Raw genomic sequence first — 72,089 nt, 5'->3', positions numbered from 1 at the left:
GTCCTTGTTCTATCCTTATTTTTCTGACTTCAAAAATCTTACTAGAGGTTCCTCAGGAAGATTTCACTACAGTAGAGTCTCACTTATCCAACATTTGCTTATCCGACATTCTGGATTATCCAACGCAGTCTGCCTCCCGCCCGGAGCCACAACTGTTTCTCTAGGCATCAAGGACTGAACTTTTTATGCATTTAATTTCCGACAATATTGTTACTGTAAGTTCATTTTATGCAATTCTATCTTTATTTGTAGTCAATTTGTTAGTAGCCAATGTTTTTGTAGCTAATGTTTTCAATACATTGTGATGTTTTGGTGCTAAATAATTGCTACATAACATTATCATGTATTGAACTGCTTTTTCTGTCCATTTGTTATAAAACATGATGTTTTGGTGCTTAATTTGTAAAATCATAACATAATTTGATGTTTAATAGGCTTTTCCTTATTTATTTATTTACAGTATTTATATTCCGCCCTTCTCACCCCGAAGGGGACTCAGGGCAGATCACATTATGGACATATAGGGCAAACATTCAATGTCCATAAACACATTGAGACAGAGACAACAGACAGACAGACGCAGAGGCAATTTAACCTTCTCCTGAGGGGATGTTTGATTCTGGCCACAGGGGGGAACAGCTGCTTCATCACCCACTCTGATGGCACTTCCTCACTTCCTCATTCCAACGTTGTAAATTAGTTAAACTTGCCTCCCCACTTTTATAAGTGGTACCTTATTTCCTACTTGATAGATGCAACTATCTTTCGGGTTGCTAGGTCAGCAACAAGCAGGGGCTATATTTTATTTTGAATTGATGGGTACTCACCCCACCACAGGCTGGCCTCGAACTCATGACCTCATGGTCAGAGTGATTTATTGCAGCAGCTGTTTACCAGCCTGCGCCACAGCCCGCCCCCCTTTTTTTTGAAAGTCAACAGATGGATATAATTTATTGGTTTTTAGAATCGCATCCAAGTTACAGGTGTAAAAAATAATAATCACAAACAGCAGGTATAATTGTGTAAAATAATACAAAAATAAAGGGAAAGGTACTTTTATATATTTAATGAATCAAGTAGTGTAATAAATACAAATAAGCAAAAAAGCTTCAATCACACATTTCAGTTTAACTGAAGTTACAGTAGAGTTTGTAAAAAATAACACATTTTACAGAACATTGCCCAAAGATTAACATGTTGAAAACTAGTAGGAAAAAAATAATAATTTTGGCACCTTGTTAAAGAACAAAAAAAAAGAAAGAAATGGTTACGTGAGCCTTTCACAACCGGGTAAAGGACAAAGCAATTTCTTACTAGTTTTCTGAGGTACACTTTTAACTATCTAAAACTTAGATTCAGCAATGCAGCTTCTAACAACTCACAGTTTACATATTGTTTTTTCTCCCCACTCTATGCTGGTAACGATTTTCCCTTTCAAGGAAAATTACTTTTTCCTTAATCCCTCCATATTATCCAACATTTTTGTTATCCAACGTTCTACCGGCCCGTTTATGTTGGATAAGTGAGATTCTACTGTATTTTATTTTAATGCCCTCTTGGCATTAAAAGGGAAAAGGGCCAGACTATTGCTACTAAGATTCCCAATATTTCTAACAATAGCCTCTTTGGGTTTTAGCACCCTGGATAGTTCCTTTCATGATGGGACAAAAACTCATAGTACAGTGATTCCTCCTGTACATCCAGTGTTTTGGACCTCAGTTCCCACACTCCCTGATCATTGACCAAAGTGGTCAAGGCTGCTGAGAGCTGAAGTTCAAAATACATGCAGGACCAAAGTTTGGAACTCACTTGCCATGGTATATTCACTTCTCCACTTTCATGCTTCTGTATGGCAAGATATTGAACTGGTTGGCTTTTGTCGTCGCCCCCACATCTATGATTCTATGATTTGTTGTCGAAGGCTTTCATGGCCGGGATCACAGGGTTGTTGTATGTATTCTGGGCTGTATGGCCATGTTCCAGAAATATTCTCTCCTAATACTCCTCGGAATACATACAAGAACCCTGTGATTCTATGATTGTTTGGAAATTCTTGGCCATTGCTGATATGAATACTAGCATGTGTAACAGTGGACTTTATACTGAGGTGGGGCACTGTCATGTGTTAAAGCATTACATTGTTGCCTCCCAGGAGATTTTGTAGGACAAAACACTACAAACAAAAACATATCCAACCCCAATGTCCCACTGGCCTAACCCCATCCCCAGGTCATCTTAGGTCCAGGAGAGATCTTTCTTTACAACATGAAGTGGCCCATAAGTCACTTCCAGTTCACTTTCTTTTTCCAAAGAAGTATTCCTTGGATCTAATATTACCTGTGATCATTACCAGAAGATGTTTGGAGACCTTTGACCTTCCCTTTGTTTAAATTTTCCCAAATCCCCAAGATGTATCCTGGGGGAGAGCTACACTCCACATCTGATTTTGTGCAGCACTATAATATAAGTTTGATCTCAAACCTCTTTGTCTGTCCACATACTACAACTCTAATTTAAATCTGCATAATGACAATTTGCTTCACAAAAGAAAAGAAGGTCTAATGGAAATAAACGAGGACTCCTTTTCCATGGGAGAGAATTGGCAGAGAGTTCAATTTTAAATGGAGCAAACAGTGCATTTTGGCTCTCATATCCTCACAGAATGATTCCATTTAAGATCATAGTGAGAAAATATCAGCAACCCTGAACTTAGGGGAAGAGCTCCATGACTAATATCACACTTAATATGGCCTTGATTTAGTTCAGAACTCAATTTCCCCACATCATTGCAATGTGGTTCATCCACTGTAAAACCTTATAAATGATTTCAGAATGCTATCAGGAGAGTTGCATAGAAAATATTCTCTGTGAGAAGCTCACAACTAATTAGGACTTTAAAAATTACTTTCAAATGTGTAAGATAGTTATAGATGAAGAAAGAAAGCTAAGCAATATATTCAGTGATGAATCTTATATATGAATACAAATATATTTTCAAGCCTTTTTTCAAGTTATGGCCATCTCCTGAATTTCATACAGTTTTCTTAGATAACGAACATCCAGAGATGGTTTTGCCTGCTCTTTCATTTGAAATATAACCTACAGAGCCTGATATTTCTTGGCTATTTCTCATCCAGGTACTAACCAGGATTGGCCCCGCTTAGTTTACAAGATGGGATCTGGTGCCTTTAAGCACAATATAATGCTGTGATGTTCTTCTACATAGATTGCTTTCCAGGGAAAGTAAAATAAAATTAAGCCCACTTCTTTTTTTGTTGTTTTGCTTTCTAACCGTTTGTACAAACTAATCTCTAACTTTTAGGAAAGTATTCTCATCTTGACTGAAATGTCCCATCTCAGCACAGTCTAGTGACAGAAATGGACGTTTGGGGCTTAAATTTGCTAGCACAAAAAAGCAAAGATGTCAGTCACCATTATTCACTGTCGGCATTTCGTTATACAACACAAACAACAGTTCAATTGCTCCCCAACTCATCTCATCTCTTAGCTATTGCCAAGCTCACACTTTTGCATTGTGTGAAAGACAGCAAAATCAAAAAACGTTGACGTTTTGCAAAAGACAGCATTGATGACATTGCCAGAAAGAATCTCACATTTATTTTTTAAACTGCCCACTCTGTAATCAGGAAGAATGGAACTCGGTGTAAAAATTAACTGCTTTTTAAACCAGAGCACCTTTTTTCTGGGTAAGACAAAAAAAAGTTAAAACAATATTGTTGGTTTTAGATTGGTTGAGCTGTTTTTTAAAATATCATCCAGTCTAACTCTCCCTTTGAATCATGTGCAGACATGTAGGGTGGAAGGTGGGAATCCATCAAAACATTTGGGTTACAATGTCAATGTTTTCAGTCCATTGAAGTTTAAGAAGTGCTATAAGGTCTGAAATGGCAACAGATGGTAACTGTGAAATGGTGATTAGTAGAGATTCACACAATACATTTATCCACACAATTCCTTTGTGAAACACATGATGAGCTTGAAAACAAGTAACCTGCATCATACGCTGATGCTTCTGAACTCTCTTTTTTGTTCTTCCATCAAAAGGTAGCAAGCTACAAATGATGGCTTTACCCAACATTTTCATGCGCTAGTTAGAATGCAGATTTCTATACATATGTAAATATAAAAGCTATTAATAATCTTTCAAAGTGTGTAACTTTTTTTAGTCAGTTTCAGCTCTCAGGGAAGCAATATCTCAAGAGTAGAAAATGATTACCTTATCTGCTACTCTGCTAAAAAAAAAAAAAAAGCTGATTCTGAATAGTTTTAACTTTCATATTTTTCCCGAACAAGAGCTAATATCCTGGGAAATTCTAATTCCCAACATACCATTGGATACATCTACACTGTAGAATTAATGCAGTTTGGCTCCATTGTAGTGTGATGAGGCACCAGCTAATTACAGCTTTTACAGCTACAGCTCCTATAGTTCCATTGTCAGGATGTGATAGCCCAGCATTCATAACAACTGTACTCTCCACATCCTGCCAGAGCAATGGGGGGTGGGAGATAATTTAAATGATAAGGACCATCTGGCCAGGGATGGGTTTTATGGACAGCTCTGGTTTTTCAAGCCTGGGAAAAGGATCATATAACAGATAAGTGTGAATGTGGGGAGGGGGGAAGGTAGGAGGCGGATATACTCAGGGTTTGGTGAGAATACGTCAGTTCCAGCTTCGTTTTCATCTTGTAAAGAAGGTCCTCAATAAAGTGTTTCCATGGAGCTGTCTGTGTGAGCCTGTTTGAGTCCGATAGCTTTCAAGAGCTGACATCCATAGCACTGAGCCATTGCAGTTAAAGTGCCATTAAACTGCATTCATTCTACAGTGTAGATGCACCCTTAGTCTTTTTACAACAGATGTAGACATCTTGTCATCTTTCAGATGTTTTAAGATTGCCAGTCCAATCACCCATCACCAGTAGCTAATGGTTTTTGGTGTTTCCCATATGACTGACGGTGGTAAAACCACTCCAGATGTGATATTCATTAGTCTTCACAAAATACATAGGATCTTTGTTTTCCAAAGTATCAAACACTCTTGTCCATTCAAGTTTCTAAATAGTGATCTTCCCACTCTAGACACAAGAACTTTCACACATTTCATTTGTTTGACATAATGGGGCAAGCACTTCTGATAGGGAATTCAATATGTCCAATATGATTATTCAAGATTAAGTACTTTACATAAGCTTTTAAAAAACCTATCCTAAAGCTTTTTTTAAAAAAAGAGGATTTTAAAATTATTGTTTAACAGCAAGTTATTTCTTTGTTTTTCACATCACCTGAAGTGATGAGATAAAGAAGGCCAAGCAAAGGCCTTGTGAATGATTGCCTCTGGAGAGATATACTCAGGATCATGCCAAATAACTGTCAAAAATGAAAGCAAGCAACAGGAAATTTAGTTGGGCTAAATAAGACAAAGATTGTCCTCAACGCCATAAAATCATTGTATAAAAATGCTGTGTGTGTTGGGGTGGGGGTGCTTACCCTTCCCTTCTGCTTTTTTCTAGGTCAACCCAGAACCTCAAGCCACTTATGAAACCTTGAAGTACAAGTGCTAAAAGGGAGTTCTCTTAGTGTTATTGATCATACTGGAAGTGGAAAGTACAAAACATATTATAACAAGCTGGGCCACAAAGGTCTGGAGGTGTAGAGTCTGCAGGAAGTCCTTCAGCTATTAAGCTTAGAAATATAAGTAGAGGAACAAGAAGTGTCTGACTCTTGCCATCATTTCAATGTTTTCCACTCCTAGCTTTTCATTAGCTGAAGATGTCTGATATAGATCCTAAACAAACAGGAATTTAAAAAATAGTCTTTTATTTTTTGCCTGTAGTTTAAATTAACACTACTAGTTGGAAAATATATATGTAACTCATTGGCAATATTGCATAAAAGAATCTATAGAAAGGAACAGAGGGCATTCATATATTTCATTGTGCAATAGAAAAAACAGTAAATATCACTGAGCTGGAGACCGAAAGGTCCCAGGTTCAAACCCCGGGAGTGGCATGAGCGGCCGCTGTTAGCTCCAGCTCCTGCCAACCTAGCAGTTCGAAAACATGCCAATGTGAGTAGATCAATAGGTACCGCTCCAGCGGGAAGGTAACGGCGCTCCATGCAGTCATGCCAGCCACATGACCTTGGAGGTGTCTACGGACAACACTGGCTCTTCGGCTTAGAAATGGAGATGAATACCAACCCCCAGAGTCAGACATGACTGGACTTAACGTCAGGGGAAAACCTTTACCTTTACTAATATCTTTGATTAGTTTGCAAAACCAAATAAGGCATTAAAAGAGCAAAAACTTATGATTTCCAGATATGCTATGTGCCCTAACAAATCACGTAAAACTTCATCTCACCTTTTAATCTGGATCTATAATGCTTTAAGAAAAAATATTATGTATCCCCAGTTCCATAGAAGTTGCAAAACTGGTGGAAATTACTTCAATTTTTCTCCTTTTTAGGTCACTTAGGGTTATTGAATATGTGACTATGTTTTCTCCTTCCCCGGGGTAAAGAATACAAAAACATACAAATACCAACATGTACAGCATCAAAAGTGTGAAAGCTGTATTATCAAATGCATTTTGAGAAATAAAAATGGGTTAGATCCAAAGTTTAGTCATGGACTCGATCTACACTGCCATATATTGTTTCACAATATAACTGTGTTGAACTCCATTGTATGGTAGTGTAGACTCATATAATCCAGTTCAATGCAGTTAAATGACATTATTTGGCAGTGTAGATCCAGCCATGTTTACAATAAAATACTGAAATCAGTGGGACCCTGTTGATTTCAGTTACCTCAATTTGTTCTAAACATGACTAAATCTGTATTCCTCCCACATCTTTGGATTGGCCTTTCAATCTCTGAATCAAATCAAATGCCAATATAGTTTGCCTCGACTGCACAGAGATCATTGAGAGAATTGGGAATTTGTTGTTGGTGAATCCCAGCTATTCTTATGCCATACATAAATCTTTACCTTCACAAATTTGGCACACTTATCTTTTGTCATTTGTATGGAACTTTTTATTTCTAGTTGTTTTAAGATACAGATGCATATACTCCCTTTGCATGGCGTATATGCAAACAGCATGAAAGGCATGGCACAAGGAAGCCATGCTCTCATGACAAAACTCAATAAAAAGGATTTCCTTCTCCTGTCTAAATGCAGATTATAGTCCAGAATCTAGAGAAACAATTCCAGAGGCCAATCCTTCATCCAAAGCAAAGAGGGGGGATGTGTGCCAAGTTGTACACATACTCTCATTTTCTCCTCAATATCTGCCAATGACAATCTGTTTTATAGACACTACTCTATACAAATTTCATGCTCCCTCAGATATAATATGGGATAGGTAAAAAATAGTGGAAGGAAAGAAAATCCCACTTGGCCCTAATCAGATCAGCATGAGTTCATCTTACTCAGAGAGTGAGAAATCCTTAAAAGAGTTCACGAGAGGGTTGTTTCACTTAAATAGCCTCAGGTACTTCTCTTCCTTCATTTGCTGGGGCTGTTGTGAAGTGCCTGGTCCCACATGTTCATATCTGGCCTCAATATGCAGAGGCCTTTTATCTCTTCTCCTTGCTTAAGCAGCCTTCCCACCTGGCATTGGGATGATATGAACAGGACACCGGAAATCTTCCAAAACCATGTTGTGAGTTGTGGTGATGCAGCAGGAGTAATAACAATTCGCATTATTACTTCTCATGGATTCAAGGCAGCATTGTACTCTCAGAACCTCCTAACTGATCTATAGTTGAAGAGGAAAAACGATAGGCTTTCTTTATTCTTCATTTTAGAGGCAGTTTTTTCCCCAGTACAAAGTACATATAACAGAAGAATAGCTGTAGGGGCTTTTCTTTTCTTTTTTTGGAAAGCAGCAATCTTATTCTGAATGCAGCAGCAGGGCAGAATTAATGGACAGGTAGACAAGAAACTATTATTATCTTAAGGGATTAGCTCAGTAATCCAATGACAGAGAGGTCTTTTTAAAGGACAGACACTCAAGTCTCATTTTATGGTTAAAAACAAATGCAGTGTTATACCTGGTGGTTCCTATTTGGTACTAAATTAGAATCTATCTAATCTGTTCTTCCTTCCTTAATTCCTTCTTAACATTCCCTCTCTCTTCTTTTAATTCTTTCATTTCCTTATGCAAAATACCACTTTATTTACCACATTGATGGGCTCTTAAATATTCCGCAACCATTTATTTTATATCAGCAATGCCAGCTAACTTGTAGAGTTTATCACCGGATGTAGGTTTAAGGCATCCTGTGATGATTCTGCATGTTTCGTTCAGTGCTATGTCCACCTGCTTTGCATGGGCAGACTTGTGCTAGATAGTACAGGCATACTCAGAAGTTGAGTAAGACAAGACCAGAGCTGATGTTCTTATTACTTGTGGGTCTGCACCCCATGCACTGCCAGTAAGTTTCCGCAGGATGTTGTTGCATGCAGCTACTTTGTGCTTGGTGTTCATGCAGTGTTTCCTATATGTTAGTGTTCGATATAAGGTGACACCAAGGTATTTAGGATGGAAACAGTGTTTGAGTTCTTGTCCTTCCCAAGTAACTTTCAGTTTCCTGTTGGCTTCACGGTTATGTAGGTGGAAAGCACACACTTGTGACTTGGAAGGGTTAGGCTTCAGGTAGTTCTCTTTGTAGTAGCTGGAGAGATCTTTCAAGGCACTAGTGAGTTGGTTTTCAACTGTTTCAAAATCTTTCGCTTGTGTTGTTAGGCCAAGGTCATCAGCATATATAAAACTCTTTGTGAGTGGTGGTTGTGGCTGATCGTTCATGAAGATGTTAAATGAGGACCTATCATATGATGGAGGCCTACTTCTGGTGGGGCTCCATTGTGCTCCATCCCAGCAACATACTGGCACATACCAGCAGCATGCTAAGAGGGAGCCCTGAAGAAACAGATGACTACCTATCTCTTCATTAAAGAAGCCGGGGACATCACAAGAGGAATCTGGGGACAATGGGGAAACATCGTGAGATGGCAGTCCACAACCAACCGTGGTAAGGAGATGAAGCTGGGCTCTGTCCTCAACTTCTAGACCTACATGTGATGAAGTCCTTTATCTGAGGAACTCATCACATGGGACCTTTTGTCCATCCTAGGATGCTGCTGAGATAGTCAGGATGCAGCTCGACAGCATGGGATCAAGCCGGTGCCAGACAGGAAACCGCATGGGATGGTAAGGGGGTGATGCAGGGCAATTCCCAATAGTTTCCCCTACTGCCACACAGATTCAACACGCTGCCTGATGAATTCCATGGGATGAGGTCCTGAGAATAGGGCCTCATCTATACTGCCATATAATGCACTTTGGAACGCTATTATATGGTCACTGTAGACTCATATAATGCAGTTCATTGCAGTTAGATTGCATTGTATGAGCCTATACTGATCACATAATGCAGTTTCAAACTACATTATATGGCAGTGTAGATGGGGCCTAGGAAAGAAAGTTTTGATAAATACTGACAATCCCTACATATAAAGAATGTGAGTGAGGAAAAAGAGAGAGAAGATCATTATTTGTTAATGATATATAACAATTCTTATCTTTCCATACTGAGCACTCTCAACACTTCCATCTTAATGACTGCAAACCTATTCACTTTTTTATGCATAGTCTCTGGCCAGACTACTGGTGGTGTCAGAAGGGCCATTTGGTGGTCATGAAGGAAAGTCTACGAGAAGGTCTACCTGAAGAAGGTCTACCTTAAGAAGGTCTACCTGAAGAAGGTCTACGAGAAGGTCTCCCTGAAGAAGGTCTCCCTGAAGAAGGTTTACCTGAAGAAAGTCTACCCGAAGGTCTACCTGAAGAAGGTGTGCCTTCTATGCCATTAGGTGTACCTTCTCTGCCACTAGGTGTACCTTCTCTGCCACTAGGTGTACCTTTTCTGCCACTAGGTGTACCTTCTCAGCCATTAGGTGTACCTTCTCTGCCACTAGGTTTACCTTCTATGCCATTAGGTGTACCTTCTCTGCCATTAGGTTTACCTTCTATGCCATTAGGTATACCTTCTCTGCCACTAGGTGTACCTTCTATGCCATTAGGTGTCCCTTTTCTGCCACTAGGTGTCCCTTCTCTGCCATTAGGTGTACCTTCTCTGCCACTAGGTGTACCTTCTATGCCATTATGTGTACTTTCTCTGCCATTAGGTGTACCTTCTCTGCCACTAGGTGTACCTTCTCTGCCAGTAGGTGTACCTTCTATGCCATTAGGTGTACCTTCTCTGCCATTAGGTGTACCTTCTATGCCATTAGGGGGACCTTCTCTGCCATTAGGTGTACCTTCTCTGCCACTAGGTGTACCTTCTCTGCCATTAGGTGTACCTTCTATGCCATTAGGGGGACCTTCTCTGCCATTAGGTGTACCTTCTCTGCCACTAGGTGTACCTTCTCTGCCATTAGGTGTACCTTCTATGCCATTAGGGGGACCTTCTCTGCCATTAGGTGTACCTTCTCTGCCACTAGGTGTACCTTCTCTGCCACTAGGTGTACCTTCTCTGCCTTCTTTTGCCAGTACACACTGGAAAACGTTCACTCACAATTATAGTGAATCAATAGTTCTCATTTCTGAATTTTACATTATCTTACAGAAAACAAAAGACAGCACTTAACACACACACTATTACTTCAGAAATACAAAAAAGGAGAGACAAATGTAATCAAATTAAGAAACCAACAAAGGCACACCTGGCCTTAAAAGCCACTTTCCTAAAGAGCCATTCAATATAGCCTCTCTTGAATCTCAGTTTAAGGACTTATATGAAGTTGTTACCATTGTGCACATCTCTATTCATTGCATTTCTAACTATTATGTGAATATACAACATTATCCCCTCAGCTTCAATGGATTGTACCTGGAGATATGTAGATATAACATGGAAAAACATTTCTCCACTGTTTTTTCCCACAGCAGTTCACTTAGCCCCTTAAAATGCCACAAAATGTATAAGGTTTGGAATGAGAGTTGAGGATGAATGGGAAGAGTAAAACTTCTTCTCCAAGCAAGTTAAACCCTCACTTCTGGAAAAAATATTCAGGCCAATTTCAGTAGTCATGTTTTTGCTCCACAGCCCAGACAGCCAGAAGGACATTCTTATTCTTTTTTTATTATGGGAGGAGGGATTTAATACAGAGAAATATGTAGGGCAAGTCCATTTTTGTTAGTTTTACTATGTAATATTCTGGATTCAACTCCTTATTAGGCAATTTCAGCTGAGTAATAATCCTTTCCCCAATGTTTAAAGTCAGAATATTGATTGAACGCAGGTCTTCCCTAGTCTATTTCTAATGCAATGGCTTGGATCAGACTGTAGTCTGATTGTAAACAGTTTCCCATTATAGCAAAACACGTGGAATCTGATTTGACATAATATCAGGATCAGTTATTTGAAAAGAAAAAAAGCCATAGTTTATATAGGTAAAGAAAATGGATGGCTCATGCAGGCCTATTCCTATAATGGGAAATTATGGTATCACATTACACATGAACTCTTATCTACTCTGGTGCAACAATCCTTAGCACAGCTATTTATCAGTGCATGCTTTACTTATAGGGATGACTGATTCCTTATTGTAAAATCTTGAAGTTAATAGTTTAGGTAGAATCAGACAAAGCACATAACATCTGCAACATATTTTTGTTTTTTAAAAAATCTTATGAAGAATATGTGAGATAGAACATTGTGGCCTATAATTGTACTTCAAGGACTAGATGCTTAAAATGAACTCAATGCTGCTAAACATATCTTCTGCACTTCTCTCCATCACATCTTTATACAACTCTAAAAACAGAAAAATCATATGATGACTTTATTAATTCTGGGCTGTTTTTTTTATTTTCCTGTAGATTGTAGTTAATTACATGATATATACAAGCAAGTGTATATATTGTCATTACTACTACTACTACTACTACTACTACTATACTACTAAAAAATATTTGGATTTAAAATAAAATGTACATTTCATGTTTTTCCCAAGAGTTTTGCATGTTTCCATTAAACACACACATACAAATGATGAGTCTCTTAGAAACCTAAGAACTTTTATATCCATGTCTCAGGAGTACTCATTAAACTGAGAGTGATAATAATCTTGTCCTCCATGCTCATTCCAGGCATATATCTAGCAGTGCACTCCTCTGCTGTGCTATGTAAAGATGTCTATAGTAATACGAACACACATTGGATTAATTTCAGTTTTTAAAAGTAACTTGATTGTAAATGTGGTTTAATCTCACACAAAACAGCAAGAGGTGAACCAAGACTGAATTACATGGAAGTTTATCCACAAATCTTGTTTCTCAGTTGTGTTAGCATTTTTCAACAACATATGGTTATTTTACAATGCCTGCTTCTTCTTTTTATGAAACTGGTATCAAACTTAGATCTGAGGCACAGATGAATAAGGATAAATTAAAATGTGATCCAGTAAACTGAACTTTCTTCATCCTCCAAGCACTTGACCCTGAGTCATGGTAGGCAACCACTCAGGTCCTACTGATGTTGTTGTCATTTTCTTTCTGGACCCAAACAGTTTGATTTAGCTATTGTCAGGAAGGTGTAGGTTTTTTTTTCCAGTGTTGTCATCTCAAATCAGAAAAAGGTGTTAAATTGTCAAAGCAAGCAAAGTGTGCTGAATTAAGATCTATAGAGACACTGGCATCAAAATATCACTTCAGGCAAAAGGCATCACAAAGCCATTTGCCAAACACTTAAGATGGTGATAAACATAATCTTTATTAGTGTGCCAAACCCATAGCCAACCAACCCCATGCAGATTTTAACAATCATATATATGTATTTGAAACCTTTAAAGCTCTAGGTGAGATGGTTTTTGACAATTCTTTAATCTAGCAGTGATAGATCTTATTGGGGTGAGCATTAAGGTAGTGCAAAATGAAGGAAAAGTTTACAATGCATCATCAAGTTTCTGCTATAGAAATGAACAGGATTTTAAAGAAAATTTAAAAATTGAAATGGATAAGATATAACTCCTACTACTACTACAACTACTACTTTATTTTTCTATCCTGCCTATATCTCCCTGCAGGGACTCGAGGTGGCTAACATGGGGCCAAGCCCAAAGAACCAACAGTGAACAAAATGAAAATGCATATGTAAACAACATAATCAAACAGGTGATGGATAAATCATTTGTGGTCACAGACAAAGAAAATTGGTTGAAATAATGGAGTCTAATGAGCCCCACTTATTTCAACAAGTCAGAATTAAAACAGAGTTGTTCCATTTAGAGGAAGCATTGTATTGTGTTGACTCAAATCAATAAAATGTAGTGCTACTTGTGCTGTGTGCTGTGATATCAATTGACTCTAAGTAGCAATGGAAGTCCATGACCAGTCCAGAAGTTCTCCGTCCAGTGTACAAAATTTGGGTCCAGAGCTGTAGAGAGAAGAACTCCATAAAACTGATGAATATACAAGTAAAAAGCAGATGTTTTGCTGTTTTTTATTTTGGTTGATTCCCCTTTTCCACTGCAGTTTTCATCTCAGTTATACCATCAGAAGTGACATGTCAACTTCCTCTGGGTCCCAGTTATCTATGCATTGTACCTTTCAAGTAAGGCAAATCTAGATCCAGCCCAACATTTATAGGATTTGGAACTAGAGATGTTAGCTGATTTGAAGGTTTTTGCTCTGTACAAATGATCACAAATATAGTGGAAAGTTATTAGTCTTTGAATAGAGAGAGAAAGGGTAAATACAAGGATTTCTTTTAATTGTGTAGTAATAATGAAATGTATTTTATCCTAACCTTTACAGATCTCTGTTGTTCTGTACTTATACAGATACTGAGATGAGATTAAAGACATAGTTGTAGCAGGTAAAAGGTAAATGTTTTCCCCTGACGTTAAGTCCAGTTGTGACTGACTCTGGAGGTTGGTGCTTATCTCCATTTCTAAGCCGAAGAGCCGACGTTGTCCATAGACACCTCCAAGGTCATGTGGCTGGCATGATTGCATGGAGTGTCGTTACCTTCCTGCCGAAGTGGTACCTATTGATCTACTCACATTTGCATGTTTTCGAACTGCTAGGTTGGCAGGAGCTGGGGCTAACAGCGGGCACTCATTCCGCTCCCAGGATTTGAACCTGGCACCTTTTGGTCTGCAAGTTCAGCAGCTCAGTGCTTTAACGCACTGTGCCACCAGGGGCCAGCAGAGCATAGAAATATTGCCATCCAACCACTGAGAAAACCGATACCAGTTAACAAATATATGTTAAACTATGGGCAACTTTTATTAATGTTATCAAATCAAACTTTATGATTTACAGATAATTCTAAAGGATGGCATGAACTTGGTGTGGATAAAGCCGAAGCAGTGGCCATCCCGGACCTACTACTCAAGTAATTTGGGGAAACACCTAGGACCCCTGCTGAAATAACCCTGGATGACCACTCAGGGAAACATAATGGAGAATTCTGCCAAAGGATATTGAGGCCAGACTCTCCCCATTCTTAGGCCATTTCAGTTCACCCTCACCTTGGTTATTTGAACCTTATGTGAGTGTTTCCATTCCTGGCCTACACACAAAGGGGGTGCCTTAGGTGTACACCAAAATGTAAATCCCTAGCTATTTTCTGCATGTACCCTATTTAAAATTGCACCTTCCCAGTTTGCCCTTTTCAAACAGTATAGGGTAGGCAAAAAAAAAGAAGAAGATCAAAGGAGTGGAAATTCATACCTGACCCCCGAAGATGACCAATTAATTATACTGTTAATGGGTGGGTCAACTCGCCATTCAGAATGACTACAGGGGCAGCTGCTTAACACCAGCTACGCCCCTTGAAAATAGCTCTGTATGAAGCTATCATTTTTTGTCTGTCTTTCTGAGAAGGTAGCAAAACAACTCCCCCCCCCCCTGCTGCATGGGGGAGAGAAGTTAATTATTAAAGGTGAAGGCCAATAAAAGATGGTCACATGGTTGCCTTTACTAAGGATTTTGATCTTTAAACTATCCTAATGAGATGATTTCCAGGACCACACTGTTCGACATTAGCGCAGATAACTTCTTTCTACATTGCATATAGGAGTAAATTAAATAAAATTTACCCAAATGTAAAATTTATTTTTATTCTCTTGTCTTCTTTGGTGGAGGTGGTTGTTGCCAGGACAATAGGAATGGTCATGTCAACACAGATGTTGTAATGTTAAAACACAACATAGTAATAAAGCACTATTGAATTATACCAAATTAGAAACACATCATTTCAAAAGCACAATACCCACCAATTAAAGACCCATTTGTCAGTTAATTATCAAAAGCCTACTTGAAAAAAATATCTTTGTCTGATGGTGGAAAGATGAAGAGAGGAAGCCAACCCATCCTCTATTAGTAAGGCATTTCAAAGCCAGGAAATAACCACTAAGCAGATTATTTCTTGTGTCTCTACCAAATATGTCTCTGGGGTTGATGGCACTGACAGAAAGGCTTTCTATAATATCTTGGAATTTGGGAAAGTTCACATGCATAATCTATTGGTTTTCAGATAGCCTGGATCAAAGCCACATAGGCCCCCAAGAGTGTTTCAATATTAACTAGACCAGAAGAAACAGGCTAGATTTAAAACAACATTTAAAATAATTCTAAAAGACACCATATAGGCTGAATATATCTTATCCAAAATGTCTGGTATCAGAAGTGTTCTATATTTTAGATTTGGAAGCATAATTAGATATGTTGTCAATGGGACCCATTTCAAAACATGAAATTGATGGATATTTCATATACACCTTGTATGCATAGCCTAAAGATCATTATAGACACAATGTTTGCAATATTTTTGTGCATGTAACCAAGTTTGAACCATTAGAAAGCAAAAGTATCATTATCTCAGCCACTCTTATGGATAATTTTAGATTCTGGAGGATTTTGGAATTCAATCTGAATTATACTCTACCTGTACCATGTTTCTATAATGCAGAAGTACATCCTGCTACCACAGACCAGTGTCAATGAGTGGCTTCCATATCAGTGGGGCAATGACTGACTCTGTAGTTATCCCAGTATTCATCTACACCATAGAATTAATGCAGTTTGACACTACTTTGACTACCATGACTCCTCACTATGGAACCATGTGAATTGTCGTTTGGTGAGGTAACAACATTCTTTGACGAAGAAGGCTAAAGACCCTTCAAAACTACAGATTTCATTACTTCATAGTATGGAACTCTTGCAGTTAAAGTGATATCAAACTGATTTCATTACACTGTGTAGATGCACCCTAAATTTTAATCTGAGTTTTAAAGGAGCTGTTTGTGATGTTAAACCTTATCCTCCTTTGTAGATTTAATTCCTTGGATAACTACTTAAAGTTTGAACTAACATCTGGAGCAGATTCTTCATGATAACTGCCACTGGAGCTACCAATGGCCTCTGCTATAGATAGCTGTATAGTATACTTGTCAGATTGCCTATTCTAAAATTTCTTCTGTTCCATTTTAGAGTCTGCATAGTATAGCTAAAAATAGGAAAATAACTTATCATATTATATCATACTAGCTGTGCCCAGCCACGCGTTGCTGTGGCGAAGTATGGTGGTATGGGAAATAAAGTACTGATGAATTGGTGGTAGTTAAGGTAAAGGGTCCCCTGGGCTGAGTGGGTTGCTAGGAGACCAAGTGAGCGGAGCTTAGCCTTCTAACTGGCAGCAATTGGATAAAAACAATTATTCCTCTCCCTCTAATTAGGACTTTATTTTTCTTTTCTTTTTGTTGTATCAACCTAGAGGCATGGATGAGTGGTTGTGCTGTCAATTTTCGAGGTTGTGGGGTGTTTACTTTTGTTGTTTTGTCTGCTGCCGTGATGCCATCACTCTTTTATATATATAGATAATTCCCTTGCTGTTATTTCTCCACTGCATCAAAATGTGCACTCTGTTTGAATTTTATGAAAAGGAGAAAGTAGGAAAATATCCATATTATAAGCAACACTGTAACTGAACATAGAACTATTAGGCACCTGTAGATGGTGCTATATAACAATGTTTTCTTCAGCAATATCAGATCAAAAAAGCACGAATTGCTTGGTGCTTTGATCTTGCTATTATACATGGACAGACAAAGCAAAAAACCTTAAGCTTTTGCATAGCAAAATATCTTTGTGGGCAGAATCCCAACGAGATGAAAAAATATACACAGAAAAATTGAATGTTTTGTATGACAAATGCGGCATGTTTGTGGTGGTGTCTGAAGCAGTCTGTTGAAGAGAAGGAAGAGATCTCCTGTTTGGATTCCTTTTTACTATAAGGCAATGCAAAGATCTCTTGTGGAAAACCTTCTTAGTCTTGTGCAACTTCCATTTAGGGGTTTAAACATCAGACATCTGTGGGATGGATACTGGATGTTGCACTTCAGCATGAATTACTCAGCCAAGCAAGATCTTTCAAATCTGGCTACCATAAAGGTAAATGATGAGAGAAGGAATAGAATGAGATTCCAAAAATAGAAGAGGAGTATAAAGTAGTTCTTTAATAGTAAAGAAGTTGGTATGTAGGTTGGGTTTTGGAGGTTTAAGAAAAGCATACTGCCTTTGACCTATAGCCCCTAAAATTTCTTAGTTAGCGTGTAGGGCTAAGAAATTACTGTCTAGGCTCTGTCTAGGCTCACCTGAACCAATGTTCATCATCAACAACATTTTATTATGGTCCAAAGACTCTTTTTCTCCATAAGTGTTCAAGGTGTACAAGGTTAATAAGTTTAACATCAGCCAACTGATTAGGCACATCATTGGATAAAATTTGCAACTGTTAAAACTGCTTAGAATACAGGGTTAAAACTGCTTGATGCCATATATGATAGTTAAAATTTTAAGTTAAATCTACAAAGGTACCGGCATTCTTCAGCCTGTATCTAAATTTGGGAATTGTCTAATTCTGGCTGCCATGGAAAGAAACTTGGCAACTGCCAAGGTCACATGGGGAAGATCTTCACCAAGTAGAAACTTCACATAAAGTTTCACTGGTAAGTTTCTCAGTACGGGATTGATTATGTGTGCTCGGGCTTGTTCATAGAAACTGCATGACATTAGGATATGGTAGGTTCATTTCACTTCCTGTTTGTTACATGGACAGAGTCTTTCTTTATATGAGATACCCATGAATGTTAATGCAGAGTACATTCAGGAGAAAGGTGCATACAGATACCTTGCAAGAGGGAAGACATCTAAACAACTCCCCTGTTGTGCCAGCTCCACTGGCTGCCAGTTTGCAACCGAGCACAATTTATTTTATTTTATTTATTTACAACATTTATATTCCGCCCTTCTCACCCTGAAGGGGACTCAGGGCAGATCACATTACACATATAGGCAAGCATTCAATGCCTTTTAACATAGAACAAAGACAAGACAAACACAGGCTCCGAGCGGGCCTCGAACTCATGACCTCCTGGTCAGAGTGATTCATTGCAACTGGTTGCAGCTGGCTTGCTCTCCAGCCTGCGCCACAGCCCGGGCCTAATTCAAAGTTCTGGCTTTAGCCTACAAAGCACTAAATGGTACTGGTCCAGCTTACCTGTCCAAACATATCTCCCCTTATGAACCACCTCAAAAATTAAGGTCATCTGGGGAGGCCCTACTCTCGGTCCCACTTGCTTTGCAAACACGACTGCCGGGGATGAGAGACAGGGCCTTTACAGTGTTGGCCCCTTTTCTGTGGAATTCCCTCCCTAGTGATATAAGATCAGACCCCTCCCTCCTCTCCTTCAGAAGGAAAGTAAAAACCTGGCCCTGGAATCAAGCTTTTGGATAATTATGCAGTGTAACAATTGATGTTTAATATATATAATGACCATGGAACGGCTCTAGACTATAATTTTTGGATGACGTGATTTAAACTGAATGCAATGTTTTAAATGTCTATATGTTTTCAATTTTTAATCTTCAAATATTTTAAGCTTATATTTATATTTATATGTGTTTTAGGGCATTGAATTATTGCCATATGTAAGCCACCTTAAGTCCCCTTCGGAGTGAGCGCCCACTGTTAGCTCCAGCTTCTGCCAACCTAGCAGTTCGAAAACATGCTAATGTGAATAGATCAATAGGTATCGCTCCAGCGGGAAGGTAACGGCGCTCCATGCAGTCATGTCGGCCACATGACCTTGGAGGTGTCTACGGACAACGCTGGCTCTTCAGCTTAGAAATGGAGATGAGCACCAACCCCTAGAGTCGATCACGACTGGACTTAACATCAGGGGAAACCTTTACCTTTTTAAAGGATGCTTACCAATTACTCTCATTTATCTTGATGAGATATGATTAACAGAATTCTGTTGGATTATGGAATAAAAGTCACAAGTTATCAAATTTCCAGATATACCAAATTGAGAAGGGTAGATAATACCCTGGTGGACAGCATCAGAATCCAAGATGGCCTCAATAGATTAGAGAGCTGGACCAAAAATAAAAATAAAATAAATGCTGTACTATGTTTAGGTGGAAGAAATGAAACACAGTTATAGGATAGGTGGGTGAGTGACATCTGGATTGACAAAAATTAATGTGAAAGGAACTAGGAGTACAAACAAGTTAAACGTCAGTCAACAGTGTGATGTGGCAACTTAAAAAGGCAATGTGATTCCAGGCTGCATCAGTAAGAATATAGTTTCTAAATTGAGAGGAGTAAGAATACAACTCTACTCAACTTTGGTCCAACCTAACCTGGAGTACTATGTCAAATTCTGAGCACCACAATTCAAAAGGATACTGACAAACTGAAATGTGTCCAGTTGGGGGGGGGGGGGGGCACACAATAATAATGGTAAAAGGTTTGAACACCATGCCCTATGAGGAGCATGTATACAGGCAGTTCCCAAACTACAGATGCAATAGATTATATAGGTTTGTTCTTAAGTTGAAATTGAAAAGTCGGTACAGGTATATTTTAAATGTAATTCCATCCATCCACCCACACATATGCACACACACTCTCTCACACATATATTTGGATAGCATAGGGAAGGGCTAACATCCCTATGATGTTTGCTTTGCTGTCTGTGTCCCTGTTCAGAAGATTTCACCTAACTTTCTGTCCCTGTGCTAACTGGATTTTGGAAAAAAAATGACGTGTTGTAGAAATAAAGATTGGTGATAAAGCTTCAGTTGATACAACTTTCCCCTACGATAACTCTTACAGGAGTGAATTTCCCTTTTGAGGGGTAGATTGCTCTCACTTCCTGTTTTCTCACCCCTGTTCTTAACTGTGAGTCATTTGTAAGTTGGACGTTTGTAAACCAGGGACTGTCAGTAGTTTCAGGAAGAGAAGGAGGCATGATAGCCAATGTTTACATATTTGAAAGGACATCATATTGAAGTCAGGGCAAACTTGTTTTTGCTGCTCCAGAGCCAGGACAAAGAGCAATGAATTCAAACTATAGGGGAAAAAAATATTCCATCTAAACATTAGGAAGACCTCTTCATAGGAAGAGCTGTTCAGGAGTGCAACATGCTGCCTGCAAACCAGTTGAATTTTAGTCAGTAAGAGACTAACTTAAATATATATTTGACAATTTAGGTTTTTTCCCATTAAATCTAACTGCTCTCATGCATTGGGACTAAGATTCTTCCAAAGCAGAATGGTTTCAAAAACATTTTGATAGATTAAAAAAAATATTTTGATAGAAAATTATCCAGTCAGTCACACAACCAATGCATATTCAAGTAGTTAGCTAATTTCTGAGAACTTCCTGCCATACCAATTGCAGTCGATTCTCCAATTGTGATGAACAATTAAGAAAAGGGAGAATTCAGATAATGACTGTTGCTTTCAGTGTAACACTCTTGCATTTCAAACATTTTGGCAATAGAAGTTGTAATTTCCTCAGATATTGCTGCCTGATTTGACAGACTATCCACATTTGAACAGCAAGGTGCTGTAGAAGTTTTAACCTGGGGCTGAAAATATTTGCTTATTTCCTCCTCACATATCAAAATGGGGGGGGGGGGATCAAAACAATTTCAATTGCATATTTTGTGACTTTTTTCCACTTTTTGATGTGATATAACATACATTTCTTCAGAATATAATATTTGTGCAAAAAATGCAGTATTTTTGGGGAAAAAATACTTTCCTAAAATTGTCCCAAAATGCACATCAATTAAATTAATGGGATCTACACAAATTTACCATTTACCAACTGAATGTTAAATCAACACATCTTTAAATAAATATTGTTTCAATGGATATACTCTATATGGTATTAATAATTGGCTTAGAGCTATTTTTCTTTTCTACTTTTAAAATTAATGATGAAGTATTTTAGTTGCTTTTTAAACAGATTTTTAAAAATTGTGTAGAATTTTTTATTCTCAATATCCTCCCAACATTTTAACAAAATAAATAAAAATAGTGAAATAAATTATTTGAATTATTTTAAAATACAGTAGAGTCTCACTTATCCAACATAAACGGGCCGGCAGAATGTTGGATAAGCGAATATGTTGGATGATAAGGAGGGATTAAGGAAAAGCCTATTAAACATCAAATTAGGTTATGATTTTACAAATTAAGCACCTAAACATCATGTTATACAACAAATTTGACAGAAAAAGTAGTTCAATACGCAGTAATGCTATGTAGTAATTACTGTATTTACAAAGGAATAGGACCAAAATATCACAATGTATTGAAAACATTGACTACAAAAATGTTTTGGATAATCCAGAACGTTGGATAAGTGAGTGTTGGATAAGTGAGACTCTACTGTATAACAGAATACTGGCAGAAGCATTATTTTTGGAAGCTTTTTGCTATGTTATTTTTTAAAAATAATTTTACAAAGCCAAATTTTCAAACTCTGTTCAGTGGTGTTGCTGGTAGAAAGCACTGCAAGTAGAAGAAAAAGCCCTACAAAGATTGGGAGGAAGGTAAGGAACAAATTATAAGAAAGAAGCTTGTGATTATCTGTAAATTGAAATGGCTAAAAATTGCAATCTTGGATTATTACATTCTACAGCAAGGAATTTAGGAGAGAAGGGAAGAAACTAGTAAAACCACCTCTGAATATTTCTTGCGTAAGAAACCTTCATAAAACTAATCAATTGCCATAAACTGAAAGTGATTGGAAAGTACACAGTCACGCATATACATATAACGATTGGAGAAAAATGGCTAGTTGATGATTGACCAGAAACAACTTCAGGAGAGAATAAGCCGAAGAGATTAAGAGAGAACATTTCTGAAGTATCTGAGTTACATCAGAATTCCTTGTAAATTGAATCTAGGTCATTGTAACAGAAGAATGGCTGGAGGAATGATTGACAGCGAAGACCAGAAAGGGATGAAGGATGGAGTTATTGTCGGTTGGAAAGGTCAGTTAGTGAATTGGGTCACTTTGTGAGAAAACAGAGCAATGGTGAGTGGGATCAGAAGGGATAAATAAAAGGCTTCTGGCAAAGATAGACATTAAAGAATGGTAGGGCTGGCCCAAGACATTTTATTGCCGGAGGCAAAAGATGTGAAGGCGCCCCCTCCATATTCCATAAACAGAGACAACCTGTACAGATAGTCAAAGCTTTCTTCAATACTGGTTAATGGATAACAACTTTCAGCACGCTTGAAGTAGCAAGCTAATTTAGGTAGCTGAGCATAGACTGTGTAGTACTGCTGTAAAGGTCACAGCCTCTTGTCAGTCCATGTTTCTCCTTCTCAGGGATTCCTCACACTTAAGAAATAGTTTTTTGACCATTTTATGGATTTTTTAAAAAATATATTCTCTCAATTCCTGGTGTCAATACATCTCAACCCAATATTGTCTTTGACAGGCACAACAAATGTGTATTAGGATCCTGCTACACTCTGTTGATCAGCAGGTAGCAATAGAAGGCTTATAATTGGCTAGAATAATAAAATCTAAAATCAACAGATTCATTGAATGAATTACATGGTGGATTCTTGGGATCAAGACCTTGCAGAAAAGCATGACGATAATTTATGTGATATATGGCAGCTCAAAAGTAAGGTGGGAATCAATTTTTGCCCAAATGGACTTCTGCTGAAATGCTAGCTCCCATACGATCAAAAATGGTTTCAAGGGCAGATTGGGGACTTCAAACAACATTGCTGCCATGCTACAATTAGGGCTTTCAGACATATAAATGATACAAGGGCAAACTAGACCACACTCTGCTGTCCATGCTGAAAATTTACCAGAATTAGATATTTTTACCATTAAAGTCTTCAAAATGGAGCGAAGCATTTAGTTTCATTTCCATTCACAACAACCTCAACCATCAAAATTCACTTCTTCTCTTACAAATATCAACCAGTTCACCTTCTATCTAATGCTTACAAGACAGTGACTTTGATGCAAATAAAGAAGAAGGCAAGTTGGAAAAATTGTGAATTTTGATTAAGAATAACTCACTATAGGATGTATCTACTAGACTTGTGCATAGAAACATTTTAGCCATTTTACTTCAGCTAAACTGGCTTCTTCAGCTCTACCAAATGGCTGTAATGGCAAGATATATATAATATATTGTATGTATATAGTTGTAAACCACCCTGAGTCCCCTTCAGGGTGAGAAGGGTGGGATATAAATGTTGCTAATAAATAAATAAATAAATAAATAAGAGCCCAGTTGTCACATTTTCTGGTTCATAATGGGACCACATGGTGGCCGATCACAGCTCCTCCTCCTCCCCTATTCGGCATCACAGTTGTGTCCTGGCTTCAGTGTATTTAGTTATCTCTCCTATACAGTAGAAAGTAGAAACAGCTTTAGAGAAGCATTAAACCCAAAACAGAAAGATGGCCGGGGGGAGGGGGGAGGCAGGCAGGGCCTGCAGTGCAAAAGCAAATCAAGAGAAAAGAGAGGGATTTTTAAAGGAAGCCCAGAGGATAGCTCCAGATCATCACTCTCCCATTCCAGTGAGAAGTGGGAAGCCTCCTTAAAATGCCTTAATGGAAAGCTGTGTGCAGGGAGAGCAGGGAGAGAGTGCACATGTTGCTGCCTGTTTCCTCTAGAGTAGAAAGTAGAAACAGCTTTAAGGAAGCATTAAACCCAGGTCTCCACTACAGACCAAAGGGAAGGATTACAGAAATAGTAGTATCTTAACTCTGATGCTTCTTAATCCAGGTCTTAATAAAGGATATAAGGACAAATGATGCCAGTGCCTAAAATTATGGGAAGGGGAGCCTGGTGAACCTCCCCCCCATTGCCATTAATGGGCTGGATCTAGCCATATTTATCGGCTGTGGTCCGAAAAGTCCATCCACCTGCACGCATGATTTCGGGAGGCGCGGAAAAATGGATATAGGGGTCCACCAGTATTCGGCCAGCAGAAACGGATCAAGGTTCAGCTGAAATGCACAAGCCTAAGAGAAGGGGAGCCTGGGGACCCCCCCATTGCTGCCAATGGGACAGATCTAGTCATATTTATTGGATGTGGTCTGAAAACTCCCTTCAGCTGCACATCTGTTTTCAGGAGGTGCATGAAAATGGATATAGGGGTCTACTGATATCCAGCCAGCACAAATGGATCAAGGTTCAGCCAAAATGCGTTTGACATTACTTTAAATACCATGGCTATGGAATCAAGAGAGTTATACCTTTACAAGGTTTTTTGGCTTTCTCTGCCAAAATATTCCGATCTCTCACCAAACTAAAAATCCCAGGATCCCATACAACTGAACCATGGCAGTTAAAATGGTGTCAAATCCATTAATCCTGTAGTCTAGATGCACCCTGTGTCAATTGCTTACAGGGAATTGCCATGAAATTATTATGACAGTGCTTGCTGTGGTGATTATGATGATAATGATTACTTGTGTTTTCTCCCCTCTGAATGAGATTGTAAAACACTGGGTCATTATTTGAGGATATCTCACATCGAATAACATTTTTAAAGGAAAAATATAAAAACATTCACGAAAAATTAGAAAAAAAGAGATATTTTCCCCACAGAACTCAGTATCTTTTCCTAATGTTTTCTCTGCCAAAAATAAGCGTAACTAACCATTTTTAAAGCAGGCGCCAACAACTTCTTTGCAAAAACTATCAGGTGATCTAGCTCTGCATAGATAGTTTTAACTAAACCAATTCCATAATTGTACAAGGGCTGGGCTACATTTTATTATATGTGTTTAATAATAAAGAATATTAGAATGGATGTATTACATTTTAAGGGCACTCTGTTCTAGATATTTTGCTTAAAAATGTACAAAGGGTAGAGAAAAAGAATAAGAATATCTGAACTGACTGATAGTTACCTTCCTTGAACATATTATATAGTATATTTTATTGTTAATATAAGAACAAATAGAGCAGTAGGCATGTCTTGAAAGCCTTTGTCTGTCTTCTGAGATAACAAAGCACACTTGAGGATAAGTCCTGATTTAATCTGAAGTACTTTCTTACTAGAATAATATTCATATGATTATACTACGATTTTTGTTCCTGGGTTATAAATGTCATTTCCTAATTGGTTCTATTATTTTAAAATGAAAAACTTTTATTAAACTGCAAAAACTTTTTGTGGGACACTCTGCAGTATATCTTGCCATAGTTTTTCAATGACTACCTCATCAAGTCTCAATCACATCAACGTACCTCATTTCCAACAGATCTCTGAACAAACCTCTGAGGATGCTTGCCACAGATGCAGGTGAAACATCAGAAGAGACTGCTACAGAAACATGGCCATACAGCCCAAAAAACTCACAGCAATCCAGCAATTCAACTAAGGTTGTGACAGCCACAAAAATGTAGTTTCTAAAATATAACAACTACTTTCAAAGTAAATATTGCACAATTAAGAAGGAAATTACACTTTCAAAACAGGGGCGGAATTTTTTTTCAAATTTTTTTACATATTGTTATTTACACAGATAATATCCCAAAGAAAAACTGCTTTCTAATAGGTGTCTGAAATCCTAACAATTTAAGGGTGGTGAGGGAAATCTCATCAAGCAGTTATGAATAGTGGCCACCAACACAAGGCAGAAAGGAGATCTTCTTGTGTCAGACAAAATGAAAATTGAAATCAATTTGATCAAGAATATTTATTTACGCTTTTTCTATTATTGACTGAGATAACATTGAACAATATTTTTAAATTATAGAAAACTATTTTCAAGAGTTTGTGACAAGTACTTGAACTATCTCAAGAACTTAGTTAAAATCAAAACGAGTGTCCACCACTAGGCAGAAAACAAAACTCCTTGAAACCGATGAAGGGCAGGTGGCATTACACGTACAAGTATTAGTTGAAATAGAAGTATTTTTCATTGCCAACACGTTTTCCTGGCCTTGTGTATTTTCTTTATTCCTGTGGAATTCGCTCTAATTCTCGAGAGGAAGGCAAATTTTAGAATAAGTACTGCTTGACATTTACCTTCCATATCTGATAGATATTTGAAAATGAGCATCTGTCAGTGCTCTAGCATCAAAATTAAATTCTTCTCCTGATTAGCCATGCAAATAGCTTGCCCTAGTAATCTCTGCAGCATTTCTCTGGTACTCTGAGATGCCCCTCTGCATTAAAGAAGTGTTACTTATCAGTATACTTACCAATTACCATATAGCAAAGGACCTTTAAAAGGGGATGTTAAAGATTCTGATGATATTAATTCACCTTCTTTCTCTGGTGAATTTCAATTCACTCAGGAACATGTATTTATGACAGTGAAGAAAGGAACTTTCCTTTCTCATATACAAACTCTGTATGGCTGAATTTTGTTGTATTGCTATTTTTAAATTAAGTGGAGCCATCTTTTAAAAAAATGATGCTGTGTTTCTAACACTTCAAATAAGATTGGTTCACTATTCAGATTGAAGATTGTTGTTTTACACATTCTCAGTTATACAAATTGGGAAGGATAAGAAACGATTTCAGAAAACATCTGTCATCATGCAAGTAATTAGGAGTATTCTTATTTGCTTTATTTCCCTGTTAGTATGATTTTATATTCCTAGGCATTCATTTCTGCAAATCTTTCATCATGGTATAAAGTGGCAATATGTGATGTGCATTTCTACAACTTGGAAAAAAAAACCATAGACCAGATGTAAAGCTATTCATGGTGATTTAGGACCATTTTTTTTTTATTTTGTGCTACTGAGCATTTAATTAAACCAATTGTCTTCCTGAAGCATTGCTGCTTGTATTAGCAACAAATCTATATAAAGCAAACGCTCTCCCTAGTTTCCTTTTTTTTCAACTTGTCAGGATTAGAGCATTTTGAACAGAGCTATCTGTGCCTTCCAAAGGACAAGTGAAGCAGTTATATATAGTATAACTAATTCACTTTTATGGACAAGTCAGCCCAAGTGCACACATGGAGATGGAATGAAAAAACCTTCTGTAGAAGTGAATGGAGAAGCTTTGAGTGCAGAGAAGTTCCATAATCAAGGCTCATGTCCTTGTTAAATTTATGGAAGTAGGAGAAAGAATTAAGTGCACATACATTTATTGGGCCATTCTGAAGTTCATGGGACTCTAGAGAATCCTGGGGGAATTCCTATAAACAAATAAATGTGGAGAGTGGACATAGACTGCATATATATATATATATATATATATATATATATATATATATATATATACTGTTGATTTTATTTGGCATCAAGTCAACTCTGACTTAATGTGGCTGTATGAATTAGAGACCTTCATGGCATCCTATAAGTAACAGGTGTGTCACGATCTTGGGAATTCTGAGCACTGACTTCCTTGACTTAGCTTATCCGCTTGTAATAGGTCTTCCTCCACTTTGCTAAACAGATTTTTTTTTAATTCAGGCAGACTTCAAAAGAAGAAGGTTTTAAAGATAATATCAGGGGCTGCTGTGGTTTTATATTTTTTTATGGAGTTGTGTTGTCCAAAGTATGATAGCCTCAGTTTATCCATTTTTTAGTTATTGTTGCACCCCCAGGCTGCAGAGACACCTTAAAACCACACTGCAGCCCCAGACTGTAAGCAATGCAAGCTGTTTATTGAAGATAATTTGTAAGCATTAGCAAATCAAAATTTCAAAGTCAATAAAACAAGATTTTAGTCCACAAAGTACGAGGCACTGAAGAATTTTGAAGCAAGGGTCCATAGAAATCCAAACACAATATGCTTCAATCAAGGTAATCAAATTTAGTCCAAGGAACAGAATCATGAACTGGAACAAAGAACAGGATCTTGAACTGGAACAAGAGATTCTCAATGCAAGGCTTTCAGAACATGACTTGATAATCCAAAATACCCAGGAACAAGAACAAGAACTGGAACAATACTCAAGATAGAAGGCTTACAGGAACTTGGCATGAAAGTCCAAAGTTAACATGAAACAAGAGTCCATGAAGCAGGATCAAACCTCTCGATGAGCAAAATTACCACCTCTGAGCTCACTCTCAGAAGCAGTTCCTCTTAAAGCTAGAATCAAGGCCCCTTTCCGTGGGAAGTTTATTCAAAACCCTTTCTCATTAGTAACCAATTGCTCCTTCGCAAAACCAACCTTTCTTTTCTCTCTTGACATATTGCTTTCTTTCTGTTAACCTCATTACTCTTATCAAGACTGGAATGCCCATCTGCCAAGGGATAACTTGACCTTGACTCTCCCAAGGAATGCGGTTCAAGTTGCTTACTTGAAACCATTGTATGCTTCTCCCCGAATCCTCAGAGACAGCAGGCACATCTAACTGGCTGTACAGAATCATTTACCTCTGGTTGCATGGGGATCCTAGGCCCAGATTCATCTGACAGGTCAGGTGAAGGTACTCTCACAGGCTGAATAGGCCCTATCCCAGGCTCACCTGACAGCTCAAATGCAGGCTGGTATACAACAGTTCTAGGGTAGTTTCAGATTTGGTTTGGTCTAATGTCCCTTCATTTGTCTTTTTATACATCTATGATGTTTGTAGAAGTCTCCGCCAACATCACATTTCAAATTAGTTGATAATTTGATTCTTTTTCTGCCAGCAGCTTTCACAACCATACATGGAAATTGGAAATACTATGGTGAAGGATAGATTACTCTTCACAAAATGTATTATGGATGTAGATTTCAGTTCAGAAGACAGTGAAATGGCTTCATGATTGCTTTAGTTAGACTTATCTTTCACATCCATTCCGTAGTAAGTGTATTGTTTGGATAGGCTACTCTGGTCATCTGGAGTTTTGGAGTACAGTGCCATCTATCTGCAGATGACACTCAACCCTAATACTACTTTCCACCTAATTCCAAGAAAGCTGTCCTGACCCTAAACCAGTGCCTATAATCAGTAATGGACTAATTGAAACTTATTCCAGACAAGACAGAGGTTCAATTGGAAGGCAGATCAGCCTGTGCTGGATGGGATCACACCCCCCACTGAAGATGCAGGTCCACAGTTTGTATATTTGTATATTTTAAATTATATGCTGATGTTTTTATGTTTTAAATGGCTTTGAGTCTTCTGCAGGAGAGCTAAAGCAGGGTATAATAATAATAATAATACTCCAAATGTTGAAGCCCACATTATTCTACTTGCTATGCAATTCATTATGAAAGTGGAGTCAAGAATTAATGTTATTAATGTTTTTCTTCAGGAATGTAGCCTTCATAAGGATAAGCCACAATGAAAGATAGAAGTTTATATATATAATAATAGTAGAATAAAATAAATTTCTTGGCTACTTCTCCTCACGGCTCACAGCAGGTTACAACATTCTGAAACACACATTCACCTAAAAACATTCTTTAAAATAAATATATTAAAACATATTTCCACATGATACATATTAAAATAGACATAACAGAGATTAAATATAAGATGCAAGTTTAAAATTTGTCATTAAAACTGTCTGGGTAAGCCTGCCAGAAGAGATGGGTCTTCACTGGTGTCTTAAATTGTGACAGCTGATCTAACTGTCGTAGCCCTACCTACAGGTTGTTTCACAGTTGTGGGGTGGCTAATGAAAAGATTATCTGGGTGATGGTCACCGGTCATGTTCTGGCAGATTGGAGCAGATGCCCCACAGAGGACCTCAGTGTGTGGGGAGGATTATATGGGGAAAGGCAATCATGTAGGTTTCTTGGACTCAAATCATGTAGGGCTTTAAAGGTTAAAATCAACACTGTGTGACCAAGGGCAAGACGGATCCTTGAAGTGACTGGCTTGACCTTGAAGGAACTGGGGGCAGTGACGGCCGACAGGGAGCTCTAGCGTAGACTGGTCCATGAGGTCACAAAGAGTCGGAAACGACTATGTGATTAAGCAGAGAGAGAGAGAGAGTGTGCTTTGCATGGAAACTGTTAGACAGTAGAGCGACTTTCAGATTGGTGTGATCTGTTCATTCCTGGTGTTCCCGAAACCAATCTGGCTGCCATATTTTGAACCAACTGGAATTTCCAAACTTGATACAAAGGTAGCCCAATGTAAAGCACATTGCAGAAGTCCAACCTTGAGATTACTAGCACATGCCCTATAATCTTAAGGTCCCCCAGATCTAGGAAAGGGTGCAGTTGGCAGATTAGCCAGACCTGATAGTAACCACTCCTGATGGTTGCATCTACCTGGGCTGACATTTGGAGAGACAGATTCAGGAGCACTCCCAACACAGTCTTTCAGGGGAGTGTAATCGCATCCAGAACTGGTTGATGCTTGGGATGTGCCATTCAGTTAAATCCTGTTTTGTTTTGTTATCCAGATTTTGGTGGATCCAAACATCCATTTTTCAGGAGCCTCCCAAATTCAGATACAAAAAAAAAAAATCTGTTTATTGATTCAGCAAGCAAAATGTCCAGGAAGATCTGGCCCATTGGCTGCAATGGTCCAATGATGAGGCTCCCCTTTTCCTGTCACTTTTAGGGCATCCTTATTGGGATCCTTTCTCCTTATACTTTTCAATAAGACCTGAATTAAAGGCAACAGATTTAAGAAATTACCCTTTCAGGGATCCTTTCTCCTTATATCCTTCAATAAGACCTGGATTAAAGACATAAATTACTTCCTCGTTTTATGTCAGCTTTAAAAATGTCAAGATACCTCTTCCCCACATTTGAAGCTTGCCTCGTGTGAAGGGCACCATCAGTGGCAGTTTCTTAAGTTTGTAGAAAGTAAACTGCTTATTCATTGCTATTTTAATCAAAAAGCAAGCCAAGCAATGCAGAGCTGCAACCAGCACTGAGAATTTAGATCACAGATCTGTTTCTCAGAAGCATGCTCGCAACTGAAAAATGGAAGCCCAGCTTGGCTAAAAGATGTCCACAGCGGCCTCTCCACTGTAGCTGAAAGAAACCAAAAGTAGTCATTTTCAGCAGCCACATGGTCTGTTGTGGCCAGAAAAATATGGTGGCAAAGCCTGTGTTGTTACGGCTGGCCAAAAGAGCTAGGACAGCCAGAGCCCATTTTGAAAAACAGATCTGTGCACAGCCCTAGTTGACACACCTCCATCCCAGTGTTGAGGCCTGTGAAGCCTTTGTGGATAAGGACAAGAATTTTCTGGTTGAGCCTGGTGTTTCTGTGGGGGAAAGTGAAAGTGTTTTTTCAAAATGATGGAAATGTTTTGGGTAGAAGTGTTGTTGGGGAAATAGGCAGTAATTCTCATGAGAATCGGCCAGGGATTGACTCTGAAAAAAATATGGAGGAGACAGAACGGTTACAGATAACCCAGCATTTACTGATCAAAAGAGATAGTGTGAAACAGAGACAAATCTGGTGTTCCCAGAGACTGAAAGATAAACAAACTGGTGAAACGGTCAAACGATGGGTAAATTCCCCTGTGTGATAAAGTCATAGGAGTTTTCTAGGCCCTTCAGGATGTCTCTACGGTAATTTCTAGCAGAATAATACATTTCAGTCAGGTTTCCTATTGCCCAAAATTTCCTGTTTTGATGGTAAGTTTAGGAATGTATCATCTTAGGTTAGTGGCTCCTACTGTACTTACAGTATTATGTTTTGTAGAAAATTAGACAGCCAGTGTAGTATAGATATTAGAGTTTTGTGTTGAACTTTGGGGATCTATATTCTCGACTTCACTGAACCATGCAACCCATCCAGTGATCTTAAAGTGGTCATAGTTTCTCAACCGGATCTACTCCAAGAATTATTGTTAATCCAAAAGGCAGACAAGAAGCCATTCCTTGAGCTTACTAGAAGAAAAGTAGGCTATAAATCTTACTAGTATATATTAAAAATAAATAATAAATTCTTCTTTTAAAGCCTATATAGGCCCATAGTTAGAACTATTCTGACTTCTTTCCAGTGACACCAGTTATTTTATTCAACTGAACAAATGTAATTTGTGTGCAGCCTTAATCATGCATGCTTTTTTAGAAACTGGCATCAGGCACTAAGTACAATCCTGTCAAATGGCTGGCAGTAGATTAACTCTGACAGCTAATGACATGCCAAAGTCTGACAGAATAAGAACTTACTATATAACCAATGTCAATCATTCAGCAAGTGCCACTTCAAATGTTTATCCTGTTAGTGGAGACATCCATCTGTGCCAGAATTCAAAACACTGCTCTGCATCATTGAATATGAAAGTGAAAGTATATGAAAATGCATGAAACAGAAGTGCGTGGGCATAAAGAAGAAGAAAGGAGGAAGTGGGAAAGAGAAGGGGGGGTTAAACCATGCATTTCTTAAAGGAAGAGGACATTTTGAAATGGTCTGAAGTGTTGAACATGTATCTTATTGTTCTTTATGGTGTTGCCATACCAAAATGTTCTTCAAAATACTGTGTGGTATAGTTGTGTTCAGGACTGCCTCATAAGTTGCCTGCCTTGCCACTCCTTCCTTCCTTTGTACCCACCTGCCCTTCTATTGAAGGCAGATGCCAACAGATAAACATAACTGTTGCATAAAGCTGCTTAATATAAAACAATACAGGGATGTGTATAGCAAGTGAACAACCATGTTTCGAATCCATCAACAATCAAGCCAGGAAAACAAAAATGTGAGACAAAATTAGCCACTCTGGAGCAGTACATTCTAGCAGCCAAAGTTTTAATACAAATACTAAGAATTTGCCCAAATTAACAAAGTGGATACTGCCTGGAAATCATCCAACACTTTGGGCTCCAGTTTGGTGTTCTCATCAAAGACCTTAGCACAACCATTCTAAAGCTAGATGCAGTTACATCCTAATCTTATGTGGGATATAAAGAATACTTATCTGAACCTGTGCAGTGAACTGCACTGAGAGGGAAATTACATGCTTGATGGCCTCTAGAGATAGAGTCTACACAGGTTGGTGCATACAGAATGATGCATCTCACAGCTGGCAGAGACTTAATAGGATCTTGACATCAGGAGGCCAAGCTGGGAAGCCTATGCAGAGTTCACAACAGCTCTTAATGTATTGACTATTTGGTTGCTAATGTTTTAAGTTCACATCACCCATACAAATTAGAGCATGAGTCTTCCAGTTTCAATGGTCCTTGTTCCTGTTGGAGTTGCCAAAAAGAAAAAGAAGAGAAGAGAAAGGCCCAGTTAGCTAACAGTTGTAATGAGCACTTAGGGTGCAAGGTTTAAGGAGCTTACTAGTCAATTCCTAAAAGTTCCAGGTCCAATTTGATTAAATATGCTAGTACCAGAAACAATGTTAGGAAGGTTTCTGTGCCCATTATATATGTGATGTTTCACGTTCAGCTTTAGTGTTTCTTTGCAGATTTTACACATCACTCTTTTTTTTACATGGTAATTCAAAATCAGTTAAGCACCTCAGATCTAAAATTAGATAGCACATTAACAAGAGGGTTCAACGGGTAAGAGATTATTAGACACTGGCTTAAAAGCAAAATGCCCAAAAAATGACATTACGTTTTTAACTTTGAATATGTTTTAATGGTTGTTAACTGTGAAATTTTAATACTGTTTATGTATAATTCTGCTTTAATGTTTGTATGTCAATGTTTTGATGTTAAACCTCTTTGAGAGTCCTTTGGGAGAGATAAAGCAGGGTATTATTATTATTATTATTATTATTATTATTATTATTATTATTATTATTAAGAAGAAGGAGGAGGAGGAGAAGGAGAAGGAGAAGGAGAAGGAGAAGGAGAAGGAGAAGGAGAAGTAGTATTAGTTGTTTGTTTTGGTGTGAAACATTCTGAACTACTGATTATCTCACTGGATGAAGGCATCTACATGAACCATGTACCTCTAGAGGTGTTAGCCTCATGTTCTACTGTTAGAAAAATCAAAGCATCATTTCCTTTTTTATCTGCTTAGGTATGCAAATTAATATGTCACAAATAGAAAATTATACGAATGAAGGAAAAGAACTCTACAAGAATTTCAGGAGTTAGTTGGTCATATTAATTTTGAATGCTCTTGGTGTGACCCTCCTCCAAATTCACCATAGATTTACTGTTATAGCTGAGACAAGAGTCAACATAGAAGTTTAGACTGACTTGTTGCTCTGTTTAATGGAACTTCAGTTTACTTAACAGGAAATAGCGCCAGACTTTCTTTCTTTGTTTTGGTGTCAGGAATGTGAAGAAGATATTGGATTATTTTTTCAATGTCTTAACTGTTTGGTTGTGAGCTGCTGAATCCACAAGTTATCACACCATTCGTGCTCATAATATGACCTGGCCAAATCATTAATTTGCTCATCTATTGATCCCAATGAAAGAGCTTGTCCCCCAGGGTAAACACATCTAAATATATCCACCAAATACAAGGCACCAATGGGAAAAATCACTGTGGAAGCATCCTATTACCAATAATAAGTTACTTGTTGTTAATGGCACTTTTTAAATAATGAAGGCTTGTCCCCCAGGGTAAACACATCTAAATATATCCACCAAATACAAGGCACCAATGGGAAAAATCACTGTGGAAGCATCCTATTACCAATAATAAGTTACTTGTTGTTAATGGCACTTTTTAAATAATGAAGGCTTATGGTAGTTTATATGTATACGTTTTCTAATGAAAATACAATATTTAGTTATTATTCACAGAACAAGTGTGGGTATCTATATATATAAAAGAGTGATGGCATCACGGCGATTCACAAAACAACAAAAGTACAGGCCCCCCAACCTCAAAATTTGACAACACAACCCATCATCCATGCCTCAAGGTTGATACAACAAAAAGAAAAGAAAAATAAAGTCCTAATTAGAGGGAGAGCAATAATTTTTTTATCCAATTGCTGCCAGTTTAGAGGGCTAATCTCTGCCCACTTGGTTGCCTAGCAACCAAGGGACAGCCAGGTTTCAGTTAGGGGACAGGCAGATTTAGGCCTCACTTAGACTTCTTCCACAGATTATCTAATTTGCACTGGATTATATGGCAGTGTAGACTCAAGGCCCTTCCACACAGCTATATAACCCATTTATAATCTTATATTATCTGCTTTGCACTGGATTATCTTGACTCCACACTACCATATAATCCACTTCAGTGTGCATTTTATACAGCTGTGAAGAAGGGGCCTCATATAATCCAGTTCTGAGCAGATAATATAAGATTAGAAATATACAGTAGAGTCTCACTTATCCAACGTAAACAGGCCGGCAGGATAAGTGAATATGTTGGATAATAAGAAGGAATTCAGGAAAAGCCAATTAAACATCAAATTAGGTAATCGTTATACAAATTAAGCACCAAAACATCATATCATACAACAAATTTGACAGAAAAAGTAGTTCCATGCGCAGTAATGCTATGTAGTAATTACAGTAGAGTCTCACTTATCCAACACTCGCTTATTCAACGTTCTGGATTATCCAACGCATTTTTGTAGTCAATGCTTTCAATATATCGTGATATTTTGGTGCTAAATTCATAAATACAGTAATTACTATATAGCATTACTGTGTACTGAACTACTTTTTCTGACAAATTTGTTGTCTAACATGATGTTTTGGTGCTTAATTTGTAAAATCATAACTTAATTTGATGTTTAATAGGGTTATCCTTAATCCCTCCTTATTATCTAACATATTGGCTTATCCAACGTTCTGCCGGCCCGTTTATGTTGGATAAGTGAGACTCTACTGTACTGTATTTACAAATTTACCACTAAAATATCACAATGAATTTAAAACACTGACTACAAAAACATTGATTATGAAAAGGCAGACTGCGTTGGATAATCCAGAACATTGTATAAGCGAATGTTGGATAAGTGAGATTCTTCTTTAATATGAAATAATTACTGGGATAGAATAATGCAGAACAATATAATCTCTAAAACCAGGACAGTAAATAAACAGGGGAATTCCACACAGGAAACAATCAGGGCCAGCTAACACCTCCCAACGAAGTATTCCCATCATCAAAGTCTGGCAAATCCTGTTTTCTCAGGGCCACAGACAGTAGAAGCAAATAAAATATCGCAAACAACACCACTCTGAAAACAAGGGAATTCCAGACAGGAAACAATCAGGGCCAGCTAACACCTCCCAACAAAAAATTCACTCAGGGAGGAAACAGCCAGGCTTTAAAGCTGCAAGGCCATTACATCCTAATCATTTTTCCTAATTGCAGCATTCATACTTGCCTCCGAATGGACAAAAAAAAACAACCAATCAGAAATATTGTATATTCACAACCTTTAGGAAATAATATCCCCTGATGGTGCAGCGTGTTAAAGTGCTGAGCTGCTGAACTTCTGGACCGAAAGGCCGCAGGTTTGAATTGGGGGAGCGGAGAGAGCCCCCACTGTTAGCCCCAGCTTCTGCCAACCCATAAGTTCAAAAACATGCAAATGTGAGTGCATCAATAGGTACTGCTCCGGCGGGAAGGTAACGCCACTCCATGAAGTCATCCCACATGACCTTGGAGGAGTCTACGGACAACGCCGGCTTTTCGGCTTAGAAATGGAGATGAGCACCAACCCCCCAGAATCATACATGACTGGGCTTAATGTCAGGGGAAAACGTTTACCCTTTACCTTAACTACCACCAATTCCTCAATACTTTATTTCCCATACCACCAGACTTCGCCACAGCAACGCGTGGCCGGGCACAGCTAGTATAACTATATAACCATTATATATATATATATATATATATATATATATATATATATATATATATGCGCCATATGTCAGTGCCTTGTAGCATTCTAATTTTTAAGTAACAATGGAGGAAATATTGTGGTTGCTTCTTAAAATTGTAAGTATAGAATGAATTAACTACCTTGGGGACATTGTACTGCAACTTAACTATTTTCTTTTAAAAACCAACTCTCCAAGCTCTAGCAAAGTTATTTCACAAGCATCTGCTACAATCTTGGCCTGCTCACCAGAGTGAATCCAAGAGATTTTATCTACAAAATGCCTGAATAATCAAGTATCATTCCTCAACTCTGTCTGAATAAGCGTTTTGCCAGTTAGAAGATTTTTTTTCTAGACAATTTTGTGCCATGATGGAAAAAAGGTGTTTCCTTTGCCCCCATGCTTACTGCGGTATAGTCCTTAATAGATGTTGTGTCAACTGTATCTGGTTCTTCTTTGGCTCCTTTATGATCTTCCTTGAAACTCATCATTCAGTGACTAAAAGGAAATGCTGAAAAAGATGTATTTAAAACCTGTCATTGACCTTTTCACACATTTGTCTTCCTACTAAATAAAGTATTTGCAATAGTCTTTACATGACATAGTGGAGTAGACATTCTGGGAGATACACAAAAATTAAGTTGACTCCTGAGAAATTTCACAGCATGAATGGCTTCCTGTTAACTAATGTTCTCTGCTAAAAGCTTTTTGACTCTAACACGTGAAAATTAGCTGAAGTCTCAAACTCTCAATAGAACAAACTGTTGATCTGCTGTTTTGAAAAGAGAAAAAAATCTGCTGAGACCACGCTACAATTGCTGGTTACTTTGTGCTCAAGCTTTGCTTGAGCTAGGAGTGCATTTGAAACTGGGAAGAAAGCCTTACTTCTTTCCCATAATAATTTCTTTTTTTTGTCACCATTTGTTTGCTCAAAAATAGATAAGCTACTACTTGCCTCCTGGGTCGACCGAAGCAAATAGTGGAAAGCGTTGTACAGTTTTTCCCTTTGTTGTCATGTGGAAAGAGGTTGATCAGGGAAGTTTACATTATAATTCAGGGCATACAAGCCATCAAGCATGGATTTAATGCAGCATATTACACAAAAATATGGCTAAACTCATCATTATATGATATTCAAATCAGCCAAACTCCTCAAAATCATCTGCTTTTGTTATTTTTTTAAGGCCAATGCATTTGTTTTGAATTAAGCTTTCATGGATTGCAATTAATTTTTAATAGCACCCGGCCCAAGTTTTACATTTTTAGGGAGCAAGGCTTTCTTCCAGTCTTCACGGGCATGTTTGTTGTGGGTGATGAGTGAATCTGCTTCTGGATTGTGGAATTCTCTTCCTTGGGAAATTCAGTTCTCCCACATCTCCCAGTTCTGTTTCTGCCAGTGGACATATATGTACAGACAGACAGACAGACAGACAGACAGACAGACAGACAGATCTTTCCGTGTTATGCATATAGCAGAAGGGTCTTTTAATGGTCTGTGCTGTGCTTTTTGTCCTTTTACTAATATAGGTGCCTTCAATGGTTTTCACTTTGTATTTTAAGATAAGTGCTTGTTTAATTGCCTTTAACTTTTGTATTAATTGTTTAATCATATCACATTGTTTTAACTTGTTGTGAGCCTTCTTGAGTTCTGGACTAGGGGAAAGAGATATAGTCCCTCCCAGTCTATCAATATTATTTCTTACATCCAAAGTGCAGAGTGCTTGGGCCCATGTGTACAGGCTACCTGGTTGGAGGTTGGGTTCAGAGAAAAACAGAATGCAGAAAGTGGCATAGGCCAAAATGAACTGGTATACATGAATCAGCAAAATGTTAAGCAGATGACATATGATGACCACTTGTTATCTGATCCAAGGGCCTGCTCAGAAGGTTATTACCTCTGAATAAATAAACTATAAATTCTAATTTCAAGTTAGTGTTGGTTTTGTTCAACTGAACTGAAGCCAGAATGTCCTGTTCTGCCTTGCAGATCGATAGACATTTGGGAGTTATATTCTTATCTCAAGCCAGGCAGAATTAAAAGGCTGTTGATTTTGAGTTTCACACAGCACAATGTGTACAAACCTCTGTGAAACTCAAAACCCCGTATGGGTTTAGATCAGTCATTTTTGGTATAATGTGTGCTATGGTGCAAATGCTGCTTTATCACCAATTGAAACAGTCATTGTTGTCGCCATCATCAGATAAATAATTGAAGTGTGCTATGAATGCAGTATAGACTTCCCAAATCCTCTTCATCTTTCTAAGCTATTTTCTCAATGCAGGGGTTAGCATTGTGACTGTTGTTTCTTCAGGGCTTTGTTTTGGGCATCCCCAGGTCTCAGGTTGGCAGCATGCATGTTTTTGTTGATGCTGTCCATCCATCTTTTCTTTGGACATCCATGTGGTCATCATCCTGCAATCTCCAAATGTAGTGCTGTTTGTGTTACTGATGTTGGTTCTCTTTTCATGACATGGTCATACCATCATATTCTTGCTTCCTGTATTTTCTTGCTGATTACTTTTATTCCTAGTCTTTGATAGATGTCATTATTTGGCACATGGTCAAGAAGTGTCAAGCCAAGTGTCCATTTCAGCATTTTCATTTTCGTTGTGCTAAGGGTTTGTTCATGTTTCTTTGTTGCTGGCCAGAACTCTGCCACATAGAGAGCTACTAGGCAAACAACTGCAGTGTATATCTTAGCCTTGAGTTTTTCAAGCATTTTTGAGTCACACAGAATGCCAGTTGCTTGCTTCCATTTCAACCAGGCTGTATTTATTCATGACCATACGTCTGACATTGTGTCACCATCTATGGAGATCAGTGACCCTAGGTATTTAAATTGGGTGCCCTTCTTTAGTGCTTGTCCATTAATTTGAATTGAGTTTTCTTTCAGTTTGAAGGCCACATTTCAGATACTTTGTTATGGATATGTTCAGTTAAAATCCATTTTCACCTAGTCTATCACTCCATGTCTGCAGCTGTTGTTCAAGGGCTGCACATTTTTGATGGCCGAGTGCTATGTCATCTGCATATAGGAGTGTTCAGAGATGCATATTCTGCAAATCTGCTCTAGCTGTGTCCATACAGAGTATGAATAGTAACAATAGCATTAATTCCCATATCCTCTTTTCATGATTAATAACTTTAGGCTTATATACTTCCAGGAAGAGTATCTGGATAATTTTTCTGCTTTTTTATGCCAACATTTCTTGGATTATTCATTTGGAAACTATAGGGAAACCTCTGAGGCATGAATCCCTGAAGTTATGCCCAGCCCTATCATTAGGCATTTCTAGATATGGGAAAACCAGACAGTTTGGTTTTCTCTAATAATTTTCCATCCAAAAATATTAGTCAGATCTGTCTCTGCTTAGCTTTCAAATTTAGAAATGATCTGATATGTTGAAGCTAACGTGGTGGTATACTTCTGCTGGGTCCTGCTGCTTCTTTTTCTATCCTCTGCTATGTAGTAGGCACTCTACGAACTTGGAGAACTGAGAAAGTTTCATAAACAGATTTGCAGTCACACAGAGGACTAGAGTATATGTGTATAGAGAGAATACTGCTTTCATTGGATAACATGTACAATATGAGATGCTGGTCTTTGCTTCACAGAACCAGTATATTATATTAATCTTCTTTATCTTTGTATTCTGTGAGTCCAACTCTACATAGAGAAGGAAGAAAATGTTCTTCATTTACTTTTGAATCTTTTTAAAAATCAAGGTCAACATTGTGTGATTATTCATTAACATTACCCAATCTATGTTCCTGATTGTTGTCCTTTAAATAAATTCAAAAATGAAGACGAATGCAGCCCTGATGATTCACCTTACTTCAGAGCTGCATTTCCACAAGTGTCATGTGGAGGTCAGTGTTACTGCACTAATAAAGAGCTATAATAAAATGCTGGTTTGCTTAAAATTCAGCCGACGTGGGACAAATGCAACTGTCAGCATTTGGGGGCCCTGAATAGCTGTAAAGGTTAAATATCAATTTGTTTTAAAACAGAAATCAAACTATCTCTTCCAACTTAAACAGCGAATCTAATAGCTTCCAGCCCATTATCACTAGTGTGGGGGCACAAGGCACTGGCTTTAAAGTTTGACACCCATAAAGTTGAAGGAGCATGCTAATTCAATGCAGATTAGTTTCAGAAAGTTTCTTTTAAAAGGAGCTGAAACTCCAAAGGCATTCAGTACTGAGACCCTGTTTCCAGGCTGTGCTCCAAATTCTCACTGAAGTCAATAAGAGCTTTTCAATTAACTGCTACCTTAAATACTGTTACAAAGGAGTAAACCCCAATAAGCACTTGAAAATTTCTTCCTAGGAAACAGTCATAAGAATTTTCTGTTAATTATATTAACTGTTAAGTATAGCTTTTTCTCAGACTAATTCAATTTGTTCAGAAAGAGGATGGAAACATGCAGATGATTTTTTCAGTGATTCTGATGTACGCCTTCTGCTATAAATGGTTGGATTACATTGGACAAGTCACATTTTATGATCTCATCTTTTTTGCCTTGACGCTGGCATAGATATCTAGGCAAAATCAGAAAACAAATTAATCACTATGGTTATATTTAGGGTAATATTGGCTGGTTAGTTGGAGGCAACACAATGATCAAGGATCTGCCCTGTCAGTTCAATTTTATCTCCCTTTTTGGTTTGGCAAATCAGAAGAAAGTTGTGGATGTGGCATAAGCTGTTTTAATGAAGTGTTGACAAAGTCCTCCTGATGTCTATGTTGTGACAAAATGGTAAGGTACTGACTTACTATTCCAAGTTTTATTCCAACTGCAGCCATAAGAGGCCAATATATCCAAAATCTAATTCAATTTGAAATGTTATCTCTAGGATATATGTTCATGTTTAGCCAACGAAGCAGGATTTCCTAATTGTTGATGTATGAATGATGAATTGTTACAAGATGGATTGATTTAGTTGCCAGCATTGAGACTCTGGTATATATATATAATACAGAGTATAATCCATAGAGCTCATGTGTCAAAATCAAGGCCTTTGGGCCAAATCTGGCCCATCATATCATTTTATGTGGCTCACAAGGCTTTCTGTTTTAGGGAAACACAGTTACATTTATACGCTCTTACAATTATAAACAGCCTTTTGAAGACAACCACAATGTTGATGTGATCCTCAGTGAAAATGAGTTCAGCACCTTTCCTATAGACTATAAGACATAATACAGAAAGCTTTCTGTATTAAAGTGTGTGTGAGCACATGTTTGATATTTGTTACTAGAATAAAGAAAAGGGGTAATGCTGTGTAGAACACCTGTTCAGATGTGAACAAAGAGAGGAGAATGTCTATTTCTATCAATATTGAAAAAAATAATAAGCCTCCTGTCAGGTGTACTAGTTGATGCAATCAGTAGGGCAGACAGTCAAACATTCCAACTGTACCTGGAGTGATATCATATCTAAGATATCTGTTTTGATTAGATTGTGTGAACAGGGCACCATTAGCACCTTTGTTTTGGTTGCATCAGATAGACAGCCTGGGTGGAGGGGAGGGAGAAAATAAAAGAAGACAGAAGGTAATATGAAATAGCAATCCAGACTGCTTTGGGAACACATGACAAGATGGCTGTAACATAGCCACCAAACCATGCTGTTCATGAGAAACTGATATACTGCACAAACATGGTCACAAATATGCTATGTCAAAATAAACATATTCTGATTTTGATTCTAGTGGAGACAATTTTTATTTTGCTATTTAATAGATGTTGTTGGGTTTAGCAATGCCCAATTTATGTAGACCTAGATGACTATGAGTTCACAGATGCCTGTTTAGAGATGTATAGTTCCTCAACATGTGATATGGTATTTCTTTTTTAAATTATTATTAATTTTAGCACACATGGCCTAAACAATTTTTTTTGAATATATGTCTGCAATGTCTACAGTGAAATGTCACAAAGAGCATAAAATATTCATGGCAAGGTGTTAATGTTATATATGCTAACCTCAATCCAAATGTTTAATCTGAATAATAATAATAATAATAATAATAATAATAATAATAATAATAATAATACTTTTATTTCTATCCCACCCTATCTCCCCAATAGGGACTCAAGGCGGTTCACAACATACAGCAGAAAACATTCAATGCTGTAAAGTGTGACCAAAAAAGCAAATAATCAAACTATAAATCAAATAATAACATATTAGACATCAACATGATGCCTAACTATTCAGATTATGTTGCAAGTCAGACCCCTTAAAGTGCCAGACCAATCTTTAATAAAAGTAGAGTTTATTAGTTCACAACAAAAAGAGCCCAAAAACAAACTCAAAAAGGCTCAAAACACTTAATCTTCAGTGTGAAGCACAGTATTTTCCACAGTTAAAGTAAAACCCCACACCCTAGAAAATAACCCAGATTTAACCGGAGTATAATCCAGATCAAACTCCAAACTTTGCAAAACAACAGAAAAAGCACTCCAATTCACAGCAGGACGCCAGCAGGCAGGAGGAGAGAAACAGTGGGGGATCCAAGGCATCTGGCGAAGTCAGTCAAATACAATATCGTCATCATTGAATCCAGTCCAGGTCAAAGCAGGAGAAGGCAGCAAACCTGAGAATCCAGTCCAGGTCATACACAGAGCCAAGGCATAGAATGCAGCACAGCAGCAAATGCACAAGATAAACACAAAGCAGTCCAGAGAAAACCCTCACAGTTCCAACCCCCGTAGCCAAGAATAATCTGGATTAAATTTACGTCCACAACAGTCTTCCCAAACACATCTTCCCAAACAACTCTCAAGGACACACAAATACTCATCAACACCTTACCGACTGCAAAGGGGCCCCATTTCCCAACCCCACTTTTATTCACAATTCCTCCTCAGAACTGGAATCAGCCAACGCCCCACCAGACTTCCTTTCAGCTGAAGCCCCTTGCCGAGCCCTCCACTCTGTCCATCTTTTATCCAAACTCATAACTCCCCAAGATTCAGCCAGATCCCCACTGTGCCAAACCTCAAACATGCCGCTACTTGTGGGTTCTCTACAGATGTCCTGGATCTCCCGCACCTTAGTCCAGTCCATTGCCTCATCCTCTGAACTTGTCTTCCCATCCTCCTGATTCTCAACCCCATCATCCCCCTCAAAGCCTTCAAATGAGTCATCATCAGTAGGCTCCATAAGTATTTCCCGGATCAGCTTCCTTTGTCTCTCCTCATTGGAGTCTTGCTCATGAGTAGTCTTTCTTCCCCTTCTAGTACTCCTAGTAGTATCACTACTCAAAGACTCCATCACAACAGATTAAGATGTCATTCAGCCAACAACAAAGACAAGTTGAGTTTAGTCCTTTGGTTATATCCTGAAAAAATAATATATATAATATTTTATCATTATTGGACATCAATGAGATGACAAATTGGCAAATAATCCAAATGAGATAATAGTCCTAACAGGTCTCTGATTTTGATTAGTTAGAGAAAGAGATCCCAGATTATCAATTTTATTTGCTTTGGTAAAGAGTGTATGGTTAAAAAGATGGGCAGGACATAAGTAATCCAAATAAAGCATGATTGAAGAGATACATAGTAGCTAAAAAGATGTCAAGCAAGGGATAATTAAAAAAAACTTTATTTGTATTCCGCCCTATCTCCCCAAGGGGACTCAGGGCGGGATGCAGAAGTTCTGTTCTCCATATGGAAGATCAATAAATAATAAGAGGAAAGTCAAGGACCGAAGATTTTTGCTTCCATCTCCTTTCCAACTCAACAGTGTTTCACATATAATTTGCTGGATTAAAACTGACTAGCAGGAAAAGCACCTCATCTCCACATGAGCAAGAACACTGATTTCCCATTGATTTTGCTGATGCTGAACCTCTCCTCTTCAGATGCATCACTTTATGTATGATAAAAGTGACAAATATGGCAGGCCCATGCCAAACTAGGTAAGTATAGGGCTTTCCTGGTTCATGATTGTACAAAACCAGGTTGATAAATTGGGCATTACAGGGATAATGTTTTTTTACTTGTCTGCAAGGAATTTTAGTATTATTTTTTGTATAATATTTATTTAATTTTAATTTTTATTTTATGGCCATTTTATGAGTTTTCTACCAAATATTCATAAGGAAAATGGTCAGCTCCCTGTGACAAACATGTCCTTTGCTATTGACTATCCATTTTCCTTGTTATCCATTATCATTTTTAACCACCACATCTCTCCCTTCTAAACAACTTTTGGCATTATTTTAAATGTCTTTTCTCAATGCCAGGATCCCATTGTTTTACATCCTTTTCTTTTCCCTTTTTAATTTTATTGTAAAGAAGTGAAAAACATTCCCAGCAGTTTCTGCATATTGCCAGATATTTTTATGATTCTACTGTGTTAGAAGAATAATTCCGAATTGCAAGCAATCTACAGTAATTACTGTCATACAATTATATTTCTGTTCTTACAATTCTGTCAGATTACAATTATTGAGAATATGTCCTTGTTCTTGTTTTAATCCATGCACAATATTTTTAAAAACTCTTTATTTTTTTAAAAAAAGTTTTTATTCATATATGCATTTCTGTAGCTTAACTGATTATCTTTCATGAATTTCCAAAAAAAATCCCGAATGTGTTAGTCTTTTTCATTAAATAAAGTAACAACACAGAGTCTGCTGGCATCTTAAAGACTAACAGGTTTTATTTGGCATCCGCTTTTGTAGACTGCAGCCAACCTTATCAGATGCATGGAGTGTTATCTCAGTTTGTAGATATTTATATACATGCTTGAGCAAGTAGGCGATGTGGAAGAACTAAACTGCAAAAAGTACAAACATGGATCAGTATGGGAAAAATAGTTGCTAATGAATAGTAGTTAGCTACTAGCAACAGTAATTACTCCTGATCATCATTAATAGTTTTATCAGGACTCTCTGGTCCCAATACTTCGGAAGTGGAATATTGAGACAATATATATCAGGAATGATCTGGTGTTCAGTACTTTAAGATAGTTCTCTCTCGCAAGGACAGGAACATATAAAAGGGGTTTTGTGGAACCGATAGGAAGTGAGAGTGTTGCACTGGATTGCTTGCTAAGATGAATGTCAACTTTTGCCCCATCATTGTATGCTCCATATTTATCATTTAGCCCTTTCCTGTTGTACTTCCTGTAACCACGGTGCCCAACTGATAAAAGCAACAAAAAGTAAGTCCAGAAATTGTTTATAATTTATCATCACTCTCCAACTCCTATTTTTTTCTTAAAATGTTCGTGTTTCCTATGTACAGGCAGCTTTGTGACATATGCCCCTTCATATAAATTTCCCTCCAGAGGATTGCAGGAGTGATCAGGAGAAAGTAGTCCTTCTCTCTATTGCAAACATATTTGAATAAGTCACTTTTATACAAAATTCTAGCCCTTTCTTTTTGATGTTTTATAGGCTCCCTAACAAAATTTCTTCCCTGTTCTATTTTGTACTCAAGAATATTATATGCCCAGTGCCAGATTTAGGACAAATGAGGCCCAGTGCTAGTTAAGTGATAATGAAACCCCTTGCTTGGACTTTGAAGGAGGTCGGTCCAATAGGCCTTCACTGCCTGCTTCATGTTACACTCCCATAGACTATCAATCCTACCATTATACCTGGTATAGCACTACATAAGCAAAATCCATCCAAATTATGGGGGTGGGGCAGAAGATTGGCCCCACTGACCAATTTATTTATTTTATTTATTACAGTATTTCTACCCCGCCCCTTGTGGGGCCCCTGGTGGCACAGTGTGTTAAAGCGCTGAACTGCTGAACTTGTGGACCAAAAGGTCCCAGGTTCAAATCCTGGGAGCGGAATGAGCACCCACTTTTAGCCCCAGCTCCTGCCAACCTAGCAGTTTGAAAACATGCAAATGTGAGTAGATCAATAGGTACCGCTCCAGCGGGAAGGTAACGGCGCTCCATGCAGTCATGCCGGCCACATGACCTTGGAGGTGTCTACGGACAACGGCGGCTCTTCGGCTTAGAAATGGAGATGAGCATCAACCCCCAGAGTCAGTCACAACTGGACCTAACGTCAGGGGAAAACCTTTACCTTTACCTACCCTGCACTCCTCACCCAATAAGGGGACTTAGAGCAGCTTACAATATAAAACGCATATATCAACAATTGCAGTAACATTTCAATTCAGTTTAAAATTAAATTACATTAAAACATTCATAAATACACATATAAATATACATTTAGGTGCATTTCGAATCCAAACCGGGTCTGTCAATTATATCATGAGCATATGTTGTAGTTGATGCTGCCTTTATTGTTCGAAAGCCTGGTCCCACAGTCATGTCTTAACTCTTTTACGGAAGAAGAGGAGAGAGGGAACCTGCCTGATTTCACTTGGGAGGGCATTCCATAGGTGGGGGGGGGGGCACCACTGAAAAGGCTCTGTCTCTCGTCCCCACCAGCCGCACCTATGAGGCTGGTGGAACTGAAAGCAGGGCCTCTCCTGAGGATCTTAAATTACGTGGTGGGTCATAGTGAGAGACACATTCGGACAAGTTTTTTTTTTTTTCGTGTCAGGAGCAACCAGAGTTGCTTCTGGAGTGAGAGAATTGGCCATCTGCAAGGACGTTGCCCAGGGGACGCCCGGATGTTTTGATGTTTTACCATCCTTGTGAGAGGCTTCTCTCATGTCTCCGCATGGAGCTGGAGCTGATAGAGGGAGCTCATCCGCGCTCTCCCCAGGTGGGATTCGAACCTGGAAGCCTTCAGGTCAGCAACCCAACCTTCAAGTCACAAGGCTTTTATCCCCTAGGCCACCGGAGGCTCCTTATTCGGACAAATAAGCTGGGCCCAATGGGGCCCTGTGCGTAAGCACACCTAAGCACAATGGTAAATCTGGCAATGTGTATGCCCAAATCATCATCATTAAATAGAAAAATTGAAGGATAACTGTTCTCTTCTCTCTTCTTGGACTATATTACATTTTTCTCAATCTCCTTATTAGCATGGCATCAGCATCACATCCACCAAAATAAATATCTACTTTATTCATAAAAACAATGATTAAGATTACTAAAAATATCCACAAAAGGAAATAAAAACCCAACACACCAACATTATACACCTAACTACTACCATCCTCACCTAACAATTTCTATTTTGTCCCACACCCCACACTTAGGACTTTATTGTACAAAGATACCATCCCATGGGATCTGTGCAATGACTGATCCTTGCAACTTACAGCAACAATCACTCCTGGTATCACTCATCTTCATTGAGTGTGCAAGGGTGATACTTTGATGCTCCTTTGTCCTGCAGCTAGACTTCCTCTTGCAGAGTGGATTCTGCCCTCCTGCAGTTTCTTAGCTTTATACATTTAAAAAATAAAAATAAAAAAGAACTTCATTGATTTTGTTACATTTCATTTTTTAAAAAATCTTATGTTTAATTTTTGGGAGAAGTAATGGGGAAGAGGGGAAGAGCAGGACAATCCTGACCCCTGATGTCACTTATGCTGGCACAGAAGCAACTGGAGATCATTATACAGATATGTTGCAGCATTGTGGCATGATCAGAGGCTGCTGATGGGTTTTGAAAGTTGATAGCAAAGGACACATTTATCACAGGGAGCTGACCAACCAGAAACAGGTTGTGCACAACATTATGCAATCATCACCTTTCATTCCCTGCCATTAATAGGCAAAATCTGTTCATGACATGGTGCCTGAACTTATATGTGCAATGCTTCTATGCTAGTTTGCTATATATAGAATAACAGTTTTCCAATCTTTTACTACATTATTCACTGGTTTTTCTTTTATCAGTATAAACAGTTTATTCATCCAGTTCCAAGGTTTTTACAATCCATTGATTTCTGTTGTTGTTGTTGTTGTTGTTGTTGTTGTTGTTGTTGTTGTTGTCTTGTGACAGCAGTATTATTTCCAATTTTGAGCATAAAGCAATCTTGCTGCTAAAATCATATAATGCTAGAAAATATATGTCATATCTTTGGCTTGATCATGTGTAAGTCCTAATAAATGGTAAACAATCGAAACAATAAAATGGTCCCAATACAAATAATTCTGAGTTCAACTACATTTCATTTAGATCTAGGAATACAAATCTGAGGAGAAATATCTGTTGATTTCCATTGAATAGCAAAAGAAGACACAATGACTTTTATTTCAATAATTACTGCAGACTCTGATGGCCTCTAAATCTTTTCAATCTGCCACACATAAGTTTGAATGACATATCATTGTAGCCCTTCTTGTACTGGTTTCCCTTTTAAAATCCCACTTGCTTTTTGTTATTTTGTAATGCTTGGATCAAACAGACATTAAGAGGAATACATATTCCCTAGAAATAACACATTTTCATTCCAGTAATGGAATTCTTTTAGAATCAGGTTTCTAAAGTCAGTCTTGCAAAGTACGTCCTTATTTACCTCTCAATAATCAATTACAAAACAAAGCATGCTAAATGTGAAATATGTGAGGTCAATCATAAGCTATGATAAACTGATGTTTTTTCAGCTTGAGGAGCTTCTCTTCTAAATATGAATTAAATATTATTGTTTCATTTGACCATTAAAGAACTGAACAACTTTAAGCTGAATCCATAGCCACAAATCTACTCATTATAAGAAGGGCTTTGCAAAATGTTTATAGCTGAAAATGCTTCTGCTGTAGTGTCTGCAATGGAGACTTGCCACAGTGTTCTGCTTTTTTTTTTTTTTTTAGATATGTCCTTGTTTGTTTAAGTGGTGTATTACTTGTCTGACTCCAATATAGCTCTTATGTAGCACTTTGAAGCATTCAAACCACTTCACATAATATCGGTCATCCTTTTTTGAAACACCATTTTCTTATGCACATAGGAGATAAATATATTTTCCAGGAAGAATGTGTTTATTTGCCATTTGCAAACACTGTTACTCTATCAAAAATTTGAAAACAATCTCACATAAGACCAATATCAATAAAATAGTTCCTTTATTTTGATTCACAGTCTGAAAGACATGATACAAAATGGGGGGAAAGGAGGAAAGGGGGGAGTGAAAAAAGACACTAAGTACCTGTTTGTAAAGTGGCAAAATTATTGTTAAACTACTTGAATGGAAATAAGTCAAGTTGAGGTTTAGACAAATAGAACTAATTTCCCAGACAATGGAATGACCTTTGCTATGCAAGGCTGGCTTGAGATGTTTATTGCCCTTTAGCAGTTTCAAAAATGGGAACGCCTTGTGATGAATTCTAGGAATGGTGGTAGAAAAGTTGATGGATGCATGGATGACAAAATCCAATAAGACAGCAGAACTGAAATTATTATACATGGATTCATTTTATCCCTTCACCTTCAGTGAGATTAGGAACCTCATCATATCAGGCTTGGGCTCAATTCTGCAATGCTTCCAGGACGGAGTCAGGACATAGCCCGCTGGAGCCCATCATATAACACAAGGCTACTTCTGGCGAGACTCCGTCCTGGCTCCATCCTGGAAGCATCATAAAACGCAGCCCTGAGAACATCGGTGCCTACCCGTGTTCTCATTACGTAAGCTGGGGACAGCTTGGAGGGAAGCCAGGCAGTGATGATTTCCCCTTTGTGATGGGGAAGGGGACAATGTGGGCAATGTGGGAAACTTAATGCCTGTTTCCTCTGCTACCTGGTGGTTTTGCACGATGATTTCCTCCTCTGCCCCCCAGCTTAAGGACCTCAATGTGATGTAGCTCTTGCAATCTGATCCTGTACATTTTTACTTACTTACTCAAGTAACATCAAAATGTTGATGACAATATAATTAACAATTGATTCAGGATGTGACTGGAGAAGATATAAGCCACATTTTCTTTTGTTTGGAGAGGAAAAGAAGGTGGCAGGAGATCTGTATGAACAAATTATAACGGTAAAAGAAGAAATAATAGAGGAAATTTTCCAAACATGGAGAATGGACACGGAAATTGAGAGGGAAGATATACAAAGGGATATAAGTAATATAGCAAAAGAAAAGTACAATGTATTAAGGGAAGCAAGAAGGAAAATGTTACAAAAATGGTACAGAACTCCTGCACAACTTTCACATTTTTTACCAGGGATGAAAGATAGGTGTTGGCACGGTTGTGAGTAAAGAGGGGTGTTTAATCATATGATATGGGAGTGCGATTGGGTGCAAGAATACTGGAGAATGATTGAAGGAGAAATCAATAGAATGCTAAATCTATAAATAGTAATAGTTAATAGAAATGTACTACATGCAAGGATAATGGAAGTGAAGAATATACAAAAAGAAAAAAATGATTGACAAATTAATAGCATGTGCACAACTTGTTTTAGTGAGGGGTTGGAAAGATAAAACAAAATGGACTCTGACGAATTGGTATAAGTATATAGTTGATATGTTAAATGTAGAAATCACAAATTGCAAATGGAATAATATAGATAAAATTGAAAATATTGCAATAATCAAGGGGATGTGGGAACCAGTTAAGAACTATTTAGAGAACGTACTAAGATGTGGAGTGGAAAAATTAAGATTGAGATTGATATTTCAAATGTAACTTCTGTAGTTTGTTGTATAAAGTGTATGTACAAGGATGGGAAGGTGGGAGGGTGGGAGTAGGATAAAACAACAAAACAACAATAAAAACAAATTTTTAAACAATTATTTTGTTTGCACTGGGTTCTTAAGCAAAGAGGAGCTTCTAGCAATTATACAAATAGGGCTATTAATAATTTGGCTTTGCTACCATATCATATATTCCTCTGTTGCACTCAGGTGAAAGAGCCAGTGATAAGTACAAGCCCCATAACTGTGTGACCAGTATCTGTGGTGTCATTTATCCACAAACAAAAAAATATACCCTCCGTAGAAATATTATAAGTCCGTGAGCATGACTCTATTATATTCTCGGACTGGAAGTCCTTCATTTATTTTTCTTATTTAAAAATTTCAATCAAGAAAAACTCAATATAAAACAAAACTAGATATGTTTGATACATAAAATAAACAAGGATGCAGAACTACACACTATATACTATAACTAAGCAAATATAAAAAACACACTTTCAGCTCTGTATCCGATTGTTGTTGTTTTATTCGTAAGCACACTTCTACTTAAAATAACATTCTACTGATTCATGAATCCCAAAGTTGATAAATATTCCCATCATCAATGCGAAGTCTTTAATTTCAATATAGTTCACTATTATTAACGCTGTCACATAACTATACGAAGTTCAGAAATATATCCCCTGTGGATATGGTATTTGTACAATACTTGACTGATGAAGAAGAGTACAAACTTAAGAGAACTGCTTTTTCAGCAGAGCTCTTATGATCTTCTGTGGCATCTCTCAGTTTTCTGAAGACAAGCAAAATTGCTGCCAATAGACAACACATGATTATTTATTTATTTATTTATTTCTACTTATTAATTTCATCTCCGTCTTTCCTTTGTCTTAGTATGGAATTTGAGATGGCTTGCAACACTATTAGAAGAAAATCTATTAAAATAGTAAAAAAAAATACAAAATAATATACAGTAAGAAAAATTGATTGAAACAGTTTAAAAGCTTTAAATTTTAACAGATAAAAGTACAGAATGTCCATTTTTTTTAAAAAAATAACTGTATAACAAGTAGACTTGTGAAATATGGGTAAACTGTGATTCATTTCAATGTCCCAGATTTTGATGGGGGCCCTGGTCCATTTTTCAGGAGCCTCCTGAATTTAGGAGGACAGAAATCTGTTTTCGATCCAGGAAGCTGAAATATTCATTTTCTATCCAGTCCATTAGTGGCGATGGGGAAGACTTCCCACAGGCTCTCCTTCCAATCAATTTTTCCTTATATCTTTCATTAAGACCTGGATTAAAAGCATCAAAGTTAAGATACCACTCTTTCTGAGATCCTTTCCCTTCTTTCTTTAGAGGAGACTCGGTTTAATGCTTGATTAAAGCTGTTTCTACTCTAGAGGAGACAGGAGGTGCAGGCACACACTTTCTCCTTGCAGCAGGCAGTTTTTCAAGGCATTTTAAGGCGGCTTCTCATTTCCTAGGAAAGGAAGAGGAATCAACCTGAAGGTATCCTACCTTGGGCTTCCTTTAAAAAGTCCTATCTGCTCTCTTGATTTGGAGGTACTGGAGTGGTGATCCCCCCCACACACACACACTTTGCATTCTAGTAGCTGCCTCCCTTCCTGCACTCCATGTGTAACCAAAAGCAGACGGTTTTTGACAGCCACTGCAGCCGGTAAAAAAAAAATGTGGTGGAGCCCATGCTGTTACAGGCTTCAGAACCATCTGAACGAACTGAATTCAAATATCCATAACGAATCTGTGCACAAGCCTAATAGCAAGCAAATGTCGAAATGACCCTTCTAAATGGGAGGACATTTTGTGTTGGCTGAAGAAGAAGAGAGAGAGGGCTAATCTAGCTTTTTTTTTGTGTGTGAAATGCTCAAGGATCGGTCTGTCATGAGCATGGATAGCACTTGCTATTCCTTATTTTACCAGATCAAAAATATGGGATTTGGGATTCCTTTATGTCAAAAACAGAAAAATATGGAACATGTAACTTGGCCCTAAATTGTCCTCCATGCCTTCAGGCTATCAAAATTTGTACTATCACCATCCTTCTTATTCCAGTTTCAGAATTACTACACAAGTTGGCTTGCCCTCTCCAAGCCAGACAATGGACACATGCTCAATAAACTCCAAATATAGCAAGATATGTTTCTCCCATCCTTTTTATCCACTGCTTCATTCAGGTATTGTCACATGGGCATCTAGTGATGACCCATACAACCATGAGAAAGAAGTAAGAAAATAGACATAGGGTAGGAATAGGTCGAGTGACAATTAACTCATGTGGAATGCAGCTTTGGAGGTTAATTAACTAGTGAGAATCTCAATGCTGACCATTTAAAGATGTAAAAATGTCATTGCTGGTACAAACCACACCCACTTGACCAAAAGTGAAACTTCATAATATTATACTATGCAATTGGGTAAGGAACTGTTGTTTTTTGTTTTGTTTTTTACAGTATCTTAAGCAATTAAATGGTGACATTTCGATCTGTTATAAGATTTTATTGTTTTCATTTTCACCTGCACTGTGACTGCCTCTTTGCCACACAACTATTTCCCTCTTCTATTCTTTTTTCAGCTGCTCAGATTTAATGAATAAAACCCTAAAAATCGTAATTACTAATGCATGAACACAATTAGAGACGTTATTTTAATAAATTATGAGAATCATTTTTAATGAAAATAGCCCAGAAGTGATAATTAGGTAGAGTATCAGAAATGCTGTAATTTTTCACATGGCAATTAGTTAGTCATTCTAAAGCATACAAGCTGTTCAAAAAGGGTTCATCTTCTCATGAAACATTTTTAGTGTGTGAAAATTATACTCCATTGAAGGGAATGCTTCACATTGTGAGCTTCAGTTTGGTGAGCAAAACATAGGCACTGGCTACCTTCCAAAGCTTCCAACTCCAGGTACAGCTTTTTGACTTTTCAAGACAACAGATCTTGTTTCAGATATCTGAGTATGACCTGTCCCTACCTTAAGTGATTTGACCTGTCATCCATCCATCATTCTCTTTTACATTCCACCTTTCTCCCAATGTGCTATTCAAGACAGCTTACAATATTAGTTCAAGCAAATACAATTGAAAACCTAATAATAACAATCTTAAAAACAATTGAACAATAAAAATCCATTTTTATTTTTAAAAAACCTTTAAAACAAACTAAACAAGATAAATGTACTGCAAAACTCAAGAAAATATCCTTCTGTCAGAACTTACTATTAATGAAAAATATTATTTTCCATGGAAAATCCATTATATCTAGTTTATCTGCATTCAAGGAGTAGAATAATGGGATTTTCCATGTTTGGCAGTCTCATAACATTTTCTCTCTGTTGGGCACCATATACCGGGACATAGAAAGGAGGTAAACATTTTTGATGGACAGAAGTGTGTTTGTGTTCTTTAGTCTCTACTTCTTTCCCTAAAGTAGGCTTTTGTCTTAAAGTGTAATGGAGGCAACTTGCATTGAACAAAGATACAACAACGGGTGTGGTCAACTCCTGTACATGTAATGTGAGTAGTACCATCCCTGCCTTCATTTTAGGATGTGGAATACTTGGGCACTATTTCTGTAATAGCCAAATGACAGAAAGAAGTTCTGTTCCATCTTTCATCTTGCATCGCAGATTGTGAAATTGCATTTGTTAAATTCAACTAGCAGTCAAACAATTGATAAAGGTCAGGAATATGCAACAAACCAGGAGTGCTATGCATGCATATTAAACCATCACAGTGGTGTTAAACATGGACATGAAACTGCCTAACAGCAGCGTATCTAATGGAGACTTTTAACTCATATGTTTCATTCAGTCCTTAGATTCTTTCTGCTGAGACTTCAAGTGCAGTAGTAATATTAGATAATACAATATTAGGATATCTAATAGATATATATTTTAATAGATATAATAATCAATCTCAGATATCTAATATCTAGACCTCTAGAATGTGATATTCTAACATAATAGATAGAAGAACATGTGAACCATAAAGTCCACAGGTCTACTGTGAAACTAAAGCATTGTGAATATTTATTAAGTGTCATATCAAGTAGCTTGGACTTTTGATGGTATGAGAGTTGCTAAGGATAAGTCTATGTAACAACTGTTCCTATTCCCTTAAAGTAAGTGTGAACAGATTTTCCAGTCTTCAGATGTGACACCCAATATGAACTCCCCATAAAACATCTGCTCAAGGGAACCAAAATGCCAAAGATCTGCTTCAGAATAGTTTCAAGCAACTAAAGGAAATCTGGTTCGAACTATTGATGGGTCTTTTTGCAGCATCATAAAGTTAATGGGAAGTGCTCCCTCTATAACAGCCATGGGCAAACTTTGGCCCTTCAGGTATTTTGGACTTCAACTCTCATAATTCCCAACAGCCTACTGGCTGACAGGAATTGTGGGGGTTGAAGTCCAAAACACCTGGAGAGCCGAAGTTTACCCATGCCTGCTCTATAATAATAAGGGTTCACTCACTATTATCTCCAGTGGTAAACCAAAAAGTATGTCATAGCCATGCAACCTAAAAACAGGTTCTGTAATATGTCATTGTGGTTGGATTGTCATAGAGGTCAAGATATACAAGATGAATCAACAGTCATGTTAAATATGAGATATTTCACTCTGCATCTATCCCAAATATATTCTAGGTTCCCTTGTATTTTTCTACTCTAAAATGTAATAAAATGATAAAGGGTGCTTCTCTTCGTCACACATATAATAGCTAGAAATCAAGGGAAATATATAACAGGTTGAGGTTAGCGTTTCTTATATATTTCCAAATTATAAATAACCCAAGATTGATACAGTTTAACCCTTTTTTCTGAGTTGCCATTAATGTATTATCAACATGTGAAGCAAGCATTCATTATGAACATGTATAAAAGCCAGTAATTTTTTCCTAAAAGAATTATTGATGAGATGGAGCATATTATTTATTCATAGTTATTGATTTAAGATTATTTCTTTTCATTACCAGCCTTGTAGCATAATAAACACCAGACTAACTACTTTCCCTTTCCCATACATTAGCATGGCAATATTATTCCTTATTTATTTCTGAATAATGCTGTTGGGACTTTAGATATTAAAGCATTTACTCTGCAATTTTCTCTTGGGTACATTTACCTTTCAGCTATGTGGGGCTATGTTCTAATAAAACAGATTATTATTCAAGTAGGATTGTTTCTGACATCTGCCGTAGCCATAATGAAATCTTGCTTGATCATCATTCGTGAAGATAATCCTCTAATAATCCTACAAACTGGTTCAGATCCACTATTAAAGGAACCAACTTATACAATATTTATACCAAGGTAATGTGACTAAACTTTAATGCACACTACAGAGTTGATCTGCAGTTATTTCCCCATTAGAGGTTCCCAAATCATTTCAGCCCCAAGAACATTTGTAATTTTGATAAATTAGCGTAAATAAAGAAATAATAGAAACAATTCCATGCTTTTGGCATTTGGTAATTTAATATTTGCAGATTACCTGCTACAGCCTCATGTGTTGTCCTACACTCTCATTCTCAGCCTTCCAGTTTCTTTGCAAGACTTGCAAGACTGGGGCACACTGCAAGAGACTGGGGGAACTTCCAGACTGCCAAAATCCATGTTTAAAATCTAAGACAAAAAATCCTGGGACCTAACAGCAGATCCACACACAGACCTGTCAGTTCTGGGATACAGTCCCCCACTATCCTCACAGCTTTCATTTGAAATGGATCAAGATGGAGGGCCAACAGGGAACATCTGGTGGAAGTTTTTTTTTAAAAAAAAATCCCTCCATTATGCGCTGGACCATATATAAGCAAGCACATACCAATCTCTTAACATAAACATAAGCAGATTTGCATGTGTGCATATGAGGTCCGCTCATAACGAAAATTTAAAAACTTATCTCAAATCTCTCTCTCCCCCAATTGTTAATTCAACCTCTGTTTAAGATTATAAAGTATAAAATAAAGAGTTTCAGAGAGTTCTAATTGCTTTCCACTTGTGCTTCCCTTGAACCACGTGTGTGTCATTTTGGCAGTCTGATCAACTGATCAGAGATTTTAGGCTTTTGAAAAGCACATGTGTGCTGGAGCAGTCTTCACGGGGGGAGATAAAGAAAGCATGTGTTTTGCATGACTGCAGGAATATACCATTATGCAAAGGTGCACTTTTTCAGGCTGAATTGGGTTTTAAGCGCACGCTTTTAACATGTGCTTTTAAGTCTTAACCTGATCCCTCCCGCACTTTTGGCTAAAATGTTTAGCCACACACACCCCTTTTAACTTTCAGGTTTTACAGCATGTGTAGAAGGTCCTGGGTGTCAGAACCCTGGCAGCAGAGCACCAATAACCATACGCAGAGGCCAATCTCTATCTAATATCTTTATTAAAGAAATATATAAAAGCAATAAAAACAAGTGAAGAATATAGTTCAGAAGCAGACCTTTCAAAAGAGGTCAAATATAGTCCAAAAATGTATTGTCCAATAAATGATATTAGAGTTCAAAGTTTTAATCCACTTGACCGAAACACACACTTTGCCAAGCAATAGTGTGGGGAAATAGCAGAGTCCTAGAGTTCAATGAAGCTTGACAACAAGGCTGGAATTAAACTTGATTCTTGGCTAGATTCGTAACTGGAAACAAAGGCAAAACATGAGCGTGGAGCAGGGTCCGTGGTAAAACTGCAAGGCTAGGCAAGGCTCGAAAACTTGATTCGAGAAGCAAGGAACTGGGGTACGAAGTCCACACACGATCTCTCTCCTGGAGCTGATCAATTGACTACGCAAAGAATTCCTCGCGCCAACCACCTATATTGGGTCTCGTTTTCCCACCAACAGAACTCTTTCCCTAGAGAACGAGAAGCGAAACCCAACTCTGTCCAGATGCATGACTCCTTAGAATTTCCCAAGGGAAGCAGACCTAATCAGCCATTTGTTTGGCAGCGATTCTCAGGCTTCTCCGATTAGCCTCCCTGACTCCCCTATCTTTAGAATAATTTTCCCTCCTGGAAAACGGGGGGGGGGGGGAGTTCTGCCCAAGGCCTGTTTGGCTGAATTCTTGAGGGCAAACATCAACATCCTGCAGGTGAAGAGACTCCGGCTCTTGCTGAACCGGCGAAAATCCCATGTTTTCCTCTTCGTCTGCCACAATAGTACTAGGAACAGGACTACAAGGCCCATGAGTCATCACACTGGGATAGTGAGTCTTAGCAAGCTAAGGTTTGTGGAGAGGGGAGGGCTGAGGAAATTAATCATCAAAAAGCAATCCAGCAATGAGAGACTAGCCTGTCTAACTGGAAAGAAAAGCAAGGTTCAAGATCAGATTGCTGGAAAGGGCTTGCAGTCTGAAGCTGTGAGGAAATTCCATGCTTGCTTTCAGACAATGTGCTTCCTGACTTTCCCCATCCTTAATTTGGGGTGATTGCTCTTGATGGGTCTTCAAGGAGCTGAGAGGAGATTACTGGATTTCAGGTGTTTCCCTATGATCACAAGATCGAGCCTTTTGGAGAGGTGGGTAACAAATAAAATGCATTATTATTGTTGTTTTTATGTATATGCTTGAAAGCATATCCAAGTAGGAAGAAAATAAAACTTTTCCTTTCAGTCCTCCCTCTCCCCCGGTAACCTTTGTGTTCTCCTGTGGACACATTCTCCTATAAGAGCAGTATCTTCCACAGGATCTCATCACATTTGCCACTGGGATCGCCACAGATTATGCTGAATTCAGCAATGTCTGATGGGGGGATCCATTGCCCCATGCCCCGCATCGCCTGATTTACCCCTAACCCCATCCCATGGGGGAAGCATCTGCCACCCAGCTTCTCCCTGTTGTTGCTAATGCAACATAGGAAGCTTCCCGTGTTGCCACTACTGTGGCATACACCAGTTCCTTACCAGTTACTACAGAGTCTCACTGAAAGTAGCTGTACATCATGGAATGGGAGCTGGTGGGCTCCATGTCAAAACTGAAGAGGGGCCCTGGTGTTCAGTAGGAGTTGGCACAAACTCCAGATGCTGAAGATGACATGCTCTCATCATTTTTTGACTGACAGAGGGAAAAACACCCAGCACAGAACCAGTTAAGTAATGAATGTTGACCTTATTAAAAACTAGGAAAACAAAGAACCTATATTGGTAGTTTGGGTGTTAGACTACAATTGAATCTACATTGCTTTAAAATACAGCTTTAATTGCATTATATGGTTAGTGTATGCCTTTATAATGTAGTTTGAATAGCACTGAACTGCATTATATAACTCTACATCAACTGTATAATGCAGTGGAAACTATATTATGTAGCAGTGTAAATTCAGCCTATTACTCTGGAGATCAGGGTTCAAATCCTTACTCAGACATGGATACCCATTGGGTGATCTCTCTCTCAGCCTCAGAAAAAGACAAACCCCTCTATGAACAGATCACGTCAAAATAAAGAAAATGTGCCACAAGTTGGAAATTACATTACCATCATCATAACAATCAATAACATTTCTAAGAGTAAAAGCATTCTTTTGCGATGACTTTGCTACTTACACCATGTTTTATTCTTCTTTATTTCCATCCTTAAGCCTAGAATTTAACCATGAAGAATGACTAAAGTTGCAAAACACCTGCCTAATGACATCTGGTTAGGTAGTAATAAATTATTCTGCTGGGTAAGCCGGTAAATTAAACTGTGGTTTTCAGGTTAACATCTTGTGAAAAGGGTGCTTTGACTGAAGTGCCTGAATACACAATAAAACAACTCCAATTAATGGAGCCCTTGAAAAATGCTAAAGATTTTCCCCATTTTCCTCTTGCTAAAAATCACATGGGCCATACAATAGGAAACTATGAACCATTAAGCTTCTGTTATGTACATGACTACAATTCAGCAGAAGCCAGAATGTGTTGTTACAAAAATAGACATGTGAACAGTTTTTGTATATGTAAACAGGAATGAATGGTGGTTTATATTCCAGAATATCATTGCAATCTAGTATACTAGGTCTCTCCCACACAGCTGAATAAAATTTCACATTTTCTGCATTGAACTGGAATATATGGCAGTGTGGACTCAGATAACCCAGTTCAAAACCAATATTGTGGAATTTCCTGCCTTGACGTTCTGGGTTATATGGCTGTGTGGAAAGGCCCCTAGTCTACTTGAGAAGTGAAAAATAGATGCACTCTTTTAATTTTATAGGCTCTATCACTGTCACTATCTCTCTATTAATAAAATTGATTAATCCCATACTTTCACTTTAAAAAAAAAACTATGCAAGGAATAAGCACCCTGTTTTGAAATTAATTAACATTCATGGAATTAATCTGATGGAAATAATATTTAAAACTATTTCCTATGTGTCCAGAAGCATAATGAAATTTTTGCCATGATGAGAATCTTTACAATTTTGAACCTTCCTGCACACACATACACACACACAAATGTTTCTGTTTTATTTATTTCCAGAGCTGAAATAAAGTGAAACATGGGCTCTTGTAATTGCTGCATGTATAGTCTCCTACATCTACTGGCATTAAAACAAATATTGACAGATGTTTCAGATCACGATAAGAATGTGTTCATCATTCTCAAGTGGACTGTCCTTGATCAATGCATGGGGGATGTCTCTGGGGAGAAGGACAGTTTACAAACAGGGAATTGATGATCACAGAATGAAGCAGAGGCTCTTTCCCCAATCATGAAACAGAGCAATAACACACTAGGGAGAATGGAGGAGTCTCGGCCATATCTGATTGGATTATCATTGATGAATGCAGAAGTTGTCTCTGGGGAGGCCAGTTTAGAGCTACACAATTCAGTTCAGCAACAGGGTCAGTTTTCAGGAGATCTGCAGAACAGTTTACAATAAAGGGACCCTGTCAATCCTCAAAGGAGACAGGTGTTGGTTGTAGGCGACTCCCTCCCAAGAGAACAGAACCAGTGATTTGCAAACCTGATAGGATGTCTAGAGAGCTATGCTGCCTCCCTGGGGCAAAAATCCATCACATAAATCTGACTGACAAGACTCATCAAGCTCACATACCCTCCCCCCCTTTATGTTGGTTGATGTAGGAACCAACGATACTGCAAGGCACAGTCTTCAAAATATCAGAAAGGATTTTGAAGCTCTCAGAAGAAAGCTAAAAGATCTTAATGTACAGGTTTTCTTTTTGTCTCTCCTTCCTGTTGTATGAGAAGCCCAGGAAGAGCGAGAAAAATTGTAGAGGTGAATAACTGGCTCTGCAGATGGTGTCAGGAAGAAAAAATTGATTTCTTGGACCATGGCCTGCTTTTACAGGAAGATAGTCTACTGGCACTGGATGGGTTGCACCTCACAGAAGTAGGGAGGAATGTTTTGCTCAGAGACTGGCAATCCAGATCAGCCAGACTTTAAATTAGGTTGTGTGGGGGAGGGTGACATTAACCTTGTGAGCAGTAGTTTATCAAGGCCCGGAGTGAACAGACAAAAAACTAAAGAGAGGGTTGGACAAACACAACAAGCAGCGAAGGGACAATAATCTCAAACAAATGGTTAAGGGGAATGTCCCACAGGCTTAGATGTCTTTACAATAATGCCCTGAGCATTGGAAATAAATAAGATGAGCTAGAACTCTAAGCATGACAAAACAGGTACAATATAATAAGCATAACTGAAACCTGGTGGGATGAATGCTATATATGGAATGTAGCAATGGAGGAGTATAACATATTTCAGGGAAATAGACCAAACAGGAGAGGGGGTAGAGTTGCATTATATGTCAAAAAATATTTACGCCTGTGAAGAGATGCAAGACTTCAGTCGTGGAAACCAGGTTGAGAGCATCTGGAAAAGAATTGAGAGGACAAGGACTGAAAAAGATGTATTTGTGGGAATCTACTACAGACATCCAAGCCAGACGGTAGAACTGGATGAAACCTTCCTTGACCAGATGACCAAACATGCAGAAAGAAGATATATAGTAGTAATGGGGGGGGGGGGTTAAACTACTCTGATATTTGTTGGAAAACAAACTTTGCCAAGAGTACAAAGTCCAACAAATTCCTCAATTGCTTTGCAGTCAATTTTATTGTCCAGCAGGTAGAAGAGGCCACAAGGGGATCAGTTATTCTGGATCTGATCCTAACCAACAGTGAGGATCTGGTCAATGGAGTGGAAGTGGTGGGATCCTTAGGTGGTATTGACCATGTCCTCCTGGAATTTGTGATACAAAGGAAGGGTAAGATTAAGAGAAATCAAGCATGGATCCTAGACGTTAGGAGAGCTGACTTCAGAAAATTTAAGGAAATACTGAGCATGATTCCATGGACAGGAATAGTAAAAGAGAAGGAAGTTAATAATGCATGGGAGTTTTTTTTAAAGAAAAAACAATTACCACCCAGTAAGCCTGACATCAATACCAGGAAATATTCTGGATCAGATTATTGGGGAGGCAGTCTGCAATCACTTAGAAAAGAATGCTGTGATTACTAAAAGTCAATGTGAATTTCTCAGAAACAAGTCATGCCTGACTAATCTTATCTCTTTTTTCAATAGAGTTACAAGCTTGGTAGATACAGGGAATGTTTTGGATGTAACATATCTTGATGTCAGTAAGGCCTTTGACAAAGTTCCCCATGACCTTCTTGCAAGCAAACTAGTCAAATGTGGGCTAGACAATGCTACTATTAGGTGGATCCGTAATTGGTTAAGTGACCGAACCCCAAGGGTGCTCACCAATGGTTCCTCTTCATCCTAGAAGACTAGTGGAGTAGCGCAGGGTTTGGCCCTGGGCATAGGACTGTTCAATATCCTTATAAATGACTTGGATGAAGGTTTAGAGACTATGCTTATCAAGTTTGCAGATGACACGAAATTAATGATACTCCAGAGGTCAGGATCAGAATACAAAATGACTAATAGATTAGAGAGCTGGGCAAAAACTAACAAAATGAAGTTCAACAAGAATAAAGGTAAGATACTACAATTAGGCAGAAAAAAATGAAATGCAAAGATACAGGATGGGTCAACAACAGTACATGTGAAAAATATCTTGGAATCTTTGTGGACAACAAGTTGAACATGACCCAACAGTGTGATGCAACAGCTAAAAAAGTCAATTGGATTTTGGGCTGCATCAAAAGGAGTATAGTGTCTAGACCAAGGGAAGTCATGGTGCCTCTCTATTCTGCTCTGGTTAGATCTCACCTGGAATATTGTGTCCAATTCTGGCCACCACAGTTCAAAAGAGATATTGACAGGCTGGAAGGTGTCCAGAGGAGGGCAACTAAAATTATCAAAGGTCTGGAGATCATGCTCTAGAATGATTGTCTTAAAAAACTGGGTATGTTTAGCCTGCAGAAGGGAAGATTGAGAGGAGATATGATAGCCATTTATAAATATGTGAAAGGATGTCATAAGGAAGAGGGAGTTTTTGTCTTCCCTGGACACTTGGACTAGGAGTAATGTGTTCAAATTATAGGAAAGGAGATTCCACCAAACTTGAGGAAGAACTTCCTGACTGTGAGGGCTATCCAATAGGGTTGAGCAAAAATCTTGGAAACCTCGTAATTCGGATTAAAATCATATTTAATCCAACTTGTGAATGTGGTTCTGACGCGGGTTATCATGCTGGATCTAACCCACAATTTCAAAGCGTTGTAGGCAAATGTTTTTAATGGCTTCATTATTTGATCGGAAATGAAACCATTTTTTAATGCAAGCAAACTTGTTTGGGAGCGGAGCACAGCCTAACATGGGCTTGCCTCCCAGACCAATTGCAGTGCATGTTCATGTAATGGGAGGGGTTTGTACGTCCTCCACATCCCTCCGCACGTGCCTCCTTGAAAAGCGCCTGTGAAGCGCAACAAGGCTTCAATTCGCATTGGGGCGTAGGAGAGGGAAGGAGCTTGGGCCCAGCTGGCTGGCTGGCTTTGGGCAGCGGGTGGCTATTTTTCTCCTGTGACGTTTGGAGTGCTTTTCAGCGCCATTGCTGTATGTCCCTGCCTGCCTATCCCTGGTGTCCTCTGCGCAGCCAGAGCCAGCCATTGAAGAAAAGGGGGTGAAAGGGGAAAGGGGGTCCTTTGATTTTTCTTTAAAAAATTTAAAAATAAATAATTAGAAGTTAACTAAAGAAAAGTTTTATTTTTGAGAAGAAGGGTGTGTGGTTAGGAGAGGGAGATTGGGTCTGGCTGCTGGCTATGCTCTGTGGACAGTTGCTATTTTTCTCCTGTGACATTTGGAGCGCCTTGCAGTGCCATTGCTGCGTGTCCCTGCCTGCCTGACCTTGGTGTCTGCCAGGCAGCCACATTTTAGTAGTTTTCATAAGAGATCTGCGCTTCATCATGGTTCCAACAGGAGAGCACGGCACCCACAACATTAGGTTTGCTGGGTGTCCACTGTCCACCAATTTCGCATAATTTTAGCCACAAAAACAAAGTTTATGAAGTAGAACAAGGACTTTCAAAGTGAAGGCAACCCAATGAAATAGGAAATAAGACTTTCAAATCAGGAACAGATTTCTGCAATTATTAAAAATGGTTTTATATAAAAGCTTTGAAAATTTGCCATTTTTTTCATTGATTGCACATGACTACTGTTCAGCAGTGGGATTTGCTGCCTCGGAGCATGGTGGGAACTTCTTCCTTGGAAGCTTTTAAACAGAGGCTGGATAGCCATCTGTTGGGAGTGCTTTGATTGTTCTTTTCTTGCATGGCAGGGGGTTGGACTAGATCGCCCAAGTGGTCTCTTCTAACTCTATTATTCTATGATTCTATATTCAGCACAGCACTCCAGGGCTCCCCTTAAAACATCAAAATGACTCTCAAAAGTGCCTATTTTCCTCCTGCTATATACCACATTCATCAGATTCAGGTAGCCACTACATAGAGTTAGGTCTGCCTCTGACCAACTCAGTGACTCACAGAACCTATTAGATTTTGTAATCAAGTCAAGCATATAGCCCAGATACACAATAGAAACTTTTATACATCTCAGGCAAATGACCAATCTTTACTTCCAAACCAGAAGCTCACACTTTTCTGTCTTCTTGGGAGACTGAGGGCAGATATACACTGAAGCAATAAAACAGGGCTTATCCACCAGGGTGTATGCCAGATAGATCTCTTTATGGGTCTCATAGGCACTCCCCTAGCAACTGCAGAGGTGGCCGTGAACCCCAAGTTTGGTGCTGTTGGATGGCCATTCTTACCATCCCCTCCTGCTCTCCATTAACAGCTATAATATGAGACCTACACTTTGTCTGTCATGTACAGTAGCATCAGATGGGGTGATGAGGTGATGGAGCAATGAGGAAAGGGGAGGTGGGACAGAAGGATTCACCCTCCCCCCCCCTTCTCTGATTGCCCTTTAACTCTGGCCAATATTACTGCAAGCAACAGTCAACAGGTAAGATCCATGGCACGACCGAAGACTACTAAAACATACAGGATTGGAGAAGATGGTCACTGTCATCATATGTTCTTGGGCCACCTGAACCCAGAAAACATAGGATGACAGTGAGAACTGTTATGACTGGTTCCTCTCTGGATTGGCCTAAAGTTCTGAACCAGAATTTGGACTATCACCTTGTTTCAGTAAATGTGGGATAAGGCCTCATTAAGATGTCCCAGTTTACCCAGGATCAGCTCCATGCTGCATTTGGTTAATGTAGATGTAGTCAGGTCAACCAAGAACCACTAGTGCTTTGCTTCCTTATCTTACCTGCTCCATATATATACAATTGTCTGCAGACTCTTAAGTCCATGACAGGTTATGCCACAATATATTTGCTAATCTTTATGATGCCTCAGGACTCTCTATTGTATTTGCTACAACAGATTAACAGATATTTTTCAGTACATAAAAACACAGAAGCAGCCACTGGAACATGAGATTTCAATTCACTGGGAGCAATTACTAAGTAGGTACCGCAGTTTGACTTGTTTTCGGAATTGTGCCTGAGAACATAAAGTTTTCTGTGTAATTAATGAGCAACTCATTCTATGCTGTGTTTCAAAGCTCTGTGAATGATCTTTTCATTACACAGAAAACACTTCAATGATTTTTTTATATGTAAAACAGCAACCATGATACATAAGTGTAATTACTTCTTGAATAATATAATTTGGGGGCTTCCAAAGATGTTAACCCATAACATAACTGAATGTATTTCTTAACTACGTCTTCTTTTATATGCCACAATGCTATGCACCATCAGTTTCAGATTCCATACGAGATCGTCAGGCATGCACCCACTGAATAGTTATTGCCTGGATTTAAAAAAGCAGCGTGTTCACTTTCTGTTAAGCCATATCCTTATGGATTCTGCACTGCCTTGAGAAGTTCTGGGATGGTGATTATCCTGTTCTGATTTCCTTTAGGGAAATATCTTAGAAAGATATTGCAGTGCAATAGCCAATACATTTAAAACTATTCAAATATATATCAGAAACGTTCTTGGGCTTACATTGAACACAAAAAGACAAATCAATGGATCCTAGAACTGATCTAGCCTGATCTCTCACTAGAAGGCAAGATTACTAAACAGAGGCATTTCATAGCAATTCAAGAGAAACAAGGGGTTCAGCTACAGATACACCATAATTTAGAGTCATTACAGAATCATAGAATAATAGAGTTGGAAGAGACCTCATGGTCTATCCAGTCCAACCCCCTGCCAAGAAGCAGGAAATCGCATTCAAAGCACCCCTGACAGATGGCCATCCAGCCTCTGCTTAAAAGCCTCCAAAGAAGGAGCCTCCACCACACTCCAGGGCAGAGAGTTCCACTGCCGAACAGCTCTCATAGTGAGGAAGTTCTTCCTGATGTTCAGGTGGAATCTCCTTTCCTGTGGTTTGAAGCCATTGTTCCACATCTAGTCTCCACGGCAGCAGAAAACAAGCATGCTCCCTCCTCCCTATGACTTCTCCTCAAATATGTTGCTCCAACTTATAAATGCATTCATTGACTTGGATTCAGTGTGCTACTTTCACTAAACTTGGTAGCTTTGGTAAGTCCTCCTATGTTTCTTTCTTTCTATTTTTGTTTTGAAAAATTCCGCTCCATGCCAAACACAACAGCATTTTTGAAAGTCCTATCAGATACAAGAGCAATTTATAATGATGGCATAGAAAGCTGAGAAACACAAACTATAGATTTTCTTGAGCAAATGAAACTGGTTGTGTTGGTATCTGAAGCCAATCCAATTACTTACATTTTCTGTTTACAGATATTTCTCTCAAACAGAGTGGTCTTTGAAGCATGAAACATTAACAATTTCAGTGTGAAAGAGAATAACAGGAATTTTGGGCATAAACTTTATTGTTCATATTCACAGTTACTATAGCATTTGTTTTTATTTTTAGAAAATTCTCTACCATATTTTTACTTTTCAAAAATCATTTATTTTGGCTGTTGTTTCTCTATAGTTTTATCCTCCCCTCTATCACAGTTCGATGCCACCCGGGCTACCACTTTGGCCAATAAATGACCAGGGATATATATCAATGCGCCCCCTTGGTGCAGTTATGCAGTGAAGAAAAAGGAGCAACATTTTCCTTTCTGCACCTCCAATATACTTGTTGGAGTTCTGTGTGGATGGTGGTTATTCTTTTTTCCCTAAGCTCTCGAATTGCAGCAATTCAGTATCTAGGCATGTACAACTTTCATCAAGCTACTGCATCCCCATAACAGTCAACTGAGTTTACTCCTTCATCTGAAGACCTCTTACTGAAATCATTGACTTCTATTTCAGTGAAATCCTTCGTTTAGACCTCAAAATCCAGGAGTTTGGCCAGAGAATCTTGTTAGATTATTCTTGCTTTAAAACACCTGATCTGGCATAGTGGACTTTGGCTAACTTGTGTTCCTCGTCTTTGATCTCCTTGTTCCTTGCACGTCATCATTCTCCAAGAGAACTCCTTACTCCCTGGTGTGTGTGTGTGTGTGTGTGTGTGTGCATGGTAGGGCAAATGTTTCTATTCTCTGCCAAGATGCTAAATTGATTGTATGGATCTTTTAGTCAAAGTCTATAGCCATATTTTACCAACTCTATTAATAGAGGTTATTTTTGTTAATTTTGTATGCCTGGTTTTATGCAAATGTGTTGATGCATTTCATTTTATGTATTGTACGGCACCATTGTGTGCTATTTGTAAGCCACCCCGGCTCACAATATTAAACCCGGTGGGGTATAAATAAATAAATTATTATTATTATTATTATTATTATTATTATTATTATTATTATTATTATGGAGCCCCCAGATGGTGTAGTGGACTAAGTGACTTGAAGGTTGGGTTGCTGACCTGAAAGCTGCCAGGTTCGAATCCCACCTGGGGAGAGTGTGGATGAGCTCCCTCTATGAGCTCCAGCTCCATGCGGGGACACGAGAGAAGCCTCCCACAAGGATGGTAAAAACATCAAAACATCCGGGCGTCCCCTGGGCAACGTCCTTGCAGACGGCCAATTCTCTCACTCCAGAAGCAACTCCGGTTGCTCCTGACACGAAAAAATTATTATTATTATTATTATTATTATTATTATTATTATTATTATTATTACACAGCAAACAAAATAGACATGCTGGATTTTGTATCACAAAATCACAAGTTGAACACTTCCCAAGTGTCTAGGACTGTGTGATGTATTTTCGGATGATGCGTGCAGATCCCAGTAGGGTGACCTTTTGCAGTTGGCAGATTGTGATTTTGTCAATGTCTATTGTTTCCAAATGCCGGCTGAGATCTTTTGGCACGGCACCCAATGTGCCAATCACCACCGGGACCACCTGTACTGGTTTTTGCCAGAGTCTTTGAAGTTCAATCTTGAGGTCCTGACAGCGGCTGAGTTTTTCCTGATGTTTTTCGTCAATGCGACTGTCACCTGGAATGGCAACATCAATGATCCAAACATTTTTCTTTTCCACAACTGTGATGTCTGGTGTGTTGTGTTCCAGAACTTTGTCAGTCTGGATTCGGAAGTCCCACAGTATCTTTGCATGCTCATTATCCAATACTTTTGCAGTTTTGTGATCCCACCAGTCTTTATTACTGGCAGGTGGTACTTGAGGCATAAGTTCCAATGAATCATTTGGGCCACATGGTTGTGCCTCTGTTTGTAGTCTGTCTTTGTGATTTTCTTACAGCAGCTGAGGATATGATCAATGGTTTCGTCGGTTTCCTTGCACAGTCTGCATTTTGGGTCATCAGCTGATTTTTGGCCTTAATTGCATTTGTTCAGATGGCTTGCTCCTGGGCTGCAAGGATCAGGCCTTCTGTCTCCTTCTTCAGGGTCCCATTCGTGAGCCATAGCCAGGTCTTCTCCTTATCAGCTTTTCCTTCAATTTTAATATATTATTATTATTATTATTATTATTATTATTATTATTATTATTATTATTATATGTTATATTGTCCTTACTTTTCAACTGTTTTCTAATCTTTATCTTTCCCTCTTCTTAGGAGTCTCAATAATTTATTTCACCTAATTCTAAATCTTAACAGGTTTCCACATCCTGAAGCAACTGTACTCTGTTAGGTATTTGTTTGTACTTTTATGTATTATCTGATATTTGTGAAGTTCTCTCATAGTATTTGCTATTCCCCTGTGAAATTATTGTGCATATCTTTCCCTTTCTAGACAATTTTGTGTAAATGTGGTTTATTGATTCCAATTGACCTAAGTTGCCAAGGTCATAAGATTCCTTGTAGGCATGAGTACTCAGAACATGCTTGAGTTAAAGCATATGCTCTGAGGTCATTCCTGGTATCAACAGCTAGGGAAAAAGAAGCACATCATAAGTATTCTGGCAGAACTTCACACACTGTTAATAGTACTGTCACGTCTCAGCCATCATTTCATGTAGAATTTTTTTTCTTTTTGAAAAAGGTGACTTAATATGCTTCCCTTGGATTCCTCATGTCTATCATTTTTTCTTCATTAAATTGTTCATTCCAATTCTGTATTAATGTGGAACTTTTTTGAGAACTAAAACAGATGTAGATTCATTTTTATCAGTGATTGGAAGGCGCATGATGCAAATAACATGATCAGCAATATGCCAACAGTTGATATTGTTACTTTTTTTTTTAGTGTAAAGAGAAATATGTTTGTTTATTTTTTATTTATTTCATTTCTATGCCATTTTTCTCCCAGAGCAGGACTTCAGCCAGTTCCCAAAAACAATAAATTAAAGCATTGTCATAAATCTAATATTGTTTGTGTAACTTCTGAAATCTTTTCAGAATGATGGGGAGGATTTCTCCATTTGGGGTTGGGCTCTATTTTATTATTTTAAGTATATTTTGGTAAAACAACAATAAGCAAAATATTTTAATTTCAAGGAGATATGTAACATGTTATATTTTTGATATAACATGTAAACAGTAAAAACACTAATACTTTCCTCCATTGCCACCATCCATACTTTACCAGCATAGCTGTATCTGCATAGGGATGATAGCAGGAGTAAGAAGTCCACAAAGGAGAGTGACCTTGAAGAAACTATGGCACTGAAGAAATAAGCTGCATGAAAATGGCAGGTGGTTTTTTACCTTTGTTATAAGACCTTGAAAAAGTGTATCTTCAAGCAGAACAGACCCACAGCATTTTGTCCCACAGGATCACAGCCTAACTTCCACTGAGACCAAACAAGATAGTCATTGGGAAGTTGATCTCATGGTTTCTGTTACAGAACATATTCATGTTTGCTTAATCAAATTTTTACTGATTGGGATGTTTTCTTGGCTGGCCATACCACTGAATTTATGACCGTCTGATGCATTTGAAATGTTTTCAGTCTATGCACATTTTGTAATTACCCTGTATTTAATGTGTCTTCGACCCTTTGTTTCAAGGACTCCCCCCTCACTCCTAATTGTGGTAACATTATTTCCATAGAGGTGGAAATGTCAGTGCTACTAAGAGGAATGAATTTAGTCTATGACAGAGTCTGGTTGGCCATATGCTTTCCTACTGACAAAGGTCAAGCATCTGCTCCCAGAAATCCCAAAACAAGCACAACACAGACAGGTGTTCAGGGAAGTTTTATTAAAGAAAAACACACTGAAAACCCAGCATATGTCCTCAAAACACTGTGTCCATTTTAAACACTTAAGTAAGGCTTTTGTTATATGTAAACCTAACAGGTAGACGGAAAAGGGAGGTCTCTCAAAATGAACAATTTATCAGTACATCTGACTCAGATCTGTAGTCTGCATTCCAAAATTCAAAAAGGTAGAGAACAAAAGTATGGAACATGTTGCTTAACATTAGTCTGAATTATTCTGTTGAATTATAAATGTGAAGATATTTAAAATGCTGGTTCTCTCCTTTTAGAGGACCTAAATGTTGCATCTGGAAACTTCATGAGAACATCTGTCATTGTCCAGGCTTTTGAATGTGTATTAAAAACATTTCCCTTTCAAAAACATGCCTTTAAAATATTTGTAGCCATACACACACACACACACATACACACACACACAAGGTAAAGGTTTCCCCTGATGTTAAGTCCAGTCATGACCGACT

At 38.2% G+C, this 72,089-nt stretch overlaps 1 long non-coding RNA gene across 1 annotated transcript; it reads right to left on the bottom strand.

Moving 5' to 3' along the window:
* Positions 1–32,951: 32,951 nt before the first annotated feature.
* Positions 32,952–48,413, bottom strand: LOC134299445 (uncharacterized). The gene is made up of 3 exons (XR_010006661.1): positions 48,240–48,413; positions 37,428–37,531; positions 32,952–33,450 (listed from the first exon to the last, which is right to left on the bottom strand). It is a non-coding gene; the product is annotated as an uncharacterized LOC134299445 (long non-coding RNA).
* Between the last annotated feature and the right edge of the window lie 23,676 nt (positions 48,414–72,089).

The sequence above is a fragment of the Anolis carolinensis genome, chromosome 5, assembly GCF_035594765.1.
Source record: "Anolis carolinensis isolate JA03-04 chromosome 5, rAnoCar3.1.pri, whole genome shotgun sequence".
Classification (NCBI taxonomy): Eukaryota; Metazoa; Chordata; class Lepidosauria; order Squamata; family Dactyloidae; genus Anolis; species Anolis carolinensis.
The sequence above is the reverse complement of the archived record's forward strand: the minus strand, read 5'-3'. Positions and strand labels throughout refer to the sequence as shown.